This window comes from Equus quagga, chromosome 21 (assembly GCF_021613505.1).
Source record: "Equus quagga isolate Etosha38 chromosome 21, UCLA_HA_Equagga_1.0, whole genome shotgun sequence".
Lineage (NCBI taxonomy): Eukaryota > Metazoa > Chordata > Mammalia > Perissodactyla > Equidae > Equus > Equus quagga.
In genome coordinates, this window is record NC_060287.1 from 7,535,437 (window position 1) to 7,607,525 (window position 72,089).

Here is a 72,089-nt window from a genome sequence, read left to right on the forward strand (position 1 = left end):
AATAGGAAAAATACAATGCCTGGCTTTCAGTATTAACTGAGATGACATTTATACCACACATCTAATTCATAGACCCTCGACAAATATTTTTCAAAATTATTAAATTCTAACACCCTTCTGATAAGGAGGCAGAAGCCTAAGGCCCTGGATGTATCAACACAAATATTTCGTTGTTTTTTTTTTTTTTTGAGGAAGATTAGCCCTGAGCTAACTGCTGCCAATCCTCCTCTTTTTGCTGAGGAAGACTGGCCCTGAGCTAACATCCATGCCCATCTTCCTCTACTTTATATATGGGACGCATCCTACAGCATGGTTTTTGCCAAGCAGAGCCATGTCCACATCCGGGTGAACCCCGGGCCGCCGAGAAGCCGAACGTCCAGACTTAACCGCTGTGCCACCGGGCCGGCCCCAACACAAATATTTCTGAAAAAATACTTTCTTGCCTAAATTTGACATCTGATACCAAGTCTGGTCTGATAATTGTAGAAGGCTAAGCACTGAATGCTCCTAACCAAGGCATTAGTTGACTCCCTCCTGCCTTGATGCCAGACACGTCTGAAGGGACATCCCAGCTCCAGAGTTCCTGTGAGACCCGCTGAGGCCTTTTTTGTGATTGCCTCTCAGTTCAACTTCTCCTTCCATCCAGCCTTGCTTCATTCACTCTCCAATAACTATTTATCTGAAAACATGTCCCAGTAAACTTCCCCCATAAAGTTGTGCATCTCAAAGTCTCTTTCCTAGAAAAACCAGCCTGTGTTTAATGTTACAAAGGAGGTGGGGGAGAGTGGCAGTTGGGGAGTCTTCCAAGGTCAAACAAGTTAAACAGGCATCTATAGAACTTCTAAGAGGCTACTCAAGACAGAGATCTAGCAGGCAGCATTTAGAAAATGGACTACTTGGGACAATGTTTGTGTTAGACTGCCCCACAGTAGAAATAGGTGTCCTTAATAACAAAGAGATTGGAGACTGGATAAGTCTTGTTGCTCTGCTGCCTTTCTTTCTACATCTGAACTACAGACACCGCCATCCTAAGTCACTTCCGCTTGATCTTGGATCAAATTTGGAACTGGCAGTGGCACGTCAAGCAGAGATACAAACCTCAGACATAGGACGACATTGACCCTGGCCCCCAAAGAGTACTCATCAGGACTCTCACTAGCAACAGAAAATAAAATTTAGGGTGTTTTTAATGTGCAGCAGACTGTTAAAAAGCAAAGAGAGAGTGATGATGTAGTGAAATGTGTGTCTAGCCAAAAATAAAAGCCAATGTGCTGAGCTACATTTCTCTTTATAGAAAGTAAACACTTTTATTCTCTGAAATATCTGCCCAGGTGTTTTATTATATTAGAGATTTTAAACAGTAACCTGCTAACACCCTTAAAAGCTTAGTCAGAACAGGGGCCGGCTCCGTGGCTGAGTGGTTAAGTTCACGTGCTCCGCTGTGGCGGCCCCGGGTTCGGATCCTGGGCGCGGACATGGCACAGCTCCTCAGGCCACGTTGAGGCGGCGTCCCACATCCCACAACTAGAAGGATACAACAGTGTACAGGGAGGGGTTGGGGAGATAAAGCAGGAAAAAAAAAAGCTTATTCAGAATAGATTGAAAGTGGTTCCCTCTGAAATGAGGGCCAGCGCCCCTATGACTATCCTTCATCAAGAAAGATGAAGGATTACAATATTTTGACTACTTTGAGAGGTATCTCTACCTCTTGCCCACTCTTTTTTTATTATTTTCAAAGTACTGATAAGTTGAGTGATTCAAATATTAGGGAGTTATTGCTGTGCATTTCATAGGAATATCCTGAGAGAAGCTTGGGCAGAAAGACATATTTAAGCAATTTTTAAAACTAGTATGTTTACATTTTAGAAATGACTCATCATATTCTATTGTGTAAATACATATTTAGACTAGTAAAACTCTTTAGAAAGCTATGAATTAAAGCCAAATGTAAGTGTTGAAGTTAATCTTTTCTGCCTGCTTTAAGCGCCATTTTGAATGAGTGGGGTGAATTGGACATTGTGCGTGTATAATGATGAAAAATGGTGGGCTACAATATGGAATAATTCTTTTGATTTCCAGAGCATAATGGCCTATGAATTATGTTTAAAATTAATGAAAGGGAAGATAGAGAATGATTTAAATCTCATCAGTAGCTATTTTTCTCTTTCTCTGAGGCAGCAATGAGCCGTTTTCTAAGGGGTTTGAACTTTTGTGAGCAAGTCCCTCTATGCTTCTAAAAGGTCTTAATTTGAAGCTGAACCTTTTTAATGATGATTTGTTTCACTTGAAAGAACAAACAAATAAGCAATTGGACTTCCTGAGAGGTTTTCGTTGTATAAAGACAATTTCTTTGCAAATCTAAATAAATTGTTAACATTTGGAAGGACATGTACATTACAGCATATCCTTTTGCCAGGAAGGAGCCCTCCTTCCTTCAACTTTACAAACAACCATAAAAAGAGAGGTTATTTCTCCACGGGAAGCAACTTGGATTTAAAAAGAGAGAAAAAGTGATTTGAGAAAAATTTCTTTTACTCTAATTGCATTCTCCAACACTAAATAAAGAAAACCAATTTCTTTCAATACAGTTATTGCTTTAGTTATAGATTTACTTGCCTTCTGTTGGACCACTCTTTCATTTGTTGTTTAGGGGAAGAAACTTTAAGAAGACAAATCTCCCAGTGGTGATAGAAAATTACGTTATTAGAGATATAACCAAATGGGATGCAAAATTCGGCAGCATGTTTGAAAGGAGAAAGTTATGATGTCTCAGATATTCTGATGCTAATATCCAAATTCCATGCTTAAGCATCAGGAAGCACTCAGTTCTTATCCTTCAAAGTTACATCCTCCGTCCTCGATCCTACAGTTCAGTTCAAGGACAAGCCAGGAGAGCTGGTCTGCTCACAAGCTATTAGTTGTCTCCTCGAGCTAATTCTCTTCCTCAAAATCCATCTCCTTTAAGTCTTCACTATATATCTAGAGTGGCTTTTCCTAGTCCTGTATTTCACAAAGTGCAGTACATGAACCACTGATTGTGTAAAAGTCAGTTTTCAGTGATACGTAATATTCTCTTATTTGGTATTAATATTTTTCTATTTATTTTATAGTTACCTTCTATGTGTGGTTTTCCTATTTATAAAAGGAATACATAGCTTTAAAAAATAAGTTTAAATAAAGAAATCAACTCAAAATATTAAATAAAATAATATGGCATATTTATGAAGAAGCTTAAGCAGAGTCCTGCTCAAATAAAATATACGCTACTTGGCTTTCTCATTCTTGACATTTGACATTGAAGAGCCTCTTCTTGAATTTTCTTCTCTTCATCCTAAGATTTTGACCAAGGTATATTTTCTCTACACAAACTCCCTTGATGATTTTGTTTGTTGTTTGTTTGCATTTTTATGTTTTAGCTACCATCTTTATGTAGATTGCCAAATCTGCTTTATTCTCTTTCGACTTCCACTGGCACTTCTTAAAACTTCAATGCAATTTGATCTGGCTATGGCATTGTAAAATACTCATTACTGGCCACCTTGCCGTCTGTCTTTCGCTTCTCCAATACAACCCACAAAACTGCCAGTGTTCTCTTATAAAACATAATTGTTTCAGATTACTCAGTTGCTGAAAAAGTCTTCAGTGACTCCTGCTGCATAAAAAGGACTAATCTTTAATAAAATATATGGTATCTTCTCTACTCTCAGCCTAATCTACCTTTGCAACCCCATCCCCCAACTCCCAACACCTTTAGTCCTTCCTTCTTCATTTCATTTCTGCCCCTGGTTCCTTGTCTCTATCTTTCCGTAACATATTACTCTAGGTTCTGGTACATCACACAATCTCTTCTGTTCATACCACTTTATCGTATTTTTTTGAGTTGCATTCATTAAATATGATGACACTTTAAAGAAATAGGTTTTGGTGTTTACTATTCTGCTACAAAATCTTTAGGTTTTTACTTTTATAAAAGATTGAAGTTTTCTTTTTTCCCTGAAAATATGGAAGATTATCTTAAGAATATGAAGATGGAAACTAACCTAATTTTAAGAATGTTTTACTTATAATATCAGAATTTTTTAAATTGGTAAAAAGTTGGCTTTAGAGAACTTACACTCAGTTATCAATGTGTATTATCTATCTACTTATGAGATAATCTATAATAATTATAGTGAATCACCTGAGAATGTAAACAAATGTTAGTATTAGTTTAACCAAAATGTAGCTAGAAAGCTAAGCCTGTGATAGAACAGCAAAATCAGATCCCGGGTGCGGACCCATTGCACTCATCAGCCATGCTGTGGAGGCATCCCACATACAACAAATAGAGGAAGATTGGCACAAATCTTCCCCTTTTTTTTGTTTTTCGTGTTTTTTTCTGGCTTGGGGAAGATTAGTCCTCAGCTAACATCTGTGCCAATCTTCCTCTACTTTTTGCAGACGAGATGCCTCCACAGCATGGCTGATGAGTGCAATGGGTCCGCACCCGGGATCCGAACCCGCATACCCAGACTGCCGAAGTGAGCGTGTAGAACCTTAACCACTGGGCCATGCGGCCAGCCCCAAAGAGCACACTTTTTCACAGTGAAATTTGCCACTGTGATTGACTATTTGGGGCAATGAATTTTCACTGAAAGTATCCAAAGAAATACTTTTTACTGAAAACGTCCAAGAAGAGGCCGAATGACCTTAGATGGTGGATTTGTAGAAAGAACCCAGAACTGCTATGGTTAGACCGAACAAGGCCTACAACTCTGAGGTTTGAATGGTTACTTTGATTATCAGATATTTGCTTTTGTAGGTTCTTCCTTGATGATTTCAAATCAAGGATGCCAGTATCTATTCATGAAATTATTTTTACTGAGCCCCGCGTGTGCCGGCTGCTTAAAAATGAGCCATGTACATCTCAGTGTTTTTCTATTGGCAAAAGGTTAGAAATAGCAGGACCAGCTTAGAGCCCATCAGCCTACAGTTCACCACGGGAATAAAAGGAAACCTAGAAGGAAACTAAACCTTCTCCCCTAGCAGTCTTCTAAAGAGGAGGAAAAGAGAAACTAAAGAAGCAAGAAAAATAGCGTGCCCATGCTTTCCTCAGAGTCTGTCCCTGGCTCTGACTCTGGACTTAAGTGTTAGACATGTTTCGCAGAGAAAAAAAAAGGTGTGAGGTTAACAAGGAAGAGCCACATTTACAGATTTCTTTTATTTGCAGAGGTCTCTAAAATAGATGCCAGAAATGGGGAAAAAAAGCCAGAATTCATGGCTCTGTATATCTAGGTTTTGATAGAAAATTGAGAGGCATCCATAAATGAAAATTAACTAAAAATAAAGCTGTCATTTAAGTAATTTGAATATGCATGCACTTTATCTCAAACTTCTTCACAATTTCCAGAGTATTTTAGTACCATTTAGAGATTCAGCTTTGAAAGGCTTGAGATTCACTTAGAGATTCACAAAAAGGAGAATCTGGGTAAAATCAGAATGCGGAAGAGGATCCTCTGGGTGTTAGGGTGTTATCTAACCACAGATAGCACGATATACAAAGGTGCTAAGGACAATTTTGCATGCTTGATGCATTTTGACATTAACTTTCAATCAGATGTTCATATCTTAATCTGTCAAAACAAATTACATATGTATATTGAGGCTGGTTTACATCTCCCCTTTATCAAATTTTAAAAGATTAAGTTCTACTCTGCTAGTCTCATAGCAAGTTTTTCTTGAATCCTTAGATAAATTAACTACTAGCATTTAAAAACGTTACTCACGCTATAATAATTAGGAATTGAAACCAGCGTTTTATGTCACACGTTTTTACCTGCAGAGGAGCCAGTGACCATCGCCACCAAAGTCCAGCAGGAGAGAGGATGAGCACCCTGGGCAGACACGGGAGGAACAATCCAAAGTAGTCCAAATTGTTTAAGACTTCTATCTTATTTTTTCAGTCAATGCAAGAATTTGTGATTTCTACTTAATGATACATCCATATTTATTCTAATAAAAATAAAATAAAAATTCAAAATGCTTTTCTGCACTATTTTTCGGATTATTGACCTCTCAGGAAGATGCACCATGTGTCTCCTGCAGCTTCAGATATACACTGACATGACACTCTGTCCCCCTGGGCTCATGCACGTCCCAGTTTGAGAGACACAGACCTCTAGGACCAACAAGCCCTCTCTTCCCCTATACGCATTTGCACATGCGCAGTATAGTTTTATGCGCATTTTCACAAACTCTTCACTTACTGGATACAACAACCTGAGTTGCCCACAGGTCATAAGATTGAAAGGGACCCTAATCTCTGGCCTTCAAGCACAACCACATTTAAATTACCAAAGACACACGATAAGATGGATTGTTTTGAAAGCTCTGCAGAGAAGGAATTCCAAACAATCTTGGAAACTCATTCCATTTTAATATCAGGAAGTTCCTCTTTAATATGGGCAAAGTGCACTTTAACTCTACAAGCCTTGGGAGACCTGTAAAAAATAAATTCAGATAATTTAATTTAAAATAACCACTTGCACTAAGAGCCATCAGTTATACGCTACATGATGACAACAGTTATATTAGAAGGTCTCTACAACATATACGGTATTGACAGTGAAATTAAAATGTCAGTTTAATTTGCTGTTGTATTTGAAGCTTAATATTTAACCTTAAATATTCTTCTTTTCAGTTGCCAAGTTAGAATGAAAATTTTTATCTTACAAAGAATAAGCCATTTTTTAAACAAAAGCTAGACATATGCTGTGCTAATAGGTTAAATAAGCAGAAAGGTAAAGACAGATCTACTCTTCTCGTGGGAAAAAATAAGAAAATCTGCTCCGTGTTTGCAGAAAAGAAGGAGCTTACCTTTGTGCTGGCAAGGCTGTGTCTGTATTTCTTCATCACCTGGTATCTAAGACGCGTTCAACAAATATTTGATGACTGACTGAATGAATGATGCATGTTCAACTCTGAAGAGGAAATAAACCAAGCCAAAAGCTGAGAAATAAGATTCATTGGTGGCTATAGTCAAATAGGTTTAAAAAGGAGAGTGAAAAACAAAGCTCTCATTGAGACCATGTAGAGACTCAAAGAAAGTAGAAGATGATAGTAGAAAGACACAATCATTCTAGGGTTTTCCATTTCAAGATGGGTGATGAGCACAGGACTTTACCTCTCCTTCTCCCCCACAAAAATCCTATTAAAGGGAAATAGAAGCAATTAGAAAATTAGAATAAGTTCATAGTAGCATTGGCCGGAAAGTTAAAGAACTTCTGAATATACTACACAGTAGGAGACAGATAGGAACACTTAACAGACCTGAGTAAACTTTAGTACAATATGGGACAACAGAGGCTTGCTCCCTAGTGAGTATTCCCATCGGAACTCCAGAATAGTCCAGCCTAAGAAGCAGGAACGTGGGTGCAATCAGTGGTGTAAATTAGTCAAGGAGCACAGGACAGCCACTCCAGCCCCATGCTCAGATTTGCCGGCATATCTGTCTCTAGGATAAAGCCTTAGGACAGGTTTCTAAAAGGAAGCTTGACTCTGGCATCACTGCTGAAGACACAGGGGGGGTGCTGGTGTTTTGTTTAGGTGACTTCCTTTGGTAGTAGACAAATACTTGAGCTCAGATAACCTCCTTACACATCTTAAAACAGTAAGCAGCTGTAAATCTCCTCCCCCTAACCTCAGGAGAGGCCCCTATAACCTGAATCAATGATCCCAATGAGGTTCACACAGCCAGTGGTCAGCAGACTGATGAGGCAGGCACTAAAAGTGGGAGAAAGCGTTAATCCAAGATGCAGAGAATAATTTTAAAATGAGAATAATTAATATACTCTGTATTATTCCTGAGACCATCACAAACGTAAAATAAACTGAGGCAATAGGGTAGTTTTGAATTTTAAGAGCACAACTACTAAAATTCAGATCTCAGTGTAAGATTTAAGTAATCACAAGCATGCAAAAGGGCATAAAGGAGAAATAAGAAAGAAATACTTAATCGAAGATTCCCATAGATGCAGATATGCAGATATACAGATTAGATACTGTTTTATTCTTTGCAATATAAATTGAAATTTAACTGCATCATTATTTAGAGCTGCTTTAATAAGGATTAATCTGTTTCTAATTTTTAAAAACTGGACGTTTGTAGTCGTACACTAATTCCCACTCCAAGGAATGCCTTCATGTAAATACGCAAATCCACGACTTTCTGTTGTCATTCAAAAGTAGCAGCTGCATGTCAGAAGCTTTCATCTAATGATTTCCTTCTTTGTGCTTCACAAATATTCTGGAAGGTAGGTAGTACCATACCCACTTTATATATGAAAAAACTGAGGCTGGAGGGTACGTAAGTTGTAGAGATCGCAGAGTAAGCAGGTATCCCCTAGGTTCTGAACGTGAGGTGTATCCAGTACTTAGGCTGTTTCGCTGACACGCTCATATTTTTCAAGTACTACTAAAAGGAATGCAAAAATAGCATTAAATTTTTCACAGAGCTTTAGTTTAAGCCATACTAATAAAATTCAAGAGTGAAAATTCCATGAAAGAGGCAAACATCTGGTCAAATTATTATCATAATACCTGGTGAGATTTTAAACATAAAGCTGAAAAGTACAACCAGTGTTGTTTGAACCTGTGGGCTTAAATATATCATTGTTTTGTTTTGTTTTATGTTTGCTTATTTTTAAATATCTGATGTGCCAAGGATCATGATTGCTAACTAAATTTACTTTAAAATGTTGTATTTAATAATGGATTAATTTTGACAGTCAGATAGGAAAGGTCTCCAGAATACAAATGAGTAAAAGGCAGTTCCCACATTGCTGTCTACAGTTACATATAAACTTGTAACAGCTTACATTTTAACAGTACTTTAGAGAGCAGAGTAGCATTCCCAAAATGTGTCCCACTGAATATATTTCCAACAAGAGTGCTGGCTGGGGGCCAAGTCAGTTTAGGAATCACAGTGACACAAGAGTCACAAAACATATTGACTGAGAAGTCCTTTTTAAAGTCATTTTAAAGACTGAGAAGTCTTTCACTGAAGAAACCTATTTCTTGGTTTAACTTAACATTTCTCAAATGGATGCAACCATAGAAACTTTTTTTTACTGGTAACATGTATTACCATCCATCAGAAATAGTGTTGGAAAATATTAATTATCTTGTTTAGTCCTCAAACAAATCCTATGAAAGAGATGTCGAGGTCACCAGGCTAACATGGAGCAGAGCAAGGATTTGCACTCAGCTCTTCAGACGAAGCCCAGAGAGCTTTTCTCTTTCCACTTGGCTATAGTTCTGTTTCATCCCTACCGATACCTTCATGCTTCATTTATTTTTAACCCATGTGTCCCATGCTGAAAGAAATTGCTTGTGCTGCCACTTCATGCACCACTTTAGGATTTTGTTCCAATTTTAAGAGAGAATTCTTGATAACAGAATTGCTGTGTTAAGCATTTGTTTAAAGCTAAAGCAGAAAACCACACATGAGTAACACAGGCAGTTAAATGGTACCATCTGGAGCAAGAGGCATCTGGAAGTATCCTTATTTAAGAAGCAGTTTACAAATAATAACAGACCCCTGGAATTAAGCAGTTAGCTCCTTTGTCTTGTATAACAGCGTTCAAGGGAAATAGCTTGCTTCATTGCTTTTGAATCTTCGCAAACAGAAATACCAGGATACTTTGGCTCTTTCCTTAGAAATACCAGGATGAGAATCTCGTAAATCAATAATATTAAGAGTAACAGATAATCCAGTTTCTGTTCTCCAGTTTCATAGACACTGACAAGGAATAAAGTTTCACGTTTAGAAGAAGAAGAGCAAGGAAATTGAACTTGTTACAGCTCAAGAAAGAAGGGATGCATTTTGTGGGGAAAAAAATCAAAACATTCACTTCATAGAAAATAGCAATATTGTATAAATTAGACAAAATTTCTAGTCACAGTTTGTTGCAAATTATGTTTTCATTTTCTATTTTGCTGGTCTGCATAGCATTCATCAAAATTGGATTTTTATTATTTTGTGCTGTATGGCATATTGTGTGTGTCCAAGAAATATTTGTAGAATAGATATAAATACAGATAGACATAGGCCCAGATATGACAAGGAGTACAATCAAAGACTACTCCTTTACAAAAAGAAATGCAGAGCAATTCCTCGACCTAGGAAGTCATAGCTCCTTAGGGCAATGTTTTCCTATCTTAAAATGGTAATATCTGTACTGCGCTCTGCACTCTAAGGTACACAGATAGGTACCCCTAAAGATCAAAGAAGACTGGCCAGGGGTGCTTGAGGTGGCCGGGAGGCAGCTCTGGCCACTGGAGGGCTTGCAAGCCCACACCCAGGCCTATGGGGACCAAAATCTTGGCAAGCTGTGTCCCAGAGACTAAAATCTTTCTCTTTCATTTGCCTTCTCTCCATCAATTGTATATATATCATCGAAGGCAGCTTTTCTGGTATAAATTTATTTGTGCATCTCCCTTAAGTTAGCATTGAACAAGTGCATTAAGATAAGGGTCCCTAGGCCAACTTGCAGAACCCAAGTAACACCTCTACCTAGGATCTACTTTCATCCCAAAACACTATTTGTTTCTCCATAGACAAAAACATCTTTTTAAGGCCAAATTAAGTTTGAACATTTATAATATCATTGTTAAACTATACTGAAATCACACACACACATACACAATCTGTAAAAAAAAAAATTCTGACGATCCTAAAACCATCAGTAATTTGCTTATGAACTTATATTTTTTACTATCACGCTATTCCCAAGTATAATGTAAATCTCATATTCTGAGTTTAAACATCTTCTCCTCACATTCTTCTCAAAAGAGGACCTCACCAGTGTCTCTGAGAGTTTAAGGAGGTGAGGAGAGGAGGGAGAGAGGTGCTGTGAGCGCTCCAAGAGAGTAGGGAACCATAAATACTGTAGACCAAGTGAATGAACCGCCTATGAAGACAAACCTTATAGACATAGAAACTCCGTATGTAACATGAAAAACAATAGTGAACGTTAGAGTGTTCCACGGTCTCCTCATCTTCACAGATAAATAGCCCAGGTTTCTCTTATTTTGTCTCTTAATAGTTAATTTATAACACTTAAACATAAAAATTTTACAGTAAATAGTTATTGAGCTTGAAAAGTGTTTTGGTTTTACTAATAGCTGTCTGATAACACTTATTAAATGTTTTCTCATAAATTTTATCTGTGTCTGCATGGTGTGTGTGTGTGTTTGAGAGGACATTGACTCTACCAACACACTTTCAGATGGACAACACTTGAGAATGGAGAACACAATGTAAGTCTATGTGGGAGCCTGGAATTGGCCACCCCAAGATATGTCTCTTTGGCATGAGGATTATTTGGGGCTGGTTACTTTTAATAAACTGCAGACAGGAAAGCAACTGAAAAGTAGAATTTACTTACCCTTTGTTAAGATACATTTACATTGTAAAGGAAATCTTCATCTATAAAGGTGTCTCCCTCTCTGTACCAGGAAGAAGGGGGAATGACCTTATCTCTAGAAACTCTTAATCAATGCCAAAGGCAAGGACTCAAATCTGCATTTGTTTACTGTACTTGTGTGGTAATCTCCCATGATCAACTTCCCCTCCACCCCCAACATCCTCCTTTGTCTTTAGCTGAGGAGGATATTTAAGGTGGGGGCTTCAGCCATTTTGGTGAGTTGCTCAGCTTGCCTGAGCCTCTCCCATGTATACATGTTATAAAGCTTTGTTTAATTTTCTCCTGCTATTCTGTCTCATGCGTATTTAATTCGTTCTCTGGTCAGATGAACCCACAGCGGGTAGAGGAAATGTCTTCCTCCCCTGCATCTACTTTCTTCTCAAATTCTCAGAAGAAAGAGCTTTCTTTTCTTTTCCACACTCAGTTCCCTTTTTCTTCTCCTCCCTGATCTCTTGGCCCCTTGCAAACCTCCATTCCCTATGCACAAATAGCATGAGGCTTTCTCAAGTCTTTTTTTTTTTAACTTTCATTTTTTATTTACTAAAGACAGTGGTTAAAGACTAGATAAGGACATACGGAAACATCTTAGCTATGTAGATTCCATCCCTTCTCCTCGGGTTCTGTCCTATCACTCAGATTTTGTGTGTCCCATGTAAATACAGTTGTTGTAGAATGAAGGGAACACAGGAGGAAAGCTTAATATGTCAGAGTCACAGTTCAAAATAGAGAGACAAAACAATCTGTAATATCTAAGTAACTCAGCTGTGCCGCAGTTCCTCTGCTCTGTTTCTGAGGATCTGTTCCATCAAATCTCTTGCCCACCTTAGGGTGTTCCAGGGAACATGAAGTGTTGACAGTTACGTTTGGAACAAGAAAAGGGTGAGATTGGGAAAAATTCTCCCAAGTCTATTTTCATCAACTTCCCTCACATCCAGTATTTGTGTTTCAATGATTAAGTGCCCTTGAGTGACTTTTCCGTGATATTCACATATTGTGCTTTTAACTTTTTCAGAGTGCCTTCTTTTTGTTTCATATTGTAATTCCACGTGTCTTTGGGCACTTGGAGTGACTGTGCTGTATATTGTGCTTATCATAGCTTACACAAAACTTTCTATTTTGGTAACATTTAGAATGTCCTTTGTATGTTGTGACACATCTTGGTAATTTGGGCAAAGAAAAAGAAAGCATTCACTAATATAGTGTATTTGCAAATAGGTACAATAAGCTGGCTTTGCATAATGTTACTAGGAATCAAAAGGTTTAATTTACAGAATGAATGACTGCATAATGCAGTCTTTAAATATGGAGAAAAAAAACCTTCTGAAAATGAAAAGCAACCTGGGCACCATTTTTTTCTTTTTTGCATAAATTCCTTAGAAGCTTTCATAAACTCATCTTTCTTCCTCCAGGTAATTGTGTTTAAAAGAAACCCACAAAAAGCTAAATAATTGATCTGTATAGGCTTCAATGGAAACAACTTATAACTGTTCATCCTGAGGTCAGGGGAGGATTGTAAATGCATAAATATGGCTGAAGCATTTATTTTACTTGGAAGGATGGCGTTAATGAGGAGGCTTCTGGATGTTCATATGACTTGCTTTTGTAGAATAATATATACATTCAGTTACTCAATGGTTGATTGTGGGGGTTATTTGATTTTGATTTTATGCATTTAGTTCCAGCACTAACTTAAATTTTAGTATAAAGTTGGAAAATAGAGTTCTAAAATTGTTGTATGAAAATAAGCTTCATCAGAATGAAATTAATGTCAGAATCCATGTCTGATCCTCTCATGAACACATAATTTCCACAGGAGTTGGAGGGTGTGCAAATATATACTCATACACACACACACACACACACTTGCTTTAGAATTGTGTGAATGGAGATGGGGTTATGCCAGACTATTTAGTTTCCAAATTATGTCTGGTTTAAACTAAAGTAAACTTTACTTGAAAATTGCCTTTCCCTTTACATGAAGAAGACACCTTTATATTAATCGATAAGAATCACTTATATAACACTCATTATGTACCAGGCTCTGCACTAAGCATTCTGTATGTCAAAGTTCATTTAATTATCTCAGGAACTGAATGACGTGTGCTCTATTATTGTGCCTGCTGTACGGGGGAGGAAACAAGGCAGAGAGTTTAAGGGATTCAAACCTGGTCAGGCCTCTGAACATTACACTATACTGTCTCCAGGTGTGCCTTAGAGGCATGTTTTATAGCAGAAGTGTTTCATGGAGCTGAAAGACTGAAAACATGCCTGATTATCTACATGGTAGATGAAGGCTGGAGTAGGACCTAGCAGGGCTGAGAGCTTGTCTTACTCACTCGACGTTGTTTCCTACCACCTAGACCTAGAACACTATAGTAAACAAAGTAGGCATCTAATCGATTTTGCTGAATGAATAAATCCCATCAAATAATCATTGATGCCTCTCGTTGGAGTGAAAGTCTCAAGTTTTTAGTTATGATCATGTTGATTTCACTGATGATAAAAACAGAAATCATCAGTTTATTTTATAAATATAATTTCCTGGGTCAACCAAACACGAACAAAAAGGACAAAGAAAAATTACAAAGGGTGTGCCTTTGCCTAAATATATGAATCTAAGCTTCCCTCTAACTCTAAAATTCTAGAATTCTAGGGGAATAAAATAAGATCATTTCTCTCTCAGCTCAAATGCTCCTCTCCCTTTTATCCTCCTTTGCCACCAGCTATGCCTTTTTGGACTAAATAACTCATATCAACTTGTTTTTCTCTTTCTTGTTTTTGTTGTTGTTTTCTCTGGAAGTGGAAAGCAATAGAAATTCCAATTGAGTGTTCCACTTATTCAGACATACAACACAAATATCTACTTCAGCTTTCTTCAAACCTCCTATATCCTCACTTTTAACTTATAATCAAAGCAAACATTTTATTAAGAAAATAGATGCAATCAGACAAAATCACCTCATTTTTACAGATTCACCAGTCTAACTGCCAATGTCCCCAAGTACTTGGCTTGCTCTCTGTCTTTGCTCCCACTGAGGAACAGCCTCACTTGTTGTCATCTGAATTCATCCCTCTTGCCTATTTAAGAACAATTGTCCTGCTATTATCCGTTTGCTCTCCTGCACCACTAATTTCTCCCTCACTCTAAAACCATTTCCCTCAGCATGCAAATAGGTCTTACTTGTCCCCATTTTAGAAAAGAACAGAGCCTCACTTGACCCTATATCTGCTCCTCTGTCACAGCAAAAATTCTTGAGTGGGTATATCAAGAAGTATTTCTTTACCTCCCATTCTTACCTCACATCACTAACATGATTAAAACTTTTTAATAACTCCTATTGCACTTAGGGAAAACATCCAAATTCCTTGCCATGACCTGCACTACTTTAAAGAACCCAGCTCCTACATACCTCTCCCCACACCCTCCTCCCCCAATCCCACTCATTATGCTCTGCACACACTCACTTTCCTTCCAACTTCCTTTTGGCTACTGCTTCTGCCTGGAAAACTGAACTCCCCAAGGGTCAAACAGCTGGTTATTCCTTGTTCAGGTCATAGCAAATACTATCTCTTCAGAGAGGTTTTGCTGACATCATGATGTAAGAGCCTTGTATTAGTTATCTATAGCTGTGTAGCAAAGTACCCCAAAATGTAGTGGTTTAAAATATCAATAATATGTATCAATAATGATGTATTTCTCTCATCATTTCATCCAGGAATTTAGAAAAGGCTGGGTTGCATGTTCTAGCACAGGATCTTAAGGTTGCAGTCAGACATCAGCTGGGGCTATGATCTCCAAAGGCCTGGCTGAGGCTGGCGATCCACCTCCATGGTGGCCCCCTCACATGGCTCACAAGTTGATGTGGACAAGTTGTTTCCTCTCCAGATGGATTTCCCCAAGGAACTCTTTGTATGTCTTCACAACATGGAGGTTGGTTTTCCCCAGAGCAAGCAGTCCAAGAGATCAAGGCAGAAACTGTAGTGCCTTTTTATGACAATAGCCTCAGAAGTCACACACCGTATTCTATTAATCTTCTTGACCAGCCATGATTCCATATGGGAGAAGTGCACACAAGGATGTGAATACTGAGAGGTCACTTGGAGCTTGCTTTGTTTTGTTTTACTGTTGTCTTTTTACTTAAATTTTATCATCCTTTCCTCCATTTTGAATAAGGATTCTTTCATAGTCTACTAAGTCCAGTAGAATGGCAGCATATAGCGATGTGTCTTGATAAATACTTGTTCCAACTCCTAGCATGCAGAGACTGGGAGAATAAGAAAAAAGCAGTATTCCCCAAAATTCCTTGTGGCTAAGCTTCAAGATAGGATTTAGTTTTACCCATCTAAGCATACTCGCATAAGTTCCTAGTTTAGAAATTAGTCACATGGAAAAACAGGCCATCTAAGACCCATGTTATTGATTCACCCTATTACCGATATGGTTTCTGGCAGAGGTGGCTGTTATAAGAGCAGTTTCCTGATTCAGCAAATTCCTGATCATCACAGAGGCCACAGCTCTCTGGGCACTCCATTTCTAAGGTAGGGTTTTGTGAGTCATTATAGCATTTAGCATCGAGTCTCTTTTTCCAGCTCTCTCAACGATTTAGGAGCTACGATTATCTTTTAATAAATCATGTTCTGTTTTCGTTAGCTAGATTTCTGTTGTCTATAACTAAAAACCATGAACAATACTGGTTTCATTAGCTGTATCAGCCAAAATAACACCCAGGCAGTCTCAGAATGGCATGTGTGTGTGAGTCTCTGTCTGTGTCTCTCTTTCTGTTTGCCTTCTATATAAATGGCTATGTCATAACAGCTATCTGCAAAGAGCAGTGCCTATAGGAACTTTCATCTCCTCCTTTCCTCCTAGTTGTGGCTTTTGGATTTCTCTCTTGATTCCCTTTTCTCTCCACTCAAGTATTAGTTGAACAGCAAAAAAGAATAGTAGCAAGGAAGACCATGATTAACAACTATGTTCATTCGATGCACCCTAGTCCCTCAGTTTGAGCGTACGGTTCTTACCAGGAAAGAGATGATGTCTCAAACTCAGAAGCTTGTCCCACTTCCCTATCCTTTTTTATCTTCATCTCAAGGTACTAGATTTTTGCCTCTGCTGTAATAAAATGTCCAGGAAGATATCAGTTAATTTTTGTTCTGAAATATAAATTCACCTAACTTCAGTACTCAAAAGCTATCAACATTCATGTGTTTATAAATAGATTTAAACAGAGAAAAGTTGATCCAAAATTTGTGTCTATGAGTTTTCAGGGAGAGGCATAAGTAGAAAGCAAAGTATAAATAGCAAAGCAGGAAAACTTTTTACCCAACTTCCAGTCACTATGTTCTTGTACTTATTAGCTGTTAACGGCCCTAGAAAAATCTCAAAAGTCCCATGTGCTTGTAAAATCCACATTATATTTGGACTATGAAAGAGTTAAACAGTAACACCTGGAATGACTGTTTAATGCACTATATAAGAAATGACATGGCCTCCTTGTTTCTGCCCAGTGGGGCAGCTGTTTTCAGTTTGGGCTTTTCCCAACAAAGAGACCTTAAAACACTGTTCCTATAGCCTTAGCATGTATAAAGAAAGCAGACAAAGATTTCCGGGGATGAAATGACAGAGAATTGTAGCATCACACAGCTCCAGCCAGCATTTGGCAGAGCATAATGGAGAAGAGTAAAACTTCCCATAGAATTCAATTGATAAAGATTCAGTACTTAAAGACTGCTTTGAAGACGTGTATAATAAAATACCAGTGTAACGGGGTGCCTGGAATGCCTGGTGAGGCAGGGCTTTAATTTGTTTTACTGAGCAGAGTACCAGCTGCTTCTCTGTTTAGGCTGAGGTAAAAAAGTCATCTTACAGCCATTCTTCTCTACTCTGTGCAGTTGCACAGTTATGCAAATATAACGCAAAAAGTCATTGTAACCAAACAAATCTTCTGTTAGATTTAGTAGGGCTGCACCTGACTCTTAGGAATCAGAACCTCAGAAGTAGGTGCACCAATTTGCACAAAGAACCCTTAATGTATGAAGGAGGCAAACTCTCGACGACTTTTCCCTGAGATTGGAAATTAAGAAAACTGTTTAGTGGAGAGTAGTCGCCCTGACTAAATTCTACTGCTATCCCAGAGCCCCAAGGGGAATTCACTGGGAGGGAAGAGAGAGACCATATGGTTGACCCGGGCTCAATGAGATTCCTTAAGGAGGGAAGGCTACAATTGTCCTGGTTTATGACTGTAGAAACAGTAACAGAAAGCTATAATCTTGGGGCTTAAATATGAAGCACCAGCATAGTTTGCCCAAAGACCTGAACTATGTATTGCACCATCACTACAGAAGCAATAATGTTCAATGGTAACCCTACGGTAGTAAAGATTTAATGAATTGATTGGGCCCTTCTGGTATTCCCTCTCACCACCTAGCTTTCAGAAGCAGGGCTGACTTATGGGCTCTGGCAAAGCCTTGCAGACCCAGTGTCTTCTGGTCTAGTTTGTACTTGTATACAGACTGCTCAGGATTATATTGTTGAAAGACGATGGTACAAGATAATGCTAATGACATACCAAGACACTGAACCCAGAACCCAGATCTAGGAGAAGTGCTGAAGACAATTTTTACAGTCATGTAAGGTAATTATTTCAGAGTTTTAGTGTGTAGCTAGAGTTTAAGAAACTTGGTGTGGTGGACAGGCCCTAAAGTGGCCCCCAGTAATTCCTACCTCCTGATGTTTGTCTCCTTGTGGCCATGCCTTTATGTAACCTCCCTTTATTGAGTGTGTGGGACCTGTGACTTGCCAGACTCCTGATCTACAGAAATTGTGAGATAAGAAATATGGGTTGGACTGAAGGGGGTTCAAAATGGTGGCATAGGAAGATCACGAACTCATCTCCTCCCAAAGACACAATAAATCTACAACTACATGCAGAATAATTTCCTCTGAAAACTAGATAAACAGAGCCTCCACAACAAAGGATAAAGGGACAGCATTGAGATGAGCAGGAGAGGCAGAGAAATAGTCTCACCAAAGCCAAAAAAACACCCCAGGCACAGGAATCCACAATCAGGAGGGATCCAAAAAATATGGAACTTTTCCCTGAAGAGCCAGGGGTTTGTGCTCCACATCAGGGACCCCAACTTTTAGATTGTGCACAAGAGAGATGAGCCCCCAAAATGCCTAACTTTGAAAACCAGTGGGGATTACATCCAGGAAAACCATAGAACTGTAGTGAACAGAGAACTCACTCTTAAAGGGCTCATGTATAGAGTCACTCATCTCAGGACCCAATGCAAAAACACCAGTTTGAAAAGCACCTAGACCATATATGAAGGAGACCCACTCACTAATCTTAAAGTGTCTGCTGGAAAGGCAGGAAACTGTTGAGGGAAAAAATGTTGAGGAAACTCTCCAGGGATGGAGACACTGGTGGGCACCATTTTTGCAACCTCATTCTACCTTGCTAATGCTTGCATTGGCAGGTGACATTTAGGAACTCTCTCTCTAACCTACTAGTGCTGGTGGGAGCATCCCACTGAGAGTCATGCCCACATACTTACTGCAGACACAGCCCTTCCACAGCAGGAGGGTGTGCACAACCCACACAGGGGATGCCCCTTGATTGCCAAGCTCTGGTGGCCTGGGGAAATTGCACTTCTGGGCCCAGGACAACCCCCAAACGAGGGTGCTCCTTCAAGGCTGAGAGAAGTAGTTGATTTGCTAATACACAGAAATAAACACAGAGAGTGAGGCAAAATGAGGAGACAACAGAATATGTTCCAAACAAAAGAACAAAACAAAACGTCAGAAACAGACATTAATGAAATGAGATAAGCAATCTACCTGATAAAGAGTTCAAAATAATGGTCATAAAGATCCTCTCCAAACTCAAGAGAAGAATGGACGAACACAGTGAGATCTTCAAAAAAGAGATATAAAACATAAGAAAGTTTCAAACAGAAGTTACACAGCTGAAAAATAAAATAATTGAACTGAAAAATACACTAGAGGGGTTCAACAGCAGATTGGATGAAGCAGAAGAATGAATCAGGGAGCTGGAAGACAGAGTAATATAATTCACACTGTCAGAGAAGAAAAAAGAAAAAAGAATTTTAAAAATTGAAGATATCTTAAGGGATCTTTGGGACAATATCAAGTGGAATAATATTTGAATTATAGGGGTCCCAGAAGAGGAAGAGAGAGAGAAAGATCCAGAAAACTTATTTGAAGAAATAATGGCTAAAGACTTCCTTAATCTGGAGAAGGAAACAGATCTCCAGGTCCAGGAAGCCCAGAGAATTCCAAATAATGTAAACCCAAAGAGATCCATACCAAGACATCTTATAATTAAAATTGTAAAATTTAAAGATAAAGAGAGAATATTTAAAGTAGCAAGAGAAAAACAACTTATTATATAGAAGGGAAATCCCATAAGGCTATCAGCAGATTTTTCACCAGAAAATTTGCAGGTCAGAAGAGAGTGGTATGACATATTCAAAGTGCAGAGAGGAAAAAACTTCCAACCAAGAATTCTTTACCTAGTGAGGTTACCATTCAGAATTGAAGGAGAGGTTGAGAGTTTTCCAGATAAATAGAAGCCAACAAAGTTCAACACCATCAAACCAGCCTTACAAGAAATGTTAAAGGGACTTCTTTAACCTGAACAGAAATGGCACTAGTTAATTACAAGAAAACATATGAAAGCAAAAATCTCATAGGAAAAGGTAAATATATAGTAAATGTAGTGGATCAATCACTTATAAAGCAAGTATAAATGTTATAAGATAAAGTAGTGAAATTAACTAAAACTATAATAATCAGTTAAGGGATGCATAAAATAAAAAGATGCAAGAGGGGACATGGAAAATATAAAACATGGAGAGGGGAATGTAAAGTTTTAGAATGTGTTCAAATATCAGTTGCTATCAACATAAATAGACCATTATATACATAGGATATTATATGTGAACCTCACAGTAACCATAAAGCAAAAACTTACAGTAAATACACAAAAGAAAATGAGAAAGGAATATAAACATAACACTAAAGAAAACCATCAAACAACAAGGGAAGAGAGAATGAGAAGAAAGGAAAAGAGAGGAACTATGAAAACAGTCATAACACAATAACAAAATGGCAATAAGTACAAACCTATCAATAATCACTCTAAATGTAAATGGACTAAATTCTCCATTACTTTAAATGTAAATGGACTGAATTCTCCAATCAAAAGACACAGAGTTGGGGCTGGCTCCATGGTGTCATGGTTAAGTTCAGTGTGTTCCACTTCGGTAGCCCGGGTTCATAGATTTGGATCCCAGGCATGAACCTACATCACTCATTGACCATGCTGTGGTGGTGACCCACATATAAAGTAGAAGACTACTGGCAACAGATATTAGCTCAGGACCAATATTGCCCAGCAAAAAAGTAAAAAAGAGACTCAGAATGACTGAATGGATAAAAAACAAGACATCTATATGCTGCTTACAAGAGACTCACTTCATAAGTAAGGGCACACACAGACTGAAAGTGAAGGAAAGTGAAGGAATGGAGAAAGGAATTCCATGCAAATGGAAATGAAAAGAAACCTTATGTAGCTAAACTCATATCATATAGAATAGACTTTAAAACAAAGACTGTAATAAAAGATAAAGAAGGGCATTACATAATGATAAAGGTGTTGATCCAGTAAGAAGTTATAACATTTACAGATAAATATGCACCCAACATAAGAACACAAAAATATATATAAAGCAAATACTAACAGACCTAAAGGGAGAGATTGACAGCAATACAGTAATAGTAGGAGACTTTAACACTCTGCTTGTGTGAATGGATAGATCATCCAGACAGAAAATCAACAAGGAAACATTGACCTTAAATGACACATTAGACCAGATGGACTTAATAGATACATACAAAACACTCCATCCAAAAGCATCAGAATACACATTTTTCTCAGGTGCACATGGAACATTCTCAATGATAGACCATATGTTTGGAAACAAAATAAGTCTCAATAAATTCAAGAAGATTGAAATCCTATCAAGCACCTTTTCCAACCATAATGGTATGAAACTAGAAATCAATTACAACAGGAAAAAATAACAAAAATGTGGAGGTTAAACAACATACTACTGAACAACCATGAGTCATCAAATAAATCAAAGAAGAAAGTGAAAAATACTAAAGACAAATAAAAATGGAAGTACAATGTAAAATCTATGAGATGCAGCAAAAGTGACTCTAAGAGGGAAGTTCATAGCAATACAGGCCTACCTCAACACACAAGGAAAAAATCTCAAATAACAATCTAAGTTTACACCCAAGGGAACTGGAAAAAGAAGAACAAATGAAGCCCAAAGTTACTACAAGGAAATAATAAAAATCAGGGAGTAAGTAAATGAAATAGAGACTAAAAAGATAATAGAAAAGATCAATGAAACTTAGAGCTGATTGGTTGAAAAGATAAACAAAATTGACAAACGTTTAGCTAGATTAACCAAGAAAAAAAGAGAGCTCAAATAAACAAAATCAGAAATGAAAGAGAAGTTACAACTGATACCACAGAAATACAAAGGATCACAAGAGACGTCTATGAGCAATTATACTCCAACAAATCAAACAACCTAGGAGAAATAGATAAATTCCTAGGAACATACAATCTTCCAAGATTGAATCACGAAGAAATAGAAAATCTGAATAGACTAATTACTAGTGTGGAAATTGGATCAGTAATCAAAAACCTCCCAGCAAATAAAAGTCCATGATCAGATGGCTTTACTGGTGAATTCTACCAAACATTCAAACAAGAATTAATACTTGTGTTTCTCAAATTTTCCAAAAAATTGAAGAGGATGGAAAGCTTCCAAACTCATTTTACAGGGTCAGCATTATCCTGATACCAAAATCAGGCAAGGACACCACAAAAAAGAAAATTACAGGCTAATATCCTTAATGAACATAAATGAAAAAATCCTCAAGAAGCTATTAGCAAACTGAATTCAACAATATATTAAAAGGATCACAGACCATGATGAAGTGGGGTTTATTCCAGGGATGCAAGGATGGTTTAACATTCTGAATCAATTAGCATGATACATAACATGAACAAAATAAGGGATATAAATCATTTGGTCATCTCAATAGATGAAGAAAAAGGATTTGAGAAGATTCAACATCCATTTATAATAAAAACTCTCAAAAAAGTCAGTATAGAGGAAACGTATTGCAAATAATAAAGGCCATATATGACAAGCTCACAGCCAACATCATACTCAATGGTGCAAAACTGAAAGCATTTCCTCTAAGATCAGGAAGAAGACAAGGACGCTGACTCTTGCCACTTTTATTCAACATAGTACTGGAATGTTATAAGATAGCCACAGCAATGAGGACAATAATAAAACCCTAAAGACTCCACCAAAAAACTGTTAGAACTAATAAGTGAATTCAGTGAAGTTGCAGGATACAAAATCAATCTATGGAAATCTGTGGCATTTCTATACATTAATAACAAACTATCAGAAAGAGAAATTAAGAAAACAATCCCATTTACAATTGAATCAAAAAGAATAAAATTTAAGCAAGGAAGTGAAAGATCTGTATACTGAAAATGATAAGACATTGATGAAAGAAATTGAAGAAGATACAAATAAACAAAAAGATATTCTATGCTTATGGATTGGAAGAATTAATATTGTTAAAATAGCCACACTATCCAAAGCAACCTACAGATTAAATGCAATGCCCATCAAACTCCTATGACATTTTTCACAAAACCAGAACAAAGAATTTCAAAATTTTTACAGAACCACAAAAGATCTCAAAAAGCCAAAGCAATCTTCAAAAAGAAGAAGAAAGCTGCAGGCGTCACACTCCTTGATTTCAAACTATACTACAAAGCTATAGTAATCAAAGAGGATGGTACTGACATAAAAACAGACACACAGATCAACGGGACAGAACTGAGAGCCCAGAAATAAAGCCACACATATATGGACAATTAATTTACAGCAAAGCAGCCAAGAACATACACTGGAGAAAGGAAAGTGTCTTCGATGAATGGCATTGGGAAAACTGGACAGTCATATGCAAAAGAATGAAACTAGACCATTATTTTACACCATAAACAAAAATTAACTGAAATAGATTTTGAATGGAAGACCTGAAATGATACAATTCGTAGAAGAAAACATAGGTGGCAAGCTTCTTGACATCAGTCTTAGCAATATTTTTATGGATATGATTCCAAAAGCAATAGAAACAAAAGCAAAAATAAACAAGTGGGATTACATCAAACTAAAAAGCTTCTGCACAGTGAAGGAAGCCATCACCAAAGTGAAGGACAACCTACTAAATGAGAGAAGATATTTGCAAAATCATATATCCAATAAGATTAATATCCAAAAGGTATAAAGGATTCATACAACTCAACAACAAAAAAGCAAACAATCCACTTCAAAAATGGGCAGAGGATCTGAATAGACAGTTTTCCAAAGAAGACATCCAGATTGCCAACAGGCGCATGAGAAGATGCTCATCACTAATTGTTAGGAAAATGCAAATCCAAACCACAAACAGATATCACTTCACACCTGTTAGAATGGCTGTTATCAAAAGGAGAAGAAATGAGTGCTGGCGAGGATGTGGAGAAAAAGGGAACTCTTATAAACTACTGGTAGGAAAGTAAGGAGGTGCAGCCACTATGGAAAACAGTATAGAGATTCCTCAAAAAATTAAGAATAGAACTACCATACGATCCAGCTGTTAAACTTCTGAGTATTTATCCAAAAAATACAAACACTAATTTGAAAAGATGCATGCACTCCTATGTTCATTTAGCATTACAATAGCCAAGATATGGAGGTGTCCATCAATCGATGAATGGATAAAGAAGATGTGGTACATATATACAATGGAATACTGTTCAGCCATAAAAAGGAATGAAATCCAGCCATTTGCAACAACATGGATGGATCTTGAGGGAATTACGCTAAGTGAAATAAGTCAGACAGAGAAAGAGAAATACTGTATGATTTCACTCGTATGTGAAATCTAAAACACAAGCAAATAAAAACAAGCTCATGATATAGAGAACAGAGGGAAAGGGAGTTGGGGAGTGGACAAAATGGGTGAAGAAGGGGCTCAATCGTATGGTGATAGATGCTAACTAGACTTTTGGGGATGAACACTTTGTATACCTATGTTGAATTACAATGTTGTACACCTGAAACTTATATCACATTATATTCCAATTTTACCTCAATAATAAAACAGAAATATGTGTTATTTTAAGCCACTAAATTTTGAAGTAATTTGTTACATAGCAATAGAAACTATTACACTATTACAGTGGTCAGTCCCACTGATGAGTTCCCCAGCCTGGCAGGCTCCATCTTGGAAAGGCAGATGACGTTTGCTGAGATCCAAACATAATTCCATGAGGAATTTGGAATCCTGGAGAAGCCTCACTGGGAAACTTCCCACAGTCTAATATTTTCTCATATATTTTACTGAGAATGCATTGCTTGAGCTGACTGCATGAAATGTAACTCAGAGGTAGAGTGCTCTTTTTTACCAGTTTTCAAAACTCCAAGGAGATAATTCATGTCTCTTCCTTTGGTGGCAGGGGACACACAGCCCCTGGAATGACAGGGTGTTATATATTGAATGGCTGTGTCCCTCCAAAATTCACATGTTGAAATCCTCCCCCACAATCATGTGATGGTATCAGGAGATGGGGCCTTTGAGAGGTAAATAGGATTGGATGAGGTCATGAGCATGGAACCATCATGAATGGGATTAGTGCCCTTGTAATAGTCTCAAGCGAGCCAGCTTACTCTCTCTGTTCTCCATCCTGAGAGGATACAATGAGAAGTTTGCAGTCTGCCACCTGGAAGAGGGCTGTCACCAGAATTCGACCCTGATCTTGGACTTCCAGCCTCTAGAACTCTGAGCAATACATTTCTGTTGCTTATAAGCCACCTAGTCTATTACATTTTTGCTTTAGCAGCCTGAACCGACTAAGACGCGGGGGACAGAAGTTCTAAGTAAAGGAAAAGAATGTTGAAACAGCAAAGCAGCAGCCATTTACCTAATCCCACTTCCTGCTTCTGGTGGTTATTATCAGTTAAAATCTCTAGCAATCGTCAAAGGAGTAGTGGGCATAAGGAACCCACATGATATTATGCATGAAAGAGACTTTAAGTGTGGCATACAGGAAATCATGCTCATATTCACAAGGACTCAGTGATTAACTGGAAGAATCAGAGAGGCTCTAAGACAAATCAGACACATTCCCTTTCTATGTACTTTATGTGTGGTTGACTATATATTCTCAGCATAATCATTTTAATAATTTGTATTGCCTATCACAAGAATTAATTTCCCTCCTCCTCAACATCTCAGTATAACCCCATCAGAGATTTAGACACATCTCAAAGGTTCAGGGTGAGAACAGGCCTCAGATTTTTGTCTTTCAGTGAAAGACCCCCATATCCTCATTTACTAGGTAAGCTTCTGAGAAAACTCCTGGAAAGCCTCTCTCTTCCCCAGTTTGTCTGCCTTCTCTTTCCACAAGTTTAGGTTTAAAGAGAAGACAAACCAACAAAGAGTGTGTGAGAGTTGTCTTTTGGGGTCCTGACCACTTCCCCTCTTGGCCCTGCCACATGGAGGTGGTCAACAACACCACAAGGCAAGGAGTTCAGAGCTCAGGACACAAAACCTGGCAACCTTTTTGAGTTTTAGGGAGAAGTGACCAACAAGACTTCTCACATCTTCCCGGTTCACTGGTGAGAACAAAGCACAAATTAATTTAATATCAGTAGAATGTCTTGCCATTTGATCCCAAGTTAAATAGCTCCCATAGGTATTTTTGTGTAAAGATACCTTAAGACCAATATCTCACCATTAGCATTGTTAAAATTAATAAAGGAAATCTCAACTAAAATTGGAGTTGGGAAGACCTGTAGAGGGAGTTCTCACACCCTACCACTCATCTTCAATTACCCCAAACAAGAAGATGTCAATTACAAACCCCAGTTAGAAGACCTCAGTTACTGACCCCAAAAAGAAGAAGCTTCAGTAAGAAGATGTCAATTACAAACTCCAGTTAGAAGACCTCAGTTACTGACCCCAAAAAGAAGAAGCTTCAGTAACTGATCCCAACAGGAAGAGACATACCTTGACCCCCAAACAGGGAGTGCAACTACCTTACTACTCCAGCAGGAGGAAGGAAGACTTCCTTCTTGCCCAGCAACTAGCCCAGCCAATGGAAATGCCAGAGCTCAGCCAATGAGAAGCCATCATCACCTCAACTTTAACTTTCCTCCAATGAACTTGCATTTATCCTTGCTGATGACTTCCTTTTCTTGTCCCACCCTTCTTACTATAAAAGCTTTCCATGTTGTGTAACCCCTTGGAGTATCTCTCTGCTTGCCAGATGAGATGCTGCCTGATTCATGAGTCATTTAATAAAGCCAATTAGATTTTGGTTTTTTCACTTTTTTGGTGAGGAAGATTGGCTCTAAGCTAATATCTGTTGCCAATCTTCCTCTTTTTGTTTGAGGAAGATTGTCCCTAAGCTAACATCTGTGGAAATCTTCCTCTATTTTGTATGTGGGATGCCGCCACAGCATGGCTCAATGAGTGGTGCATAGGTCTGTGCCCAGGATCTGAACCTGTGAACCCTGGGCTGCCGAAGCAAGAGCATGTGAACTTCACCAGTACACCACCAGAACAGCCCCTTTAAAAATTTATTCAGTTGAATTTTGCTTTTTAACAGCATCAAGGATCTTGTTTTCAGAGTGAACAAAACCAGGTAAGCAATGATATTAGCATAACACTGTTAGTTCTGCCTGAATGTGCCACAAGTTATGAATGCTTCCGGGAAGAGAGAGGAAGAATTGTTTTATTAGAAACAGTAGGTAGCGGTATAGAAATAGAAACAGGCAGGTAAACTCCCGGAAGTAGGGGTCGAGGGGAAAGAAAAGATACCCCTCACCCTTGCCGAGCTTCCATCTTGCTCCTGTGTCACTGCCTAGCCTTTGACCTCTCATACTGACTCCCAGGCAGCAGGTATTATCATTGCCTTTTGGCATATACATTAATACCCTTCCTAATGCCCAGTCCTTAAGGGGAGGGAAGTGTTCAGTTTTATTGCTATTGGGGTGATGATTTTCTATTTTGTCAAGCTGAATCTCTGAAATTGATGGTTTTTTTCCTGAACTCATTTTTGTCCCAAAGGAAACATTGTTTTTCAAGGTGATTCAGTTCTACTAGACTGCACAGATTTTGTGGCATTATTGGATTAAACAGGCCTTATGGGCTTACCTTGGGAACCCAGACACCATTTATAACATTTCTATAGGGGAAATGCATTTCAAGCTCTAAAGTACCAGATCTACAGAAAGCTCATTAGTAAACCAGTAATGCCCTTTCTTTTCTTCGCCTTGCCTTTGCCTGTGAGAGAAGCAATCACACTGTATGAAGAACCGCATTCTTTTAACTAACTTCTTTTATCAGTTGGAATGCTTTTGTCTATAAGTAACAGAAGACCCTGCTAAATGCGGTTAAACAATAAGAACATTTATTAGGACATTCCGCAAGAAGTCCAGAGAGAAGCAGATCTAAGGACTGGCTCAGCAGCCTAGCAATGCCTTAAGGTACCTAAGCTCTTTCTTACCTTTGGCATTGCCATGCTCTGCATGTCGTCAATCTTCCTCTTCCCCATCCCCTAGGCAGCAGCAACTCTATGCATTAAATCCTCATAACAGAATCCAAAGGCTGGAAAGGAAGGGAATTGAGGTGTTTTCTCCTCATGCATATTTCCTTTACCAGGAAGAAACCTTTTCCAGAAGCCTTGCAACAGACTTTCTTTCAGGTCTTATTGGCCAGAACTCGGTTACATATGGACTCCAAATGAATCCCTGGTGAAAGGGGAATGAGATTATGACCTATAGCCTTCATGCTTTATTCCCTGGGCTGGGAGTGGGCACAACTTCCCTGAGCACATTTTTCCCAAACTTGAACAAAATTAGGGCTTGATTAGGAAAGAAGAAGAGAGGACTGGTTGTTGGTATGTAACCACTAGCATGTCACACAGTAATTTTACTCCTTTTTATTTCCTCTTGCTTAAAAGGTTTACTCTAGACGAATAACATATGGCACTGGGCTGCAAAGATGAGAATTTAATGGGATACAAAGCTCATTAACAAAATGTGTGCTAAATTGCAATGCTATGGTTGTGCTGCAAACTCGATGTTGTGAAATTATATTCCTGATTAGACAGTATAAATAGAGCAATGCCAATTTGGATGTTAGAGTAATTCATTGAGCTTAGAGACATAAAGCGTGGAAAGCTCCCTTGTGCTAACTAGGCTCACTTTTCATTGACCTGTGTCCAATGAGCCAAAAGATAAGCCATGTGGAATTCACTTATAAACAGAAATGTTAGTTAATATGCCACTTACTGTACACTGAAATAGTGACAGCTTTTCAATGATTAGTGACACAGAAAATCTTTGTCCAGAGACTATTAGTAGTTTTTTCAAGGCAATACGCCCTGAGTTCAAGTCAAATATAACCAACAACACAATCACCAAAGACACCCTTCTCCAGTAAGGAGAAGCTAGGTTCCATTACCCACTCAGTTCCAGTGAAGCAATCTGACGCAGGCTGGTTACAGCCAGACCTAATTAGCTATGTCTAAAACAAAGCTGTGACACTTAAATACCCAGAACTGCAAAGCCAGTGGTCTACTCGGAATTTTCCTAGGAATACAATGTGGTCCATAGGAGAGAGAATACTCTTTCCACAACCATCTCTCTGTTTGGAACTTTGTGACAAGATCTGGGTCTGAGAGAGGGTATACCCTCTGTATCACCTCTCTCTCCTAACTTTGAAATGTCATGTAATGAAAACTGTGTGTCATTATGACTTTCTTTAACTTACCTCTCTTCCTCTGTGGGGTCAGGATAGTGAAGGCTGGGATTTCTATGATCCTGTATTGAATTTCAACAGTTCTCTCTTCCCAAACTTTAGTTGGAGAGTGGGGAGAAAGGGATTTTCAAAAAAGGGGATCTTGATACTTCATTGGGTTTAAATGTGTCTGAAAGCGAATAATGCAATTCTTTTTCTTTTGCTTTTTTTTTTTTGGTAAAGAAGACTGGCCCTGAGCTAACATCCATTGCCAATCTTTCTCTTTTTGCTTGAGGAAGATTGTCCTTGAGCTAATGTCTGTGCCAATCTTCCTCAACTTTGTGTGTAGGACACCACCACAGCATGGCTTGATGAGCAGTGTGTAGGTCTGCACCTGGGATCTGAACCTGTGAACTCCGGGCCACCGAAGTGGAGCATGTGAATTTAACCACTACACCACTGGGCTGGACCCTAGAATGCAATTCTTAAAGAGTATATAGCGTATCTTTTCTTTTTGCACAAAAACAAAGGAAGAGGATAAGACAATAAAGAGAAGTACACAGAACACACTTAAGCAGGAAATATTTTTCAACTACAAATTTCTGTCAATAGCAAGTTAAAGCAATCCTAAAATCAGAAATAAACAATGTTGAGGTGACCTAAAGCTCTCCATATCACCTCAGTTTGAATCCCTAATGGCTGTGTTGTTTGCAAAGAACATTCTAACATTGCAATGTCTTATCAAATTTGAATTATGATCTTAATCAATTTATCAATAATTTTTTATTGGGTGTTCAGCACTAGGCTCGGCTCTGTGTTAAGGAATACAGAGGGACTATAAAACTCAAAGCCTGCTTCAAAGAGCTTACTCCATAGTTGAGGAGAGGACTGTTTTACTTGTAATAACACAGCACTATGCAGATACTATATAAATTAAATGCCAAATTTACATATGACCTAGAGAGTACACACGTTCACATATTTCTAATATTTTATTTCTCATCCACTTTCCTCTGACTTTCTGTATGTACAGTTCCTCCCCGTTACCTTAGCTGTTGACCTTTTGAATGTGGATGAAGCACCAGGTCTAATGTACTGTAGATTTTGTCTACAACTGGTGTTTGTGACATTCTCTCTCTGCCTTTACAAAGCCCAAAATAAAACTAAGCTAAAGTATTCCTAAACTTTTTATAATGTGGATGACTTTCTGCTTGCATGAGAATTGTTTGGAATTACTGCTCAGGCAAGAACAGACGTTGGAAAAGCTGAAGAACTAATTGGGATTTGCACAGTTCTGTCAATACATGGGAAAGCTTCTGTCTATGGCGATACCTGCCAGAAAGTAACAAAAGGTTTTCACTGACATGGAAAGCAAGGGTTCATTTAATTTTTTGGAATTCTATTTTTCAACTCTATGTTCATTAGTTGAGTTTATCTTCTTTGTCCCCAATTATGTCGTTTTAGGTGCTGAAAACTCTACTTTTTAAAAATATCTGTAACTAATTACAAAATTAAATATCTGCACTTAATTGAAGGATGGATAGAGATAGCTTATTATGTTCCTGCAGAAAGAAAAAATCAAAATAACTATGATGCTCAAAATCCAAGAAAACTATATATGCTTAAAAAGTGAAGTGTATATAATTATTTCCTTTTCCATCCAAGAACAACCAACTAACTAAATATAGCCTTTATTAAATCATACCTCAACTTTAATGTAGAAATCTTATCAAACAAAAATTTTTCACTAAGCGCCTATTTATCAGAAAGAGTTTCTTTCTGGAACTAGAAATTTGAATTATAAATGCATAACAATAAAATGTCTACTTGATGAGTCTATTATGCATTGATAGACAAATATGTAGAAAATGGTTTCAGTCTTGTGGAAAAGAAATGATCTTAATATCCCTTCTTTATTCTCATCTTATTGTGAAATAATATTTTAATTGTTCAACAATTGCTATCTTACCTATAAAAGGAAATTGCCTTTTTAAAAAAGTAGGCCAAATAAAATAGGCCAACTTGTTTATGAAGCAAAGTATTTTCATCCACTTACTCATAGCTCTTGGCTTTTGACAAGATGTCTCTGACATCTGAAATGGAAATATTCACTCTATAATTATACAACTTTATATGTATATTTTTTCATATATATATTCATGCTAAAAAAAATTTTTAGATGAGCTTATTTGAATAGTGTAGGCCATCCATTAAAATTGAGGAATTTATTCAGTTGAGTCTGTGATTCATAAGCATATCCTCATATGACATCGAACTTTTTCCTGCCAAACATTTGTACATAGTTTTAAAGTTACAAAACTTTCGTATATAGTTATAGCTTTTGACCACTTACTCTAAACAAGCCCGCATTGGGGCAAAGGTTGTTCATGCCCTACACTGTGGTCCCTAATAACTAAATTACAATGTTCAAGTGATGAATGATCTAAATAGATAAGCAATTTTTAATGCTATGCTTTAAGGTAAGAAGGGGAAAGTTGTAAAATGTGAGTTTGAAGAGTAGAAACTAAAATGATTTACAGCTTTCCTATATAAAAACTGTGCAGGCTAATCTCCTTTTCACTTTGAACTTTTTTGTGGGCCTCGTGAAACTAAAAATACATTCTAGGGAAGACTATGTTTTTAGTTACCAAAATCTTATTACCATTAGTGAGACATATTTATATTGGAACATTTAATTAACATTTAATTCATTACAATAAATCTCACAGTCTTAACACTTTACTTCCTACCATTATTTAGGAAACATAACTATCAAAATATTATAAAATAATACCTGTATTAGTCAATGACACCTACAGTTATGATGGATAATAAGCAACCCCAAAATCTCAGTGACTTACAAAAACAATCTTTTTTCTTGCTCATCAATCTGTGGGTTGGCTGCAGACCCACCAATCTAGCTGGGCCAGGGCTCAGTTAGGCTTGGTAGACTCCAGGCTTTGGGTCTAGTTCAAGTCTGCTCCATTTGTCTTCATCACTCTGGGACCAGAGGCTGCTCAGGGCATATTCTTCTCATGGTAGCTAGCAGAAGCCCAAGAGCTCAAGTCTAAGCACACCACTACCTTCAGACATTCATAACTGCTCATGCATGGCTGCTCACATTCCATTGACTAAAGCAGGTCACATGGCTAAGCCCAACATTGATGTGACAGGAAAATATTTTCTACCTACCCTAGTAGGAGATAATAAAAATTTACTTGAAAAAGGATTTGAGTGTATAATGAAGAATTAGGAACAATAATATTCCATAATATTCACATAATATTTTATAATAAACATTCCTTACATTAAGTTTCATAAATATATTTGCACAGCTTGAGGAAAAAACTCTTGATCAGTAAGGTAAAATGATCCACTTGTAATAAGAATTTAAAGTTGAAAATTTAGCCAGAATTTATGTCAGCTTATAGTAAGAGTTTAGGTTAAACACACGTTCAACACGTAACTGGGTTGTTAACATAGGAGTACAGTGAGATGATATCTCCCAGAACCAAATGTATATGACAGTATCAGCATCATTTCAAAAATTAAATTATTTAATAATGACGTTGTTTGAAAAATGTACCTTTCCTACTTTGATAATTGGAAATAACATTTTTTCCAGCATAACTTTAGGGCAAGAAGCAGTCAGGAACAGAAATCTATCATTTCTCTTATGCGTTAGGGAAAAATATTTTCCTAATATGATTTCTATGATGTTCTGTTGTAAAAGGATGCTACATAGGATTGCTTTTTTTAAATGATAGTAAATCTAATGTCAATAGAATCTCAAACACACTGCGATGTGAAGTCCATAACCACGACTGTGTGCAGCTACTCCCCTGAACACCCGCTTCGAGGGCGGAATGAGAACTCTCATAAACAATCCATTTGATTCTTGACATTGCTGCCCAGAGTAGTGAGAAATGGAAAGGCTGCTACATGATTCTTTGTTTCTATTTTTGGTTTGTGTTTTCAGTGCATGACTTTCAAAGCATTGAAGGGGCTATTTAAGGATCATCCCAAATCATATTAAATTGTGGCTAAAAGAGAAAGCGAAGATCTTAGGCAGGACTTCCTGACTTATTTGATGACTCCCAAGTTACCTACAAAATGAATAACTTTTTAGTCACCTACCTTTTTGAATTCATTCTTCATTTACTCCCCTATTCTACAGACAAATTAGGCCATTCCTTGTTTCCAAAATTTACTCTAAGCTATCCTACCTTTTTCATTTTTTTCTGGGCTCTTTCTCTCCTGTTGTCTATAACCTTCCAACGTTTACATCCATTAAGAACTAACTTCAAGGACCAAATAAAACTTCCCTGACATACTTTTTCTGATAATCCTTAGACATTCAGTTCCCCTTGCTTTTCGTATCTCTCTAGTGGTATGGCTCACGGTCTAACTTCTGCGTTATTTGGCTTATCAATTGTCATTTATTGAATATCTGCTGTGTGTCCGCCCTTCAGAAGCTCAGCCTATTTTGCATGTTTGTAATCTTAGCAAAGAGTCAGCTCCCTGAGATCAAAGGCTGTCTTACTCAAGCGTTGTCTTCTCTGTGGAGCTCAGCACATTCTCTTTCACACAGTAGGTGCTCAATAAATATTCAAATAAAAAATAGTTTTGTGGGAAAAGATCTCAGCAATTTTTATTCATTTTGTCCAGGGGTTTTCACAAAATGATGTAAAAATTTATTTTAGGCTTCAGCACAAGCACCTGGATCACAGACACTCAAGAAACTGTAAGAGGGTCTTTAGAGGTAATTGGATCTATTTGAGCTGGGAAAAGACTGTGCTATCTGCCTGGAGGTATTTCAAATCAAAGACAGAACCTCACGTATCTGGGATGATTTGAGTGTGGGTCTGCATAACAGTTGTGACCCCTCCAGACTATTATGGCTCTATATTAAGAATTTTTAATATTCAAATAGCAAATGGTAAACTCACAAAAATGAGGATATACACACACTATCTTGTAACACTTTATTTATACAACTATAGATCTCTACATAAATTAGTAACTATTTTTACTTATATAAAATAATAAAGCAGCTAAAATTTTATATTTATAAAGGTTTTTTATCCTCTTTGATCTTTTTTCCTATCTTCCTTAAGCACAGCTTTTATATGCCACTAATTGCTCAAAAACATAGAGTAGCCCATTATTTCTTTATAGGTGTAGAATTTTTAAGCCAGAAGAGACTAGAAACTGTTGAATCTTATATGTTAATTTCACACAATAGCAACTGAGGCCCATAAAATCGTTATTGAAGTCTCATTACCTGTCAGAAGCGAAACTGTGACTAGTCTCCTGACTCTGATGTAATGTTCTTTCTACTTTCCCATTCCAATCCTTTTTAAACTCTTCTGTTTCTCAAGATCGCTACAATGAGACTCGTTCATAATTACTTGAACTTATTTCTGACTGTAGTCCCGACACAAATCTTAACTCAGGGTGATTGCCTCCTATCATACAAACATCTGTCATGAAAATCTTTCCTTAAATTCTCTTCTGCCCAAACTCAAAGACCGGCCTCCTTTGTGAAACAAACTCTGCTGTTCCAACTCACAGTGAAGCTCTTGAATCTTCAAAAGAAATATTTCATATCTACATGCTTAAAACTCTGCTAGCTAAGGTGCCAGATATAAAGACAGCTTTCACTTAGTTTATAGTACAGGTGGGGAGATTAAACACGTTTATGTAAACAGGACAAAAGATCATGAGTGTTTGAAAATGGCCACAAAGAGCCACAGGAGCACAAATAAGAGAGAGGTATAGGTGGTATCCAATGTAAGTATTTAAAGATGGTAAAACTTCTAGAAAGAGGGAGGGATAATTCGAGACTAAATTTAAGCATTGCTCAAAGACAACAGTTGCAAAGCACAGAAGGAAAGCAGCAAATATTAAATTTGGCAGGGCCTTAGGGTTTGTTAAGCAGGGTAGTGAGGAGGAAGACAGGAGTAAGGCAGGGTGAAGCTTGGTCATAGACAATAATAATTTTTAAGCAAAGGTACTTGGACTTCATTTTCCAAGAAATATGAAATTATTGAGAGTATTTGAGCAAGGCAATTTTTTGATCAGAGCTCTGCTTAGACAGATTAAACCAGCTGGAGTCTATAGAATGAATTGAAGAGGGATATAGCTCATGCCAAATAGACCAGGAGTGGGTGGAATGCTATACCCCAGGCAAGAGTTAGTGAGGGCCTGGACGAGAACAGGAAGTGGAAAAGAAAATATGGGGTCAAATGTGCAAGAACACTAGAATAGAATCAACAGGATTTAGTAACTGATTGGGAGTGGGGAAGAGAGTGTGGAAGTAGTTAACAAAGATGGCCATAAACAGGGAAAGAGAAAACAGAATGACATGCAAGTATTGTAGGGGAAAATTATTACAATATTTTTGAAAACTATTGCATTCTAAATTAAATTCACAACTTGGATACTATAAAATGTACCACAAATCAGCATGTATATTTAGATACAATAGAAATCTAATGCTTAATTACACACTGTCTTATTGTTCATTAACTTTTACAACCGTTTCTGTGTTGCCTCTTCAATGATACCAGATACTTCTTGAGGAAGGGGAAAAAAGGAGCGGACGGAGTGACCTGACATGGAGAAAATTCTTACTATATTCCACACTCAGGCACAATACATATACTTCTATTCCCATTTTACAAATGAGAAAATTGAGGCTCAAAACTATCAGGTACGTTGCATATATTGTGGGAGATGATGTAATATGTCCCAGTCTTAGTAACTCCCAGAGCATAGGGACTTTCAGGAGTACCAATAGGTAAAGGTTCTTGGAAGCAGACTTTTGCTGAAAATAAGAAAAAATCCTTTTTCAACAATTACAGTTGTGAAGTTCCAGAAGAGAATTGAGACCTACAGGGAAAGTTTGATGAGTATATGTAGGTATGTAGTCTTCAAGCAAAGGAAATCACAAAAGTTTTTGCACCAAATTGTCTCAAGATACTAAAGGATATGTGAGCAAGTTACATAGATGCAAAAATTAAATATTATAAGTTTTCCTTTTTCTTTGTTAGTGTAGACAGTTTTTAAATAGCTTCATTTTGCTTTATTTTCACACTCTATTGGTAGATTTTTTTCATAATTTTCCTTGGATTTATTGTTATATGTGTATGAGTATTGTGGCAGAACTGTATGTTTTTCTTAAGTGTAAAGGCAACTATAAAATTCAAGAAATACCTTCTAAATAAGACTCCAGAAAGTAATTTGTTCCTTTGTCAAAATATGTATCTTTCATCACAGACTACTGGTGGAATGAATAAAGGAAAATATGTTCCACGTGTGCGTTTCACAAGAAAGTGAAAATTGAAAGTTTTTTGACGTCAGAGAACCAAGCTCCATTGCACTTTGCACACATAAATTCTCCCTGAGCAAGTTATAAAATATAATGTAAATTAACATTTAGACTTCAAAATTGAAGTGTGACTTCATGTCTCATCTCTTTACATAACCGCACCCACTTGTGAAGAATACTCTCTCACAAACAGACAAACTTACCTGGGTGCGGATGGTCAATCGGTCCTGCTAAAATCTGAGCAAAACAAAAAAGGGAACATACCAAAATCCAAAAATAAATTCTCTTATCTCCTTCTTATTAAAGTTGTTTGCTTGATTTTTCCCAGATCCTTTTCATTAAGATAAAGGTAGGAGTTTTAAAAATTTTAATGTTTACTTATTATAATCTATGGAAAAATGTGTCTGTGAACTGAGTGTGATTTCTCTGTGGTGCCTCTTTACAGTAGATTAGGTTAAATTGTGGAAGCCGGAGCTGTAGGAATAGCTTAGTACAAAATAGAAATGGTACCCAGTGCAAAATGAAGGAAAGCTTCTTTGTCAATAGCCAGGTACATTTCAACAGCTAACTTCTTTCCAAAAACCCACATCAAAGAAGAATAAGGCAGAAGGAGTTGAAGGATAAAAAATTTAGAGATCCACAGAAACAGGCAGAAGTTTTTGGCCAGCACTTAGTCCAAGATTAGATCGAAAACCCCTAAGATTCTATAAGAGTTCTTTCTAGGGAACCCTGTGTCTAAAATAAGAGTTAGTCACTTGGCTCTTGGAGTCTATTAGCACAGCTCAAGCTGGGCCGATTGGTGATAGGGTACTCTGGACCCTGTATCTTTATAAGATCTCTGGAGCCTTGCACCAGAGTTCATGGCAAGTGGGACCAAGGCCAAAGGCCTTAAAGGATCGGATTGGGTGTTGATAGCTGGTGCTAGGAGGAGGTATGGAGGCAAGGACAGAAACGTATCATTTCAGCTATTTAGGGGTCCCCATCAAGGAGGTCTGATATGTCTACATGTGTGGACAAAAGCATATTCTTATTTTTCAAAGAGAGAAACTGGGACTGCAAGAGGCTAAGAAATTTTTCCAACATCGTGTAGAATGAGTCAAGCCAACATTTGTATTCAGACTCCAGAGGGCATAATATTTCTACTGTATCAAGAAGTTCTAATATTCCCTAGGCAGGACAAAGTTGTTTGGGTTTTTTTAAATACATTGTTTCCAAATTAGGATTCATGTTTCCGTTTCTAATTTAGTTTACTATTTGAGTGACTGTGTAGATAATAAAATAAGCCTCTGAATCTTATGCTATTACTTGCACTTAATCTTTACTTTAGTTCCTCTTGATATCTCTGCCTAAATGTAGACAAAATGTTCTGTAACAATAATACAACTTTTCCCTGATTGATCCTTTCTCACGAAATCTCAACAATAGTTTAATTTCGTAAATTCTAATTCTCTTTGACCAAAGCTTCAAATAAAAAGAAGAAAAAATGAACCAATTTAGCAAAAGTATGTCTATTTTAAAATTAACAATGCAAAAACAAAGACCACCCAAAAAAATGGTATAGAAGAGTTCTCAGCTATGAGACAAGAAAACTGCAGAATAAAGAGATTAAAGTAACAAGTAACTATTTAAAATATTGCTAAACAAAGGAAAGAAAGATCTAAGAAGATATTTTGAACTTTGGCAGCTTTCTTATGACCATTGCCAAATAAACACACCAAAATTAGGAAGGGCACATTTGGTCTGAAACAATCCGGTCACTTGTGCTATTTAGAAAAAGTTCTTTCTGTTCATCTAGACTATTAACCTACACACACACACACATACAGACACACACACAGACCAACAAATACATACACAAAAGTCAAATATAAATTACCTTCTTAATATGAAAACAACCACTCAAAATCTTCTGTGCACGTGACAATAAATTTGCAGGTCCTAGAGAACACTGTGCTAGGTATAAGCAGACTTAGAGTCTAAACTGAACCTCACCCCTTATTAACAGGGTGACTGGAGAAGTTGGTAATAACCCTGTGCCTCAGTTCTCTTATCTGTAACGTAAAGGAGTTGGGATGGATGATTTCTAAAGTTCTTTCCAGCTCTATGATTATATATGAATCTCAGACAAGTGGGATAAGAAAATCTATGCGGCTGTATTGAATTGCCTCTGTCCTCGGTTCTGAACGGCTTCGAACTTTAAGGCCGATTCATTACAGCCCGGAAGGAGCATTCCCATTTCAATTTCTAAGATAATCACGGCCAGGTTTAACCCTTTCAGATTAAATGTTAATTTCTTATTTTTCTTAGCCCTCTACATTTCTTAGCCCAAGACTTTCCTGTAATTAGATGTCAGTCTTTTGATTAATTCTGTATTTGCTTCGTGCAAGTACCTACTTTTAGCCCCTAGATTATTTCTAATGTGTGTGCTTCCTGCCCTATCTCTACTTGCTCTTTTGTTTTTATGCCTTTTTCTTGTACCCAATCAGAACTTTCCTGTACTTTAGCAGATAATTCTCTTTGAGAGCCTGATCTTGCCCTTTAAGTTTCAACAATTCTGTGCCGGTAATATACAAAATAATGCAATTCTACCTCTTTTAAATCAGAAACATTTTATGTCAAATATAGTAAGTCCTCTTGTTAGTGCACATTCTTGTTCCCAAACATCTATAATTTTTCTTAAAATAATAGGATACAAATTCCCATCATAAAATGTGTTCCAAAGTTTTAATTATTGGATAGGCAGGAATAGACATGTTCCACTTATGTAACAAAGATTATATCATACCGCATAACTCAAAATTAGAAAAGTATAGTAAATTAACTGGTGTGCACATATGAGTCATTTTAGCAAACTGTAAATTCAGTAATGAGGTAACTAAATTCAAAAGTTCTAATGGCTGACTCAGGTGGTAATTTATTACTGTGTTTTTATCAAACACACGTATTGCTATATTAATTGTTTTAATTAGCAAAAGGGATATACAAATTAGAAAGTATACGTTCTTTTTTCTCTTTCTCAATGCATTGCCTAGAGATTGTCTCCAGCCTGAAGGAAGAAAAGGTGGATGGAATAGTAAATCTTTACTGTATCAAAACTTAAATAGGAAATAATTATCCTAACTAAAAATCTCTGAATTTGTCCACCGATTATTCAAGACAATTTAAATTACCCTACTTCTAATTTATTCCATAATGTCTAAGGCACAGTCCCAAGGTGCTGTCACTAGACAAGGACTCAAGTAGAGAATAGAGGGTAAGAAACTGACTCTGTCAGGGATGCTTAAGTAAAGAAAATAATATTATAATCACATAACCCCAATTATTGCCAGGACAGAAGAGTATGACTGTGCCCTTGTATTTCTGCTTTCTACACACACTTCTGAAGGAGTACTCTTAGTTCTTTTTTGAGTTCTTTTACCCTTTAAGGCTATTCTTTGGGAGTATAGAGGTACAAAGAAACACTAAGTTAACATCATTAGGAAAGACTTCTCCAGAATCTCTCAACTAAAGCCTTTGATGAAGCTCTTAAATATTGGATACCTCAGTTGTTAATTCTATAAAACTTGTCACCAATTTTAGTGCTTTTCTAGGGTCTAGTGACTAATTCTAAATATTTCTACTTGCTATATGAGAAAATGAAGGCAGGTTATAAACTTCCTTGGATAGTTTGGATAGTTTTTTAAAGTGATATAAACAATTGAAATCGCCTTCCACTCCAGCAGTCTCTAAGCAATTGTTGTTTGCATTGTGTAATTTATGTTTACAATGATTAGCTAATAGTTTCTGATATATTACATTTATAATGTAGAGTTGTGATTTTTATTATGTAGATGTAATTTGTTGCCCATTGAGTCCTTTTTTATAATTACAGTGTACAGTAATTATATTTATTTATTACTCACATTATGCCCTTCATAACAAAATTATAATATTTTAAATTTCTAGAGTGTCATGAGTGCTTTGTGCGAATTTTTAATTTGCTAAAAAGTATTTACTGAGAATCTAAGTCAGGCGTGCTCAATTTGCCAGTAATATAACAATGAACAAATCTTGATTTGAATACTTATTGTTGGAAAATAATATCCATACTGTGCTCAAAATAGTTATTTTTTTCACTATTGTGGTATACAGGAATGTGCTGCAATGAAACAGTGACTTTTTGTAATTTAATTATGGTAAGGCAATTTTTAAAATAGACAATCCATTACTACTGCTAAACATTCTCATGACCAATTACCTTTATATCATCTTGTCAGTTAGTTGCATTGAAAATCCAGTTTTCTCATTACTAATAATGCTTTAATTTTATTGCTCTCATTTTATGCATGATAGTAATGGAAAATTCTACATGAGTTGTTGAATCTTGCAGTTCCACAAGATGATTCATCTTTCCACTCTACTGTGTCTGGATAATATCCTTTCTGGACACAATGTGCTTGTTCTTTTAGCTCATCTCTTTCTATTTCATTCTCTCTCCTCCCCTTTGAGTTTGCTATTATTCTTCTCCACCCCTCACCCCACAACAAACTTTCGTACCAAACTTTCCTCCAGGGCCCCTTTGTGCCATCCTGAAAAAAGACCAGTATGTGAAATATGCTTTAATAACATGCTTTTGCTGCTTATGTAAAGAAATACCGTAGGTAGAATAATGTTGCATTTTTCTGTGATATATTGCCAAATTGAGACATCCTTGCCAACAGACTATAATTATATTTCTCAATGTCCTCACATGAAGCATTTAATAGTAAACTTCTCTATGAGCATACCAACTGGAAAATGTTTATTATTCTTGGTAAACTGGCAATTTTTAACTATTATTAAACACTGAGCATTGTGTAATCAACTACATCTTTCCTTGACCGCCGAGAAAGTTGGAGGCAGGAACCAATCCAAGCTTTATGGGACCTCAGGTCTATATAATTTGGGGACCCTTGTTTAAGAAAAAAGAATTCAAAATTATGAATAGAAAATTAGGTTCAGGACTGTGGGAGAGCCTCATCCCAGTTCAGAACCTTAAAGCTTAAGCTTTATTAGCTGCAGGGCAAATCCACTTCGGCTTGGAACTAAATTTTATGCCCAACTGCTGCTGTTTTCCTCCATCATCATTTCTTAAGTCACTTGATACCCTCTTATCTTTACACAATTGGGATCCAATCGGTTAGTTAACTGAAATTTCTGGAAAATATCGAAATTACGAAAGATTACATACACATAAACAAACATATTCTTTCAACTTAAAGCATATAAATCTTCATTTATTTGTCAATCTTTTGATTGATAGCCAAGGATTTTTATTCAGATAAGGAATTAAGTGCAAGTTATTTAATGGAAGTTTTTCTGTTTAATTTCCCCCAAGCCTTGCCTTTTACAATTTGAGTTTTATATTTTAATTTTGGACTAATGGTTTCATATTTCCTGTACCTATGCTTTTATTGTAAACTGCCTCAAAACTGTTTCAAAATAAGTGGATTAAAGTTATTACTCATGACTATTTGTACATAGATTCTCTATTTTGTAGATTATCAATGGTGATGTTGTAATACTTGGTTGATTACCTTGGATTTTTCTGAGTTACTTCCTTTTGTTACATTTGGCATATGCTATGTAAATAAAATAAAATTCATCTGACTCGTGTGATAAAGGCTCTACTTTATATAATTTTGGACTGTATGTTGTTTCAACTTTCCAAAATTCTAGACTGTTGATAACTGAGTGTACATTAAGTATCATTTCTTATACACACAGATTATTTAAAGTATGCTAAAAAAATAATAGAGGTGGATAGATTTTTTCAAATTTAAATCAGCAGGCAAAAGTAGAAACGAGTTGATGTTTCAACATAGCTTTTGTGTTTAATTAATATAGGCTTTAAATTTGCATAGGTATAAATTGTAGAAATATTATTAGCTACTGCCAATCTGTTTCATCACACAACAATGAACAGCAAATAGCATTGGTATTTTCATCTGACCTTGTGGTGTGGAGTTTTAAGGGCTTTCATGAGTGCATGGATGTGTACTGTCCTTTGAAATCTGCATCCAATCTTCTGGGCTCAGTTTCAGAATCCAGTGCTATCATTTAAAACAAAAATAGTTTGTTCTTTTATCTGTGCAGCATAACAGAAGAATTTTAATCAGAGTCAGACACATACTCTGAAGGAAATCACTGTCTACCCTTCTACAAAAGAACTAAATTTCAGAACCTTACTTCAACCTTCAGTTGTTCAATAAATTAATTTCACACATCTTATGTTGAGTCATCCAAGATGGAGTGATCTCATTTCTTAACAACCAGAAGATGGTTTATTTTACAGTATTTGCCTTGCTTTGAGTTATAGTAATTTTTGAAACCCATTAATACAAGAAATTTGATTTTATAACCATTTTGAAGACAAAAATAGCATGTTATGGCATGGATGAGAAAGGACAGTTAGATTCTTTAAAAATATTTTTGAGGGAAAGTATTAGTTTAGATTATTATGAAAATAGTGCCTAAATCAATAGGGCTTATAAAACTATGCAATTATTCATCACAAGTTGCTCTAGAATTAGTCATCTTAGGTTCTATTCTGAACATAACATGACCATGCATCTTCATAAGCTACAGTTTCTGAAACTTGGTCATTGTTTACTTTTTAAGTGTGTGATAGCACAATGATGGAGAAGTACCTAAGGTAGAGAATGAAAAGAATGCAGATTAAGAGTGATGCCATAATAGAATGGACTAAAATTGTTGGTCCCTTTAGGCCTGGAAAACCTAAAATAAAGAGAAAATGAGATTGAAATACATTAAAATAAGGGAGGTGTTGGTAGGCTTAACTGTGACTTTTCTACTAGCTTCAATGTTGGAAGAAGACCTTGAGAAAATAAAATTGAGAAACATTTTTTAAGCAGGGCTTTTCATAGTGAGTTCTAAACAGAGGTGAATCATCACCCTTAGGAAGTAGTATACAGTAAAAACACAAAACAATTCATTCAAGATTTCGACATGTGATGGAAGATTGTACACAATTGGGTTATTACAGAAAATGAAGAAGTTGGAGAGAAGTACTTCTGATCAAAGTAAGGAGAGCAACCATAGCTTGGTGTCCCTGGCAGAGAGAAAATAATTTATAGATGAGGAGAAATTTGGCTCTAATTATTATGTTTAATTTTTTCATTTTGAGACTATAGTAGATTTTTACAATATAGGCTATCATGAAAAATGAATGATCTAAAGAAGTATTATTTTGTGGGGTTTTTTTTTTTCCTTTTTCTCCCCAAAGTCCCCTGGTACATAGTTGTATATTCTTTGTTGTGGGTCCTTCTAGTTGTGGCAGAAGTATTATTTTGAATGAATATAAGTAATGATTTATAAGACAATTCACTCTAGTTCTTTACTCTAAGAAAAAGAAATGTACTATATATAACCACATATATATTTTAAAAGAAAGTTTAAGATATTGCAAAAATTCACTAGGAGTGCTTGCTTCATAATGACAACTCACGTATTAGGTCTTGACTTCATAAATAACGGATCCAATCATAGGCTCTAGGTCCCTATGAAACAAAATCTAGGTCCCTAGGTCTATTGCAAGAAGTATAAATATGCCATTAAAGGCTATAAACATGACTTTCTAAAAATCCCAGCTTCCCTTTTCCAGTTTGCTCTCTGAATGGCCACGAATTTTCATTTGTAATTCCTGTCGTGTGCATCCGTCAGGATTGGCTTGGTAATGCTGTGGTAACAAATAACCCTAAATAGCTCAGTGGCTAACACAACAAACATTTACTGTTTTGCTTACTTGGTACATCCAGTGCAGATCAGTTGAGAGTTCTTCATTTTATTGTGTTTCAGAGACAAATTGATAGATGCTACAGCCACTATCTGGAATGCTGTCAATCATTGTAGCAGCAGGAAAGAATTCATGAGGGTTTCACTCTGGCAATTAAATGCCCTGGCCTAGAAGTAACGCATGCTACTTCTGTTCATGACTCCTTTGGCCAGAACTAGTCATATGGACTCACCTGAGGATGCCAAGCAAAAAAAATCAAGAAAGAAAATCCCACTAGGTAGCCAGATATCAAAAATAGCTAGTGAACAGCACTAATGATTTACACACTGTACTTACAGCACCCTTTCTGTTTTAAAGGCAACATTATTGATTGAATAACTCGGTTAAGTGTTGACCTCTTTGAAACACAAGCATGACTAAAAAGTGATATTAACAGGCCACTTTTTCTGGCCTAGCAGAGTAAAAGAAGCCTTCTTAAGAGCCAGCTCCTTCTGGGATGGCTTGCTAAGGTTTCAGTGCACTTCAAAAGCTTTTTACTAATTGTAAGCTTGGATAAAACTGCTATTCTGAGAGGCTGAGTGATGTCAGTTACAAAAACATTTCAGCAAGAGCGGTCAGCTTTTGGCAAGCCTTCTGCCCACTGGGAGGCAAAGGTCCGGAGAAGGGAATAACAGGTGCATACTGTTACCACTCTTGTAAACTGAGGAAGAGCCCAGCCCTAAAAGTTATTTCATTGAGGTGTTGAAATCTCAGCCATTTTAAGAACAGGTTTTCTGCCAAAATGTCTTTTGACTGGCTGCTGCTAGATAATGTATAACTAATAAATTGAGAAACAGATTGAAGTCTACAATACAGGAACAATTTTCCCTGGCCTAAAGGATATGAGAGAAAAGAATTTTAGGGTTGGTTTAAAAAATCCGCCAATGTCTGAACCTCTAAACTTTACCTGTGTGGTGGGAACAACTAACAGCACAGTTAATTTCACATGATGCCTTATATTCAATGTATCATTTTCTCTAGGATGATGAACATTTTGAAAATGAAATAGTGGTTTGAGAATCAAATAGTAAAGCTTTTAGTGTGTGTTGCTTTTAAAATGACTTTAGCTGTGACACACTGATTTTACATAACAGGTCATAGATCCCATAAATATTAAATTAAAGAACAATTTGCATAAATATTTCAAACTTTGCTATTTTAAAGTATTGGGAAGTTAGAATGGAAGGAGAATATTTTCATATTGTTTAATGCTTCGTATTATAATAGTAAAATAAGATAAAAACATAAAAGATCACTATATTTTGAAATATAACAACCTACTAATTATTTTTGTCTTTAAACAAAAATACCAATAGCTAATGTTTCTTGAATGTTTACCATACACCAGGCACTATCATTATAAAAATTCTATATGCATTCATTAATTTTATTCTCACAACAATCTTCTTGGGTAGGTGTTATCATTAGCAGTTCACAAATGAAGACATTAATGCACAATGGGATTCCAAAGCATTTGTATTGACATTCTTTGGTCAATATGGGCTTTGGAGGCAAAGAAACTGAGGTTAAAATCTTGCTCTGCCAGTTAGTAAAAGTGGCAGCCACTTTTCACAAGTTATTAAACCTCTGTAAGCATCAGTTTCTTCATTTGTAAATCCCATGAGCTTTTGGTTAGAAAAAGTATAACTAGGAATAGAAATTACTTAGCACAGTCTCTCCCCTAGTAAGCATCCAAAAACATCAGCTAGTATTACTATTATAATTGTAATCATTCGATGTAAAGAGAAGCATCTAGCACAATCTCAGGACTATAGTAGATCCCTAATAAGTACTAGTTTCCTTTCTCATATATCTTCAAAGTCTTAATAGATTGGAAAAATAAAAGACTACCCCTCACGTGAAATGGAATCCAGCTGGAATGGAATCCCACAGGACTGTGAAAATGTGTCTGTGAATGACCTTGAAATGAAACCCATGAACTATTTTTAATCCCGTTTCTAAATTTAACTGTGTCATAGTCTCACATTAGTCCTTTCCTTGCCAGGGAGTTTGGTGTTCATTTAACATACGCTGGGTACCTTTTCAGTGTATCAGCTTTCAAGACCTGGCATAGAACCAGTTTCAATGACTATTCACATTTCCTACGGAGGCATAGTGAAATTTAATAAAAGATCTATGGATTGCGGGGGGAGTAGGGTATCAGGGTATGAAAGATTCGTGACAGCTCTGATATATTTCTTTCCTCTTTTCTAAAGCAAAAATCACAAAGCACTTTAAAATTACTGAGAAAATTACAAATGAATATTAGCACTTTTTAAATCCAAGCACCACCACCGACCACGAAAATGAATGTAGTGCTAATGTGTATGTGAGTTTAATGCTCTGAAGAAAAGTTCTCTGGGAACCAAAGGTAGCTCCTGTCCTGTCTGATTAAGGATACCTGTCTGCAAAACTAAATGATGTATCAACATTGCAAGCTCTAATCGATTTAATTAATTAATCTTATCTGTTATGTTTTTGTTTTCAATTGTCAAAAGCAGACTTTGCTGATTAAGGGTTGTGTTACAGGTATAGCAGTTAGAGGATGGAGAGTCCCATCATTAGTCTATATCATACAGTGCTGGCCAAGAACATTACTCTTCAAAAATGGAAAAGTAACAGCTTGAGAAATAGGGCCAATGACACATTAGCTCAGCAAATCCTGGAGGCTAATGTGGAGGTGGTACTACACTTAAAAGACTAGCTTGGTTTCCAGAACTTCCAAGTAAAAATCCCAAAAGTTGACTGAAGGTAAACTTGGCCCCATTATGTTAGCCTAGCAAGTTGAAAAGGGATGTTCAAGAATTCTATTCTGAATTAGCTAAGGTTTTTTTTTTTTTACTAATAATTGCCATTAAAATTAATTTTTCAAAAAAAGCTGAAAGTGTGCATGATCTTGCTTACTTCTAATAAAAATTAGCCACATATTAAATCATTTTTTAACATTTCTACTGTTTTGTTAGAATAAAAATATCAAACTGCAAAATTTAATGACAATATTTAATCTCTTTGTGCTAACATATTCGAATTTTAAAATATGTATCTGTATAGGAGAATTTAAAACTTCTTGTTTGTTATTATCTCATTGATGGAGATAAGGAAAGGAGAATATATATACCAAGTTTTTATGAATAAAAAACATTTTGATTTTAAAAAAAGACAAAGTAACAATCTTGTATTGGTTGCAACTGCTGTTTACAACAAATGTTTTATTTCCTAGTATTGCTAAACTATGTTTCACTGGGTAAGATAAATCAATTGAGGCACAAAATGAAATCAAAGGCTCCCTTTTCAGCAAATGCTACTTAGGAGGAAATAGACCAATGAGAAGAAATCTCCCCTCTCTCCACTTCTCATCTAAAGCATTCTGGAAGATGGATCTATAATCTATCACTCTTCCAATGAGAAAAATTAGGGTTAAAACTATATAAAGTCATGCATCACATAATGACGCTTTGGTCTGCGATAGGCCTTATATACGATGGTGGTCCCATAAGATTATAATGCAGCCTAGCGATGTCATTGTCCTTGTCATGTCATAGCATGATGCATTACTCATATATTCGTGGTGATGCTGTTGTAAACAAACCTACTGCGCTGCCAGTCATATAAAAATAGAGCAATACAATTATGTACAATATGTAATATTTATAATGATAATAAACAACTATGTTACCAGTTTGTGGATTTACTGTACTATAATTTTTATCATTATTTTAGAATATACTTTTCTACTTATGAAAGGAAAAGTTTACTGTAAAACTGTATGTGTGTTACACTACTAGCAGCCTCATACATCTCATGTTTACTGCATCTCTTGATTGCACCATTGTCTCTTGTGCTTGATTTAGTCTCATGTTGTTTTGTTTATCACAGCCCCTAAGCATACAAAATCCACTGCTAACAATGCCAGTAAGAGGCCACGTAGAGTGATTGACTGGGAAATGAAATTAAAAGTGATTAAGGACTATGAAGGTGGAAAATCAGTGATAGTTATTGCTTGCCAGTCAGGCACGTCCTATTTCACCATAGCGAAAATCTTGAAGAAGAAGAACAAAGTGATGGAAGCTGTTAAAGGGTTTGCTTTATTGAGGGTAATAAGACTAACAAAACTTCGAGAAGATCCAATATCAGACATGGAGAAACTTCTAATGACCTGGATTGTACACCAGACACAGAAGCATGTTCCTCTCAGCACCATGATGATCACAGTGAAAGCAAAAAGTTTATTTATGATGTTCAAAGAAAAGGCTAGACCCAAATATGTGAACTTATTGGTAGTTCTGAATGGTTTAAACGATTCAAGAATCGCTGTTCATTACATAATGTGAAAGTGAGTGGTGAGTCTGCAAGTGCTGATGTGGTCAGCTGAAGAGTTTTTGGAAAATCTAGAAAAGCTAATTGTAAAGGAAAATTACTTGCCAGAGCAAAGATTCAATATGGATGAAACCTCCCTATTCTGGAAACATGCTTGAAAGGAGTTTCATCCCTAAGGAGGTCAAGTGAATGCCAGGTTTCAAGGCTGTTAAGGACAGAGTAACAGTTTGCTTGGGGGCAATGGTGCAGGCTACAAATTGAAACCCTTTTTGGTCTGGCACAGTGAGAACCCCAGGGTATCCAAGCATATCAATAAGCACACACTGCCAGCGTACTACAGGAGCAGTAAGAAGTCACGGATGACCAGCTCCTCTTCCAAGATGAACTCCTGAATTGCAATGCCAGAGAAATAGAGAAGTGCTATTTGGAGAATAACATACCTTTCCAGATTTTGCTTGTTGTTGATAACGCTCCTGGACATCCTTCTTTTATTGGTGATCTTCATCCCAATATCAAATCAGGGTTTCTCCCTCCAAACACCACCTCTTTTATTTGACCAATGGATCAGGGAGGTATAGCAGCTTTTAAGGCTTACTAACTGAGGAGAACCTTTGCCCAGACTCTTGCTGCAACTGAGGAAGATATTGAGAAGACACTGATGCAATTCTAGAAGGATTACAACATCTATGACTGCATCAAGAACCATGCTTGGGCTCGGAGTGATGTCACTAAGGAGTGTATGAGTGGCATCTGGAAGAAGACATTCAAGAGGTTCATCCCTAACTTCAAATGGTTTGCCAGGGATGAGGAGGTTGCAAAAACCAACAAGGCTGTGGTTGAGATGGCAAACAACTTTAACCTGGGCGTGGATGACGATGACACTCAGGAGCCCCTAAGATGGTTCCTGAGGAATTCACTAAGGAGGAGATGTTGGAACCAGAACAGGAATGCATAGCTGAAGAAGTGACAAGAGAAAAGAAAACTGCAGAAGAATCTCCAAGAAAATTCACAGTGAAGAGTTCAGCAAAAGCTTTTATAGACCCCAACAAACTCCTTAAAAAGTTTGAAAAGGGGCTGCACCTTGGCCAAGTGGTTGAGCCTGCATGGTCTGCTTCTGTGTCCCAGGGTTCACCGGTTCGGATCCTGGGCACAAACCTACGCACCGCTCATCAAGCCATGCTGTGACAGCATCTCACATAGAAGAATTAGAATGACCTACAACTTGCATATACAACTATCTACTGGGGCACTGGGGAGACAAAAAAGTAGAAGCCTGGCAACAGATGGTAACTAAGGGCCAATCTAAAAAAAATGTTTACAAATATGAACCCCAACAACAAAAGGTTTTCATTAATAGAAGGGAACATTCATGGCGCGTTAACTGCTTACAAGCAAGTCTGTGAAGGAAAAAAGAAACAAACCAGGCAAACCATCATGGATGTATTTCTGAAAAGAATGACACCTCCTCAAGAAGAGCCTTGGGCAGGTCCCTCAGGAGATATTCCAGAAGAAGGCATTATTATCATAGGATATGACAGCTCCATGCATGTTATTGCCTCGGAAGACCTTCCAGTGGGACAAGATGTAGAGTTGGAAGACAGTGATATTGATGTAGGCCTAGGCTAATGGATTGTTTGCATCTTAGTTTTTAACAAAAAAGTTTAAAAAATAAAAGAAAAACTTTAAAATATAAAAAAGCTGATAGAATGAGACTATAAAGAAAATGTTTTTGTACAGCTGTACAATATATTTGTTTTAAGCTGTCTTATTACGAGTCAAAACGTTTTTAAAACTTTAAAATTTTATAAAGCAAAAAAGTTATAGAAGCTAAGGTTAATTTATCATTAAAGAAAGAAACTTTTTTTTATAAATTTAGTATAGCCTAAGTGTACAGTGTTTGGAAAGACTCTGACTCACCCAGAGCAACTTCCAGTCCTACAAGATCCATTCATGGTAAGTTCCCTATACAAGCATACCATTTTTAATCTTTTATACCACATTTTTACTGCACATTTTCTATTTTTAGATACATGAATACTTACCATTGTGTTACAATTGCCTCCAGTATCCAGTTCAGTAACATGCTGTACAGGTTTGTAGCCTAGGAGCAATAGGCTATACCATAAAGCCTAGGTGTGTAGCAGGCTATGCCATCTAGGTTTGTGTAAGTATGATGTTTGCACAACGACAAAATTACCTAAGGACGCATTTCTCAGTATGTATCCCCATTGTCAAGTGATGCGTGACTGTACAAAAATTGAATTTTGCTATCCTGATCATCAAGTGGTATCCCTATAGGTTGATCTTACTCTTTTGAAAAATAGTTAGAAAAAAGCAAATAAACTTCAGGCAAGCAACAGATCCAAGGTCCAAGAGGAGTCGGGACCATCACCACCAGCAATCACCAGCCACATCCATTGTGAGGCAGAGGACTGCATCTTGAGAGTGTCATACATTGGAACCAAAGATGGGACATTAGGGATAATGGACAGTGGACATCATCATGCTCTTCTTGGTGTCCTGCACCCCTGACATACAGCCTTTTTTTTTTTAAAGCTTATGGTCAGTGCTTAATCTGATGTGGTTGGGTAGAAGAACAGGATGTTTCCTCCTCCTCTCAATTCCTCTGATGTATTCTGGAGCTTTCTGAAACATGCAAGAACAAGCATTCTTAAAACCTTGCTATATTTTTGGGAAAAATATACACAGATAATCAAGAGTCCACTGGGGTAAGCCATTTGTCAGTCATAGGCATATCTTACCAAAAGTGACTTTTGATTAATAGTGACCTGTAAAATAATGTACTGCATTGTAAGGAACATTTGTGGGAAGGCAACACAAACGTTCCTCTGTGGTTATTTTTTGCATTTTGTGCACTAAAGGATTCGTTGGTTCTTGAAAAATTTTAAACATAAAGCTCTTCCACCTTCCTCTGCAATTCTTGAGCACCACTGAGCATGTTTTGGTTATTTTGGGTGCCACCAGTTTGATAGTCTTCTTTCTTTGGATTCAATCACTGACAGACACTGCTTGACAAGAAAAAAGAATCCACAAGAACTTGCTGAGAAGACATTCATATGCAGCATGTTAGGTTTTTCATTTTCATTTGGCATTTTCCAACTCAACTAATTATGTTATCACTCAATGTAAACTTTAAAAAAGAAAGGCTTAAGTAAGAAAAACGACTTGAAGTCTTGCTGCCCAACTTCAGAGATATTCCTGTCATCTTTAAATAGAAGAAAATTATATTGATGTTTTTACATATCTGCATATCATGTGCTTCTCTCTCTCTCTCTCTGTCTCTCTCTCTCTCTGTCTCTCTGCACCTCTACCCCTTATCCTTCGTGTCTCTATATCTGTCTAATGACTTGTTTCTCTGGAATACAGGGTCTTTAACCATCCATTCAATGGTTATAGTTGCTACACAGTTTATTGCTCTTTTCTGGGCTGTTGCTATCAGTGGAGGTTTTGGCATGTTATAATTCTCTGTCAAATACATCTATTACATAAGCTTCTCATTCTCCTTCTCAGGGTAAAACTTATGCGTACATTCTGCCAAACATAAAAATGAAATGGTCAACTGTGACATGAATTGAAAATGTGGCAATGAACATATGCTACCAGTACATATTTACAAGCAAATACTGCATTTCAATCAATCACTCTAAGATGTCATTGATTATAAGACACATCATTATACGCACCACTAAGAAAACATATTTCCAATTAAATCTGACACATCATCAATTGTAAAATGCATCCCCATTTCATAGATGAAAAATATGGAGAAAAGGGTACCACAGAATTGATGAAATGTGGCAAGCTTATGTATGTCAATGTGCCTTTTTCCTTTGTACTACTTCTAGTGTCAACTACCGAGCACATTATATTTTACTTACCTACCTTCTTTCACTATTCTTTTTTCAAACCAATTTACGTGCAAGTAATTTTGCTGATTTGGCCTTGATTTCCAGATGCAGTTTAAGGCCTGTGCTTGGGTTCCCTCCAATCTGTGTCATGGAACTTGGCACTATTTACTCCTGTGGAGTTAATTTCATTTATTCTGCTTTCAGTTAACCAGCGACATCGATATCAGAGAGAGCTGGCACATGCATCCAATACCTGGGCACTACTCTGCTATCCCAGAGTAAAAGGATTACTCCAAGATGCAACAGCAGTGTTGAAGGCATTTGGGCTAGATCTACAAAACTGTAAGGAAGGAAAAGTTAGTCCTTCAATGTCATTCTTCTTTCTGATGGCTAATTTTCTTACTTAGTATTCCAAAACATAAAGGTCAGAGGGTGCCCTATTATTCTGGGTTAAGCTCACAGCTCCTTCTAATGGCAGCTTGTTCTTTCTCTCATCTCCTCAGGGATAGCAGTTTGACAATTAGCAAATCTGATAATCCTTCCAATTGGCCCAAGAAAGGGAAGTGGGATTCCGCCCCCAGAAAAAAATAATATGCATTTAATACTGACTTTTTGGAAAGCAATTAATATTTTTCATCCTAGAATTAGGGATTCCAAGTGAGTATGGGTAGAGGTAGGGCAGCTTTAGAACAAATGGCAAGGAAGGGAAGTTATGATAAGTTATCAACGTAAGATATTTTGAGGCAGGTGGACTTTCTATCTATCCACAGTGCATAGTTAGCACTCTAAGACATCAATGCCAAGGATTTAGGGAAAGCATTGCTTCATCTCAATGAAGTCTTCATATAATTTATAAATACAATAAATACATAATATGTATTATAATAATATAATTTATTATAATTAATTTATAAATATAATTTATAAATAATTACACAGTAGATTCTGGAAAAAAGTCATTCATTCATTTACTCATTCATTAATATTTTTTAGCATCTGTTATCAGCCTTGCCTGGGCTAGGTGTTAGGGACACAGCAATAAAATAGACTTAGCTTTTGCCCTCATGAAATTTATAATATAGCAGAAAATACAGACATTAAATAAGTAATTATATGTGTAACAGGTATTATTAAAGAGATGTGCAACCTAGTGTTTGGCAAGGGTCGAGGGCATGACTTTTTATTTGAGACCTCAAAGATGGGTGCATGTTAACTTGGTGAAAGTAGAGAAGGGCTTCCCAACTCGGGGAAGCGTAGGTCTATTTGAGGGCCCATAGGTGAGAGAGCTAATAGCACCTTACCAAAGCCAAAAGAAACTAAAAATGAATGAAATAGAAAGAAGGAAGCATGTAAGGGATGAGGTTGGAGATAATAGGTGGGGACCACACACACTTTGGGAAGCCCTTAAGCCATTTAAGGAGTTTGAACTTTATTCAAAAAGAAATAGAAAGCTGTTAAAGGGTCTTAAGCCAGAATTAACTCATTTTATGCTTTTCTTTTCTTCTTTTTTTAACACTCTAGCTGAGATAAATAATAGAGAAGATATAGATTGGATGCATGAGACCACTGAGAAGGCCGGTGCAGTAGTCCACATTGGGAACATGAGGCTGGGAATCAGAGCAGGGTGGTTGGCAGTAGAACTGGGGAAAAGTGGATAAACCTGAGAGCAATTTGGAGGTAGACCCTTTAAGATTTATATGGGTGATGAAGGAAAAGAAGCCATCAAGGATGATTGCATGAGTCTGTTTCTCCTCTGGAGCAACTGGGTACGTGGTGATACCATTTCTGAAAAAAGAAAACTAGAGAAAAAAAAACAGAAATGGAGAAGAAATTCTGGAGGAAGTCTGACATTTAAGGATCAGGTAGGAAACAAAGAAGTGACAGAGAAGATCAAAAAGTTGAAGTCGAAACAGTAAAAGAAAAACTTATAAGAAATTTTCTTAAAAAAACCAAGGGAAGAATTTCCAGAGTGATGTTGTTGAAAACTCAAGCTAGATAAAAACTGGAATCGTCTACTGGCTTTATTGACCTGGAACTCACAGGAAACTGTGGTGAGACCAATTTTGGCAATGTAATTTAGGGAGAAACCACTAGGAATAACTGAGAGGGGAGGTAATGGAATTATAGAACATAAACTCATTTAAGAAGCTTGACAGTGAAAGGGAAGATCAAAACATGTTTATATGCATATGGAAAGGAGCCAGATGTGAGAGTGCGTGTTAGTCAAGGTTTTTTTGAAAGCAAGTAACAAAAACTCACCTTAAACTAGTTTAAATAAAATGAGAGAAAATTTCTTACAAGGATACAAAAGAATCTCAATGAACCCATGGGTAGGCAGAGAATACAATTTGGCAGAATCCAATTCACTAAAATTAATTTACAAAATTCACTTGTTTGACTATTTAGTTTTAGTTGACCAGATTTTATTGTGATAACATAAAGTTTGCAGGAATGTCTATTTTTTGTCTCTGCCCTAACTCTCTATTGCTAGAGTGGAAGATAGAGGTGCGGATAAAGAAGACTGAGAGGCATAAGATAATAGAACCACAAGAATGAATGTGTTTTTTGGTGAATATATTCTTCTTATGAATATATTTTTTATAAATTTGGTAATAAAAATATATTCTGCTCTATGAATAATTCTTATTGATAGTGATACATATTAATAAGAATATTTATATTCAAAATTATGTTCTTACTAGTACAACCTTCTTGCACCCTTCATTCTGCATGCCCTCATCTTAGTGGTCAGCAATTAGGTGAATCAGTGGCATCATGTGGCAGAAGAAAGAGTACAGGGCTGGGAACATGAGGGATAGCTACTGGGTGAGGCACTTGGAAATCGTGCATAAAGGGCTACCGAGAAATCTTTTCTCCAGATTCAAGAGTCAAGGGCAGAAAGGAAGGAAAGTTGATGGAGTTCAAATCTCAATTAAAAAAAAAATTCTGATCTAGAATCAGATACTTGTTATCATAGTAAGGTAGATCCTTAATTTTTTCCATAACTGGTATAACCCAGGAAAAACGTATCTGCTTATCTTCTGCGTTTCATAGCCAAACCCCTCAAATGAATGTATGATTTTAATAGCCAATCTTTATCAAATGTTTACTACGTGGCAAGGTTTTTACTTTGTCTTTACAACAACTTATGACGTAGTCATTATTATGTTACACTCATTTGACTGAGACAGAAGGAATAAACAATTTGCCCAAAGTTGCAGCATGTTTAAAAGAAGAAATCACTATTCAAACCAGGACATTCTGATTCTGGAGCTCAGGTTCTTATAAACACCAAACAGCAACCTCTGCATTGTTTTTGCTTTGCCTCACCTGTCTCCATGGCATCCAACATCTACCCCACCACTCTACCAGTACTGCATTCTTACAGGTCACAAATCATCATCTAGTCATCAGTTCACGATGTCCCCTTTTTGACTTCTCTACAACTTTTAGTGAAATCTGTTTGGAAGCTCTCTTTTCTCTTGATATCCGTAAACATTCTTGTGTTTCTTCTCTCTTTTTCAACATCTCTCTCTCCTTTTTTGGCTCTTCTGCATCTGCCCTCTTAGGGTGGGTCTGTCTCAAGTCTTCAAATTTAAGCCCAAATCTACATCTAGTACTTAAGTCTCCATTAGGAATAAGGCCCTTAAAGGAAGTTGTCTGGGCAAAGACCTTGATACCCTAGTAAAACTATATACTGTAAGCTCCACTCTAGGTACAGCCTGGGTTGGATGATGAGCACACAGATCCCCACAGCCATGATGCACCTCTGACTGACTCCACATCACCACCCTCTATGCAGAGCCTCCTATTGTCCACAGAATTGGCCCCCTCCTTACACACGCCCAGGACACAATTAAATGTGCTGTGACCTATAGACCCCGTGCTTTGAATAGCCTTGCTGGCCTGGTCAGAGCTGTTTCGACCATCTAACTAGATCAGATTCCCCAGTCCCATCTGATCCTGGATCACTTTTCTCTGCCATTTCCAGTGTTCCAGCATGCCTCATACTTTACCTTAATGTTGCAGCCTCACTTCCCCCTATGAATTAATTACTGCAGCCTAGTTGGTCTACTTGACGACTCCATAACACTCTTTGTACTGTCCAGGAGGCAGTAGAGCAGAGAGTGGGTTGATAAGTCATACTACCTTATTATTGAGTTTTGGAAGTTCTCCATATATTCTGAATATAACCCTTTACCAGATAAATGCTTTCCAAATATTTTCTTCCACCCTGTGTCTTGTCATTTAATCTTTTTAAGAGAGTCTTTCAAAGAACAGAAATTTTCAATTTTATTAAGTTAAATTTATCAATATGTTTATTTATGGACCACGTTTTTGCCTTTGAATCAAAGAAATCTGCCTAACCCAAGGTCAGAAGGATTTCTCCTGTGTTTTCTTCTAAAATGTTTATAGTTTTAGGTTTAAAATTTAGTTCTATGATTCTCTTTGATGATTTTTGTACTTGGTGGGGGGTAGGGATCAAAGTTCATTTTCTTTGAATACGGAAAGCTAATTGTTCAGCTGTCATTTATTGAAAGATTATCCTTTCTCTACAAAATTGCCTTTGAACTTTCATCAAAAATCAATTGATCACATAGGTGTGGGTCTACTACTGGCCTGCCAATTCTGTTCCAATAGTCTATTTGCCTATCTTTGCCTCAATACCACATTGTCTTTAAACTGTAGCTTTATAATGAGTATTTGTAAATCACGTAGCATTAGTCTTCCACATTTATTCTTCTTTTTAAAATTTCTTTTGGTTATTCCAAGTCCTTGGCATTTCCATATGAATTTTTAAAAATCAATTTAGCAATTTCTAAAAAAGGAAGTCTCCTGGAATTTTTATTGGAATTGCATTGATTCTCTAGATTAATATGGGGAGAATTGATATCATAACAATATTGATTCCTCCTATCATTGAACATGGTATGTCTCTACATTTATTTAAAATTTGTTGAAGCAAAGTTGTAGTTTTCAGTGTACAAACCTTGTACATCTTTCACTGGATTTATCCCTAGGTACTTCATATTTTTTGAGGCTATCGTAGTTTCAATTTTTTTAAAAAAAATTCAATTCCCTCTCATTAGTTGCTAGTGCACAGAAATACAATTGATTTTTGTGTTTTGATCTCATATTCTGTAACTTCACTAAACTGACTTATTTGTTCTAGCAGCTTTTTTGCAGTTCCATTCAATTCTCTATATAGATAATCACATCATTTGCAAATAAGGAGAAGACTTTCTTCTTCCTTTTCAGTTTGGATGACATTTATTTATCTTCCCTGATTGCACTGTCCAGAACTTTCAGTACAATATTGAGTGGAACTGATGAGAATGGACGTCCTTGTGTTTTCCCTGATTTTAGAGGGAAAGCACTTAGCCTTTCAACATTAAGTATGTTAGCTGAAGGTTTTTCGTAGATGAACTTTATTAGGTGGAGGAAGATCCCTTCTCTTTGTACTTTGACGAGAATTCTCATCAGGAATGGATGTTGGATTTTGTCAATTCTTTTTCTGTGTTTATAGAGATTATAACATGATTTTTCACTTTATATTTTTAATATGGTGAAATATATTGACTAATTTATACATGTTAAACTAACCTTGCATTCCTTAGATAAGCCCTACTTGTTCGTGATGTACTATTCTTTTTATGTATTGTTGGAATTGATTAGCTAATTTTCTAAAAATAATTTTTGAATATAGATTTATGAAGGATATTGGTCTGTAGTTTTTTTCTTTCTTGTAACGTCTGTGTCTGTTTTTGGTATAATGACAGTGCTGGCCCTTATCGAATGAGTTGGGAAGTATTCCTCACTCTTCAATTTCCTGGAATTTTGTGCAGAATTGGTATTATTTCTTCATTAAAACGCTGATAGAATTATTCAGTGAAGCCATCTGGACTTTCTTCATGGGAAGCTTATTAGTGCAAATACAACTTAATATATATATATATATATATATATTTGTGTATGTATGCATGCACATACATATATATTTATTTAGATTGTCTATCTCTTCTTGAGTAAGGTTTGGTAGTTTGTGTCCTTCAAGGGCTTTTTCTATTTCATCTAAGTTATTGAATTTATAGGCATAAAGTTTTCATAACAATTCTTTAATGTCCTTTTAGAATCTGCAGAATCCATTGTGATATTCCTGCTTCCATTCCTAATATTGGTATATTGGTAACTTGTGTCTATTTTCCCTCTCTCACTCACTCACTCACTCTCTCTTCCTTTTCTTTAATCAGTCTGGCTATAGGATGACCAATTTTATCAATCTTTTCCATGAATTAAGTTTTTGTTTCTTTGGTTTTCTCTATTGATTTTGTTTTCTATTCCATTGACTTCTGTTTTGATCTTTTAATTTCTTCTACTTATTTTGGTTTAGTAGCTTTTCTTTTTCTAATTCCTTAAAGTAGAAGCTGAGGTCACTGACTTGAGACCTTTCTTCTTCTCGAATACAGGTGTTCAGTGCTATACATTTTCCCCTAAGTACTGCTTTTGGCATCCCAGAAATTCTGTTACATTGTGTTTTTATTTTCAATTAACCTAAAGTGTTTTCTAATTCTATTTTAATTTCTCCTTTAATGCATGTATCATTTAGAAGTGTGTTATTTATTATCAAATATTTGGGGATATTCCAGATACGTTTCTCTTGTTCTCTCAACTAATTTCATCATTGTCAGAGAGCACACTCTTTATAACGTCAATCCTTTCCAAGTTATTGAGACTTGTTTTGTTATCCATGACATAATCTATCTTGGTAATTTTCCATGTGCACCAGAAGAGTGTGCATTCTACAGTAGCTGGATGGAGCGTTACAGTAATGTCCATTAGGTTAAGTGTGTTGATAATGTTGTTCAACATTCTATATTGTTACTGATTTTCTGTCTATTTATTCTACCATATATTGAGAGAAGTATATTGAAATCTCCAACTATAATAGTGGACTTGTCTATTTCTTCTTGCTGTTCTATCAATTTTTGCTTTATACGTTTTGAAAATCTGTTATTAGATGCACTAAGATGTAGAATTATTATGTCTTTTGATAAATAGCTCCATTTATCATTATGAAATGAACTTCTTTATCCCTGGTAATATTATTTGCCTTGAAATTTACTTTGTATGGCTGCTCCAGCTTTCTTTTGAATAGTTAGCATAGCATCTCTTTTGTATATTTATATTTAAAATGAATTTATTATAAGCAGCCTTGAGTTGGGTCTTCTTGTTTTATCCCATCTCACAATCTCTTTTTAATTGGAATGTCTGGATTCATGTATTTAATACAATTATTGATACAGATAGGTTTAAATCTATCATCTCCTATTTGTTTTCTTCTTGTCCTTTCTGTTCTTTGCTCCTCTTTCCTTCTTTTTCCGCCTTCTTTTGAATTGAGTATTTTTTAGTGATTCCATTTCATCTCCTTTGGTGAATTATTAGTTCTACCTCTTTGTATTGTTATTTTATTGATTGTATCAAAGTTTATTTTATATATCTTTAACTTATCACACGCTGCCTTCAGGTGATTTTATACCACTATATGTATGTGTAAGTTGGCAATAGTTTACTTTCATTTCTACTTCCTATTCTATTTTTTCATTCGTTTTACTTATACATCTTACAAAACACACATTATAATTATTTTGTTTTAACAATTATTTTTCAAAGAAATTTAAATTATAAGAAAAAAATCTTATATTTTTACCTGTGTAGTTACCTTTCCTGGTGCTCTGCATTCCTTTAGATGCATATTTTTATCTGGTATCATTTTTCATCTGCCTGACAAATTTATTTTACATTTCTTATAGTGTAGGTCTTTTCAAAATGAATTCTTTCAGCTTTTGTATGTCTGAGCTATCTTTTTCTTTGCATTCATTTTTGAACAATATGTTCACTGAGTATTAAACTCTAGGTTGTCATTTTTTTCTTTCACGTCATTGAAGATGTTGCTCCACTGCTTGAGTTTTTCCAATAAGAAATCTGCTGTCTTCCTTATTTCTGTTTGTCTGTACATCGTGTGTCTTTCTTTCCTCTGGCTTCTTTTAAGATTTTTCTCTCTATAACTAGTTTTAAGCAATTTTATTATGAAGTGTGTTGGTATGGTTTTCTTCACATTTTTGGTGCTCAAGGCTCATTTAGCTTCTTGGAACGTGGTTGCTTAATTTTATGAATGTTGGAAAATTTTGGCCACTATTTCTTCACTTTTTTTGTGTTCTCCTTTATTTTCACTACCTGAGGGATTCAATTACATATTTAAAAAGTTGCTTAAAGTTGTTCCACAGCTCAGTGGTGTGCTTTGTATTCTTTTTTTAAAATTATTTTTGCAGTTTTAAATTTTGGATACTTTCTATTGCTATTTCTTCAATATCCTAAATCTTCATTTCAGACATTGTAGTTTTCACTCTTTTTCATAGCTTCAATATTTTTACTTAACTCTTTAGACATATATATTCCAGGTGTAATAGCTGTGTTTATGATCTCGGGTCTGCTAATTCTAAGATCTAGGTCGGTTTTAAGTCAGTTTGGATTGATTGACTATTCTCTTCAATAAGGGTCATGTCTTCCAGCTTCATTGCATGTCTGCAAATCTTTGATCGAATGCCAGAGCTTGTGGGTTTTATTTGCTGAGTGTTTTCTCATTCCTATAAATGTTTTTTCTTTTCCTATAAATATTCTTAACCTTCATTCTTGTATGCAGTTAAGTTATTTGGAAACAGATCTTTTAAGGTCCTGCTTTTATGACTTGTTAGCTGGCTCCAGAAAACTACCCAACATAGAACTAATTATTCCCCTCTACTGACACAAGACTTTCCTGAGTACTCTACCCAATGCTACATGAATTACGAGTTTTTCTAGTCTGGCTGTGCAGAATGGGTACTTTTCCTGGCCCTGTGTGAATGTTAAGCACTGTTTGCTTTAATTCCTTTGGATGGTTCTTTCACAGCCTCTGGCAGTCTCCTCAAATGCAAACACTGATCAGTACTCTGTGGCGTGCTCAGCAGGGACCTTCTGCGTGATTCTGGGTTATTTCTCTGTGCAGGTCTCTCCTTTACACAGGTCCTGTGAACTCTAGGCTGCCTTTTCTCTCTGGACCTTGGCTTCCACTTCCTCAGGCCTCGTTCTGCCTGTGTTCCTCTTCCCTGAACCATGGCTTGGAAATTCTCTCATGGCAGTAAGCTAGGACAGTTGTAGGGCTTACCTCATCTGTTTTCCATTTCTCAGGGATCACTCTCTTTGGTCGTCTGATGCCCAGCACCTTGATTCGATATTTTTGTTGTTGTTGTTTCATGCTGGAGGAAAAATCCCGTCCTTGTTACTCCATCTGACCTGAAGCTGAAGTCCCAGCTGATCTTAATAAAGGAGACAGGCCATAGGGAGATTAAGAAATCTTTATATAGTTCTTCTGTAGAAAATCCAGCTTGTGGTAAAATATTGAATCAAAGTTTCTTTCTACATACACATACATATGAATATCTTTTTAACTTACAATACATTCCCCTACTCTGGAGAAGTATTGATTTTGATGAGCAAGAAATTCAATTTCAAATACTGTTCTCTAAAAGAAAGAAAAGAAAAAGAAAAGCAAACCTGGATACTACAAGAGTATCTATTGTTTAGTAAGTTGTGATAACTTCACAGAAATGTGTACCTCAAATCCAGCCTCTGTAATCCTTTTTTATTGGAGCTATTCTTAGATCTTAAAGAATTTTCTGACCTCATCCTACTAAGGAAAAGTTTCAATCCTTCTCAGCCAATTTTTTAGATCAAAAGTATAGTATAACTAATAGAATATTGAGGCAGGTGAAATGATAGACACTCTCATGAAAAAATTTTAATATGGCTGGCCTAGGAAATATTACCGTCACACATGAGAGTTAATTTAGGAGGTGTTCATGAATGTGGGGCATGTAGAGATATCTGTAAGGTTAATTATCTCTGAAAAAGTTCTCAACAGAATTTTTGATATAGGTAAGTTTATACCTAGATTGTTAACTTTACGTAAAGACAGAATCTTTGTTAAAAAAAACTTTTAATATCAATATCAAGTAAATAACTTAGGTTTCACTGTAATATCTTTGAACACCATGATCCTTTTCAAGTTTGAAAAGCATTATTACAACTGCTAATGAAAAGACAAGGAAATCTTGAAAAACAGGATACATTTCTTAAAAAGACAAAAACATTTGAATGAAAATAGATGGAAGCAAATACAGGAAGAATTAACTCAGATTAGAAAGCAATTTCAAAGTGTTCAATGGCTTAAGTGACTCAATGTTATGAAAATGTTGTATTAGATACTAAAATGAAATGATATAACCAGTTAGAAAGATAGGTAGAATGAGGAGTTCCTCATTCTTGTTTTAAGAATCAAATAATCTAGGGAAAATAATATCAAAATGAGAAAAATTAATTCTTAAGACTAGGTCATTCACTTGTGATTTTCTATGTTTTCTGCAGTCTTGTGCTTTAAGCTTTTTGGTACATCACTTAGAGACAGTCACTTTTTTTCACTGAAGATCAAGCTATCAGCAAAGTACAAAACGGTAATTAAAAATTTCTAGTTCAGTGCCAGGCACACATTGTTCTTTTAATGAATCAGATTATCTCAACTTTGTGAGGATTAATTAGGTACTTGTAGCAGTTCCTTTAAATTTCTCAGAACACTATGCCACCAGTTAACTAACCGGCAGCCTCGTAAATTCAAAGAGTTAATAGAAGCCCAGAAAATCCATTACACGTAATTCCACTAGAAGAGTCAGAAATTTTTGATTAACTATGACACTGGTAAAATATTATGTATTTTCATTTAACATGAACTAAAGTTTGTGTAAGCACTAAATACCATTGGAAAAAGGGAGGAAATAAACACTGCAGTATTTTTTTCCTTTAGAACAAAATTTAAACTATAGAAAAATACATAGAACAAAAGTTTTTGAAATCTGCATGTATTTTCTCTCCAAAATCAACAAATATTAGAGTCAAAAACAATTATTTCGGAATAATCTCAGATTTATAGAGAAATTGCAAAGACAGTAGAAAGAGTTCCCATATGCCTTCATCCAGCTTCCTCTTTGCTAATATCTTATGCAAACACATTTAGCAAAACTAAGAAATTAACGTTGGCATAGTACTGTTAACTAAACTGCATATTTTATTAATATTTCACCTTTTTCTATTCCAGATCCCTTCCAAGACATCACTTAACTTCTAGTCATCATGCGTCCTTAGCCCCCTCAGTCTGTGACAGCGTTCCAGTCTTTCCTTGTTTTTCATGATCTTGACAGTTGTCAAGTGTATTGTTCATGTATTTCGTAGAACATCTTTTGATTTGGTTTTGTCTGATATTTACTCAAAATTAGGAATTCTCAATGAATTTTTGAGAAGAATATCTCAGAGGTGGTGTGTGCTTGTCATCATGTTATATCAAGGGCTATAGCACACCAACTCGTCTTGTCACTGGTGGTGTCAACTCTGGTCACTTCATTAAGTTACAGTCCGACAGCTTTCTCCACTGTAAAGTTCCTGTTTTTCTCTTTCATTATTCTATTGTATTATTATTATCTATTATATTATCTATTATTTCATTATTCTATTATTATTAGCAAGTAGCTAAATCCCAGCCCCCATTACAGTGGAGGAGAATTAAGTTCCACCTCCTGGAAGGAGGAGACTCCACATAAATTATTTAGAATTTTTCTAAAGGAAGATTTTTCCCTTCTCCTCCATTTGTTTGTTCAATCGATTACGTATATTAGGATGTACTCATGGATATTTACTTCACTCTTTTGGGTTATAAATACTATTAATACTAAGAGTCCAATACTACTGTTAATTATTTTGTTGTTCAAATGATTCCTGCTTTGACCATTTGGGACTCTTTCTGGTTGGCTCCTATGTTCTTTTGGCATGCTCCCATTTTATTCTTCTTTTTTAAACACTGTTACTTTATGGCACTATAAAATGCTCCAGGTTCACTTTGCATTTTCCCTACCCAGCCCTAGAATCAACCATTTCTTCAAGGAGCCCTGGTTCTTTTACTTGAGAATGGTGTTTAGAAGCGAGTGTCTGGGTCTGGGAGTGCTTGTCATTACGGGGGTGTCACAGCTTTTATGTTCTCTCAACAGACAGACCTAAGAAATATATGTATTATACAAGCCCATTGATGCACATTTTTTTGTATTTATCTATTGTGTGAGTATATGTACCTGAGTTCATGTCGCTATCTTGACTTTAATTCAGCGCCACAGGATTTATTCTATCCTTCCCCATTGCTTATTTGTAACTTCTATCTCTGACAGCAAGAAACCTGGCTCCCATTAGCTTCAATTTATTTACTTATTTGTTCAACCAATTGTAGTATACATGTATACTGAGAATTCCTCCTCCATATTCCTGTGAAAAATAAATTTAACAACTAGAGTACAATGTTTATGTGCAGTTTTTGTTTTTAGCCTTGCAACAGCCAGTCAAAACAGTGTTTTCCAAAATTAGGTTAGCATATTTTTCTCTCCAATAACATAGTTTTAAAGAGAATTCTCTTGAGCAAAAAACACAGCTATAAGTTATATGGAATTTAGAAATGGAATGTTGCAAAGGTTCCTTTTGAAGATGATTGTCATTAATTTTTACAGAAGCAGTATTCTAAAGCATTGTAATCCATCTTGTTTATAATTCACTCACCCCAGCATTGCCAGAGCTCTTTGTTCTTGGAGTGGGGCAATTAGAGCAAGTCCTCCCCTTGGAGTGAAGGTAGAGATGAGGAAGGTTTCCTGCTGTGACTTTTATTAGATACAGCCGTAATAACACAACTCTGCCTCCTCCCCCGGCTAAATCTTTTCTTGTTGTTTTGTCTTTTTGTGAGGAAGATTTGTCCTGAGCTAACATCCATTGCCAATCCTTCTCATTTTTTTTTTTTTGCTTAAGGAAGATTAGCCCTGAATGAACACCTGAGCCAATCTTCCCCTATTTTATACTTAGGAGGCCTCCACAGCATGGCTGATGATTGGAGTAGGTCTGCACTGGGGATCTGAACCTGCAAACCCCAGGCAGCCGAAGCAGAGCTTGCAAAATTTTAGCCACTTGGCCACAAGGCCAGCCGCATCCTCCTGATAAATTAATTGAGTTGCTTTGGGCTGGTATTTTTCTTGGGGTGGTCTTGATATTATCATATTTTAATAATCATATCTTCCCAATGACATGCTTTACTATATCTATATTACACAAAATGAAACTGAGGTTCTGAAAGTGACTGGCCCAAGGTCATATGGTTCAGAAATGAGACTAGAATTCAGCTGTATACTAAGTCCAAAATATGAAAAATTATTATATTAAGGTTAAAACCTCATATCCTACAGAGGAATATGGTATGGCTGGGTTTATGGTTAAAGCACCCAGATTATTTTACTTTACTAAATGGGCATTTTTATAGTCTTTTGAGCCATTCTTTGCCTATTGACTTATTGTCAATGGGCTCAACATATGCAGCAATAAAGACATTTCTACCCGAAGAATATAGAATAGGTCATATCCTGGCCAGCTTCCCCATACTTTACAATTTGTCTTTAACTTTAAGTAATTTGACATGGTCATCTTACAATGCAATTTGAATAGATCAACTTCACTTGAATAATTTAGCTTTGATCTTGAAAACGTAAAACATAAATTGTAGTTTTACTATTAAACTGTTCCAAATCAGTATAATTCCTATTTTGTTTTGTTAATGAGAATTTTGGGGGTGTCTAGTATGCACTCAGCAGGGCGCTTGCACAGATAAAGAACTTTTTGAGAAGAGTTCTGGTTCTATTAGTGCAAGATTAGTACACTATTGATAATAAAGAAGAAGGTTTTTTTCCGCTACAATCAGTCATGGATTGATAGATTCATAAAATAAAATTAAAATAATTTTCTAGAGAAATAGAAATTTAAAAATACCAAATAGAAGCCCCAATTTTTTATGATTAAATTTTTTAAACATAAAATTACACGGTCAAATTGGCCTTGAAGTGTCTAAATACTTTTTCTCAATTCCTGTATTTTTCTCTTTGTAGATTGGTAACAAGCATTTATTTACTAGCATTGATGTATGGAATGCATTGGTCCCTTGTTAGAGGATTCCTTTAGAAAACCTCGGCTCAGCGTTAGTGTCCACCAGAATCCAAGTAAGGTTTCACTGACATCATAATGTTTTTCCCCCTGAGCGTGTGTTAAATATCCACAAGACCTTAGTGCCTTCTTACTTTTGTACTAATCTAAATTATTGGAAAGCATCATAGATGGAACACTTCACTCTTCTTTGGTATAGTATTGCCTTTGCAGAAATATAAATGCTAGCATTTATTGAGTGATTATTATCTGTTATGTACTGTTCTAAGCACCTAACATGTATTAAGTCATTTGATCCTCTCAATACGAAAGCAGGTACTATTATGATTCCCATTTTACAGAAACAAAAACTGAGGCACAAAGATATTGACTTGCCATGATCACATAGTAAGTGAGCAGCAGAGTTGAGATCCAAACCCAGGCAGTCTGGCTCCAAGGTCTGTGTCCTTAACCACAACATCATATATCTATCCATAAAACTATCTGGAAAGGCCTTTGTAGTTTATCTAAAGCTGGCTTCCTAGTACATGAGTCACAATGTTACCCAACACCTGTTATTTATAGAGCCATTTCTAACTAAAAGGGGCAATTCAAAGTTTACAGAATTATAAACAGCTCATATCTTTCCTTTTTTGTTTTTGTTACTAGGTGCCTGAGAATCAAGGTCTGAGCTCAGATTCCACGGATTTTCTCTACTCTGTGATTTTTTGTTTTTGCTTTTGTCAAGTATTGTGTTACTTATTACAAGTATTTCTATTAGCCACCTCAAATCTCTTCTGTTGAATAGGTGAGAGGCAAATAAGCAATTAATGTCCTAAAGCAGTTCGTCAGTCATGTAATTTGTAGCTTTCAGTCAGCAATCATTGAGAACTCATTTTAAAAAGAGAATAGATGTATTTGTATTCCAAGGCTGCTAGATCAAATCACCACACACTGGTGGCTAAAACAACAAACGTGAACTCTGTCCCAGGGCTGGAGGCCAGGAGTCTGAATCAAGGATCTGGAGGTGCTGGGGAAGACCTGTTCTTGCCTCTTCCAGCTTTTGGTGCCTGTTGACGTTCTTTGACTCGTGGCTCTATCACCCCAATCTCTGCCTTCATGGTCACATGGTCTTTTTCTCTGCTCGGGGTCTGTCTCCTCTAAGGACACTGTCATTGGACTTAGGACCCATCCAGATAACCAGGATGATCTCCTCATCCCAAGATCCTTAACTTAATTACATATGCAAAGACCTTTTTCCCAATAAGGTCACAGTCACATTCGCAAACTCACACGTTCAACACTCACACATCATGTAGCTAACATTCATCTGGGATTCAGACATGGACCTATATTTTGGGGGACCACTATTCAAGCTACTATAACAGATGATGGTTGCTGGAGGTGTCTTTCTATAAGTATATTGCATGAGGCTTTAATCCATGGGCTTTGAGACAAATTTTATATGTGAAAAGTCTTTTTATTTTTTGCCCATTTCCTGGCTCTCTGCTTAGTTCTGGATTGTTTAAGATTGCCAGGGGCAACTTTAGTTAAAGCTGATAGATACACAGTGTTTTAAATTTTGTATAATTTATGTCTTAAAGTCTTTTGAAAACTCTCTACATTATCCTTCTTATTCATCTTTCTGAGAGGCAGTATAAATAGTTCTTAAAAGCATAGACTGCAAAAGGTTTACCTGGATTCAAATCTTGACTGACTGACTCCTGTGAGCTGCATTACCTTAAACAATTTTCTTCACGTCTATGTGCCTTTATCATAGGGTTAACTAAGGATTTTACACACACACACGTGCACACACACTTCACCACACAATGGTAACAACAGTGCCTAAACTGTGGAAAGCAATGTGTTATTATTATTAGCTGTTATTCCTTCAGAATAATAGAAAAACCACTATAGTCTTCTTTCAGAAAAACTCCATTACGATAAGTTCCACTATCTGATTCTTTCTTACAAGATTTTATGCCTAAAATGTTTGCAAATTTTCAAATAATAAATGATGGAGAAGTACTGGAAATTTCAGATATAAAATAATCAATAGAGATAACATAAAGGCATAAAGGAAGCCTGTAAATTTGTGTGAAATAAAAATTGTCATTTTGCTTGGGTAGGTCTGAGACTAACAGCAATTGTTTAAGTTCTAATGGAGAGGACCAGATCCTCAGAAGATTTGTCACAAAAGTTAGAGCCTTTCACCTTTAGGTCACTGGTTCTCATCCAACTTACGACAAAAGAAACTGAAAATCATTATCATCTAGAAACCATTAAATACTGTCTCTGGAAAAAGTTGTTTGCCTCACTCTCATTTCCAGGTGGTGACAATTGCTGTCACACAGAACACTCACCACTTGGCGATCTGAGTAGAGAGGTTAGAGGGTGAATGAGTCTGAAGATAGGATGACAGTCTCTTCTTCCAGTGTCCTCTGAAAGTCTTGGCAGGTGGTAGAGGGGAAGTTTCGCTGGGCACTGCCTCTGCTGAATTTAATCCAGAAATAAGTGGATGTCAGTTTGGAGACTGGGATACCAACACTTGCCAGCCATTAGATTCACCTTTTCAATGAAGATTCTTAGCTATAATCTTATTTAAGAGAAAATTTTTAACTAGGTTTATGAGGTATAATTCACACACTATAAAATTCACCTGTTTTAAATGTATAATTCAATTATCTGTGGTAAATTTATAGAATTGTGTAACCATTGCCTCATCCAGTTTTATAAGTTTTATAAGATTTAAATATCTAATTAAATTATCTTAATTAAAAGAAGGTAATACTTGGGGCTGGCTTGGTGGCACAGTGGTTAAGTTTGCACAATCCACTTCAGTGGCCTGAGATTTGTGGGTTTGGATCCTGGGCACAGATCTACACACTGCTCATCAAGCCATGCTGTGACAGTGTCTCACATACAAAATAGAGGAAGAGGTTGGTGTCAAGATGGCAGCATAGGCAGACTCTGAGCTCACCTCCTCACATGAACACAACCAAGCTACAACTATTTTTGGAACAATTACCCCTGGAAGAGAAGTAAAAACTGGATTAAAAAAACCCTGCAACAAAGGACAGTCCTGACTGAGGTGGAAGAGGCAGAAACTCCTTCTGGAGAGAAAACCTCACCTTCACAAGCCACAGTGCTTCACAGCTGGCCAGGAGCCACCCTGAGGTATGCAGTCATCCCTGGAGGAGCCAGGTACCTGAACAGGGGAGTGTTACCACTATAAGCATACGTCAGACTCAGCATAGCTGAGATGAGTCTCATAATATCTGACTTTGCTGGCTATTAATTACAACATGGAATACGCCTAGAAGAGCTATTGGACATAAGCCAAAAAAAGCCAGCTCTTAAAGGGCCCACACACAAATTCACCAGTTTCAGAAAGCTAACTAAAATCACCAGAAAGGTACAAAGTCCTTTGGTGAAAAGAGACTCACCTGATAGGCTCTAAGTGCTTCTCAGTGAGAGGTGAGACATCTCCAGGGACTGAGACTTTGGCGGCAGCCATTATTGTGACCTAGTACCGGCGGGAGGACATAGACACTGGCAGACACCCTTGGAGTTCTTCCCCTGGCCTGATAGGCCAGGATCTGCCCTGCCCACTGGAGTACTGATTTAATCCAGCTCAGCCAGGGCAGGCAGCCCACCCTAGGGACTGGCCCCACCCAGTAAAAAGCCCTCAGGCAACTTTTTGACCTGCATAGATGGGGTGCCTGGATCTGCTGGAGGCAGATAAGTGGCTCTGCCTCTGTCTGGAAGGCATGCATGAGGAGTGTTGGAGTGGCTGGGGTGTTGGGTGCAGTGTGTGGGGGACTCCGCAAGGGGATGACTGGGTCTGCTCCAGGAGGCTGGGATATGTGCATGGGCCAGGACTGTGTTGACAGTGTGTGTGGACCTGTGGGCCATGGGGCTTATCAGCAACAGAAGACCTGTGCTTCACAAACAGCCCCATAGGGGATTGGCCCCAACTTCCACAGCCTGAAATAACTGGGTGTTCCTGTGCCTGGGGCAAGCCCCAATCAGCTTCAATCCAGAGAGAGCTGAGAACAGCCTTGCAGGCCAGAGGCCTACAGCAATTGTAAGCCCCTGAGCCTAGCAACCAACCATGCTGGGGGCCTACTCACTTAACAGAAAAAGTGAAAGAGGAAGGCGCTATTAGACCTTGCAGCCAACTATGCTGGAGGGCTCCACAAACCAGCTAAAGTGACTGGAGGGTCCATAGCAGCCACATACAGTTGAGAATTACAACCAGCCAGCAGGCGGACAGCCTAGGCTCCCTGGGCACCTGCAGCAAGAGCAACACTACCACAACAGAAGGACACACATAGCCTACACAGGGGTCACTCCTGGAACATTTGGAACTGGTGATGAGAGGGAAGCATACTGTTGGGCCTCAAAGTGTATCTCCTGCATAAGGCCACTTCTCCAATATCAGGAGACATAGCTGACCCACCTAATACATACATAAAAGCACAAAGAAAGAGGCAAAATAAGGAGGCAAAAGAATAAGTTCCAAGCAAGGAAACAGGACAAAACCCCAGAAAAAGAACTAAATGAAGCAGAAATAAACAATCTACCTGACAAAGAGTTCAAACAAAAAGTCACAAGGATGCTCACTTATCTTGGGAGAAGATTGGATAAACACAGTGAAAACATCAACAAAGAACTGGAAAGTATAAAAAAGAACCAATCAGGAATGAAGAATACAATATGGAAATGAAAAATTCAATAGAGGCACTCAATGGCAGAGTAGACGATACAGAAGAACAGATCAGTGAGCTGGACAAAAGATTAGAGGACATCACCCATGCTGAACAGATAAAAGAAAAAAGAATGAAAAAGAATGAGGACAGTCTAAGGGAAATCTGGGACAACATCAAGCCCACTAACATTCGTATTTTAGCTGTCCCAGAAGGAAAAGAGAGAGACAAAGGGGCAGAAACAGACGTCCAAGTACAGGAAGCAGAGAGAGCACCAAACAAGATAAAGGCAAAGAGCCCCACACCAAGACACATTCTAATTAAAATGTCCAAAATTAAAGATAAAGAGAGAATCCTAAAAGCCATAAGAGAAAGGCAACAAGTGACATACAAAGGAAACCCCATAAGGCTATCAGCTGACTTCTCAGCAGAGACCTTGCAGCCTAGAAGGGAGTGGCATGATATATTTAAAGTGCTGAAAGGAAAAAACATACAGCCAAGAATACTCTACCTGGCAAGGTTATCACTCAAAATGGAAAGAGAGATAGAGTTTCCCAGACGAGCAAAAATTA

General features: G+C 36.8%; 1 long non-coding RNA gene across 2 annotated transcripts; it reads right to left on the minus strand.

Annotated features, from left to right (window-relative positions):
• Nucleotides 1-5,062: 5,062 nt before the first annotated feature.
• On the minus strand, nt 5,063-46,435 carry LOC124231443 (uncharacterized). Of its 2 annotated transcripts, none has more exons than XR_006886524.1 (4): nt 46,393-46,435; nt 44,505-44,727; nt 6,856-6,959; nt 5,063-6,479 (listed from the first exon to the last, which is right to left on the minus strand). It is a non-coding gene; the product is annotated as an uncharacterized LOC124231443 (long non-coding RNA). The 2 variants fall into 2 exon arrangements; XR_006886525.1 differs by having other exon boundaries at nt 46,386-46,419.
• Between the last annotated feature and the right edge of the window lie 25,654 nt (nt 46,436-72,089).